The sequence below is a fragment of the Oncorhynchus gorbuscha genome, linkage group LG18, assembly GCF_021184085.1.
Source record: "Oncorhynchus gorbuscha isolate QuinsamMale2020 ecotype Even-year linkage group LG18, OgorEven_v1.0, whole genome shotgun sequence".
NCBI classification, from domain to species: Eukaryota; Metazoa; Chordata; class Actinopteri; order Salmoniformes; family Salmonidae; genus Oncorhynchus; species Oncorhynchus gorbuscha.
Genome location: NC_060190.1, coordinates 32,917,062 through 32,989,150, shown reverse-complemented (window position 1 = coordinate 32,989,150; position 72,089 = coordinate 32,917,062). Strand labels below are relative to the sequence as shown.

The following is a 72,089-nucleotide window of genomic DNA, read 5'->3' as shown; positions in this document are numbered from 1 at the left end:
GCTTGACCGTTAGACTGGGGATGAAACCCGGAAGAGAGACTGACGGACGCACCAATCAAACGACAGAACTCCCTCCAAAACTGTGACGTGAATTGCGGACCTCTGTCTGAAACGGCGTCTAACGGGAGGCCATGAATTCTGAACACATTCTCGATGATGATTTGTGCCGTCTCCTTAGCGGAAGGAAGTTTAGCGAGGGGAATGAAATGTGCCGCCTTAGAGAACCTATCGACAACCGTAAGAATCACAGTCTTCCCCGCAGACAAAGGCAGACCGGTAATGAAGTCTAGGGCGATGTGAGACCATGGTCGAGAAGGAATGGGGAGCGGTCTGAGACGACCGGCAGGAGGAGAGTTACCCGACTTAGTCTGCGCGCAGTCGAACAAGCAGCCACGAAACGGCGCGTGTCACGCTCCTGAGTCGGCCACCAAAAGCGCTGGCGAATAGACGCAAGAGTGCCTCAAACACCGGGATGACCAGCTAACTTGGCAGAGTGAGCCCACTGAAGAACAGCCAGACGAGTGGAAACAGGAACGAAAAGGAGGTTACTAGGACAAGCGCGCGGCGACGCAGTGTGCGTGAGTGCTTGCTTAACCTGTCTTTCAATTCCCCAGACTGTTAACCCGACAACACGCCCATAAGGAAGAATCCCCTCGGGATCAGTAGAAGCCACAGAAGAACTAAACAGACGGGATAAGGCATCAGGTTTGGTGTTCTTGCTACCCGGACGGTAAGAAATCACAAACTCGAAACGAGCAAAAAACAACGCCCAACGAGCTTGACGGGCATTAAGTCGTTTGGCAGAACGGATGTACTCAAGGTTCTTATGGTCTGTCCAAACGACAAAGGAACGGTCGCCCCCTCCAACCACTGTCGCCATTCGCCTAGGGCTAAGCGGATGGCGAGCAGTTCACGGTTACCCACATCATAGTTGCGCTCAGATGGCGACAGGCGATGAGAAAAATAAGCGCAAGGATGAACCTTATCGTCAGACTGGAAGCGCTGGGAAAGAATGGCTCCCACGCCTACCTCTGAAGCGTCAACCTCGACAATGAATTGTCTAGTGACGTCAGGAGTAACGAGGATAGGAGCGGACGTAAAACGTTCTTTTAGAAGATCAAAAGCTCCCTGGGCGGAACCGGACCACTTAAAACACGTCTTGACAGAAGTAAGAGCTGTGAGAGGGGCAGCAACTTGACCGAAATTACGAATGAAACGCCGATAGAAATTAGCGAAACCTAAAAAGCGCTGCAACTCGACACGTGACCTTGGAACGGGCCAATCACTGACAGCTTGGACCTTAGCGGAATCCATCTGAATGCCTTCAGCGGAAATAACGGAACCGAGAAAAGTAACGGAGGAGACATGAAAAGAGCACTTCTCAGCCTTTACGTAGAGACAATTCTCTAAAAGGCGCTGTAGAACACGTCGAACGTGCTGAACATGAATCTCGAGTGACGGTGAAAAAATCAGGATATCGTCAAGATAGACAAAAACAAAGATGTTCAGCATGTCTCTCAGAACATCATTAACTAATGCCTGAAAAACAGCTGGCGCATTGGCGAGACCAAACGGCAGAACCCGGTACTCAAAATGCCCTAACGGAGTGTTAAACGCCGTTTTCCACTCGTCCCCCTCTCTGATGCGCACGAGATGGTAAGCGTTACGAAGGTCCAACTTAGTAAAGCACCTGGCTCCCTGCAGAATCTCGAAGGCTGATGACATAAGGGGAAGCGGATAACGATTCTTAACCGTTATGTCATTCAGCCCTCGATAATCCACGCAGGGGCGCAGAGTACCGTCCTTCTTCTTAACAAAAAGAACCCCGCCCCGGCCGGAGAGGAAGAAGGCACTATGGTACCGGCGTCAAGAGACACAGATAAATAATCCTCGAGAGCCTTACGTTCGGGAGCCGACAGAGAGTATAGTCTACCCCGAGGAGGAGTGGTCCCCGGAAGGAGATCAATACTACAATCATACGACCGGTGAGGAGGAAGGGAGTTGGCTCGGGACCGACTGAAGACCGTGCACAGATCATGATATTCCTCCGGCACTCCTGTCAAATCGCCAGGTTCCTCCTGAGAAGTGGGGACAGAAGAAATGGGAGGGATGGCAGACATTAAGCACTTCACATGACAAGATACGTTCCAGGATAGGATAGAATTACAAGACCAATTAATAGAAGGATTATGACATACTAGCCAGGGATGACCCAAAACAACAGGTGTAAAAGGTGAACGAAAAATCAAAAAAGAAATAGTCTCACTGTGGTTACCAGATACTGTGAGAGTTAAAGGTAGTGTCTCAAATCTGATACTGGGAAGATGACTACCATCTAAGGCAAACATGGGCGTAGGCTTGTCTAACTGTCTGAAAGGAATGTTATGTTTCCGAACCCATGCTTCGTCCATGAAACAACCCTCAGCCCCAGAGTCAATCAAGGCACTGCATGTAGCACCCGAACCGGTCCAGCGTAGATGGACCGACATAGTAGTACAGGATCTAGATGAAGAGACCTGAGTAGTAGCGCTCACCAGTAGCCCTCCGCTTACTGATGAGCTCTGGCCTTTTATTGGACATGAATTGACAAAATGTCCATCAAATCCGCAATAGAGGCACAGGCGGTTGGTGATCCTCCGTTCCCTCTCCTTGGTCGAGATGCGAATACCTCCCAGCTGCATGGGCTCAGTCTCTGAGCCAGAGGAGGGAGATGGTTGCGATGCGGAGCAGGGAAACACCGTTGACGCGAGCTCTCTTCCACGAGCTTGGTGACGAAGATCTACCCGTCGTTCTATGCGGATGGCGAGAGCAATCAAAGAGCCCACACTGGAAGGAACCTCCCGAGAGAGAATCTCATCTTTGACCACTGTGTGGAGTCCCTCCAGAAAACGAGCGAGCAGCGCCGGCTCGTTCCAGTCACTAGAGGCAGCAAGAGTACGAAACTCTATAGAGTAATCCGTTATGGATCGATCACCTTGGCATAGGGAAGCCAGGGCCCTAGAAGCCTCCCCACCAAAAACTGAACGGTCAAAAACCCGAATCATCTCCTCTTTAAAGTTCTGGTAATTGTTAGAACAATCAGCCCTTGCCTCCCAGATAGCTGTGCCCCACTCTCGGGCCCGGCCAGTAAGGAGTGAAATGACGTAAGCAACCCGAGCTCTCTCGCTAGAGTATGTGTTGGGTTGGAGAGAGAACACAATATCACACTGGGTGAGAAAGGAGCGGCACTCCGTGGGCTGCCCGGAGTAGCAAGGTGGGTTATTAACCCTAGGTTCCGGAGGCTCGGCAGGCCAGGAAGTAACAGGTGGCACGAGACGAAGACTCTGGAACTGTCCAGAGAGGTCGGAAACCTGAGCGGCCAGGTTCTCCACGGCATGGCGAGCAGCAGACAATTCCTGCTCGTGTCTGCCGAGCATGGCTCCTTGGATCTTGACGGCAGTGTTACGAGCCTCTGTAGTCGCTGGGTCCATTCCTTGGTCGGATCCTTCTGTTATGCAGGTGAATGAGGACCCAAAAGCGACTTGGCGAAAACAGAGTATTTAATCCAGTAAGATACTTAACAAAACAAAAGGCATAATACTACTCGTAAAGACGAGAACAGACTGGAGACTTGATCAAGAACTGCAGGTTGCCTCGGGAAGGCACTTGAACCTAGCAGACTCAGACACCTGCTCACCACGCAGCATCTGAGGGAAACACGACACGACAGGGCAAAACATAGACACAGCACGGTGAATATAGACAAGGATCCGACAGGGCAGGTACGGAAAACAAGGAGAGAAATAGGGACTCTAATCAGGGAAAAGGATCGGGAACAGGTGTGGGAAGACTAAATGATTGATTAGGGGAATAGGAACAGCTGGGAGCAGGAACGGAACGATAGAGAGAAGAGAGAGCGAGAGAGTGAGAGAGGGAGGGGGAGAGAGAGGGATAGAAAGAGGGAAAGAACCTAATAAGACCAGCAGAGGGAAACGAATAGAAGGGGAAGCACAGGGACAAGACATGATAATTAATGACAAAACATGACACAATTACCAGTAAAACATAATCAAAACCTATTTCTTTCACTTACTTGCTGTGCTGTTTCATTGCTCATTTGTTCAGCCTCAACCAAGGTTTCATCATATCAAACAGTGAAGTTTCAGTCTGTCTGTAGCCTCTCTTCCTCAGCCAGACAGTGACCCTCTCCACATTCCCACAAGGCATCCACAGACCAACAGGCTGCCTAACTGGTTTGTACAACATACCTTACTACAGGGTTCTTCAACTGGCGGCCCACGGGTCAAATCTCGTGGCCCAAATCGATGTGGTCCACCAAGGTTGTCTTCGTAAAGGAAAACGTAAATTAAATACCTCTGCCGTACCATATTAACCAGTCACTGATCACGTATTAGCCTATTAGTGGACAGGGACTTAGTAGGAAAGGGAGAGGGAACACGTCACAGCATTGCACTACTGTTCATGTATCCATGACTACTACATCCATAAACAATGTTCATGTATAGATAGATTTCTAGGTTATTTTCCACATCTAGCCTAACGTATGCCCATTGTGCTTACACATGGTTACCCAACCATGGTGCATATCGCAGGACCATTTTGTACAGAGCGGGTGGTGATATTACCATACTGGTTCTTTTTGGATGAATGTTATAGTTACATTGTTTTGTTACAATTGAGAAATGTTCCACTTGTAGCATTCTTCAATGGGGAATTCATGTTTAATAAGATTGTTATTCCCCGATTCTTTAGGGACCACTGAGCCGTACAGTGAAATATAGAACATGTTGTAATTGTGTGGCCTGTGACCATTTCCATCTTATTTTTAATTTGAAGAGATGTGATTCTCAAATTAATCTCAAATCGCCTATCGAGATTGATATCTTCTAGGGTTGTAAAATTCTTGTAACTTCACACAAATTCTCAGGTTTTCCATAAATCCTGTTTGGAGGATTTCTGATTTCTTGCTCATTCCCTCCGAATTCTGGGAATCTTCCGACTGGAATATCTGTCAAATCTGTCAATATGGGAAAAGCTACCGGAATGTTGCAACCCTAGCGTCTTCACATCGAAATCGGGCATATGGAAAGACGTGAAACTGAAATGGATAGCCCAGTGCCACGGTGTTGCCATTGTGAGAATATTTTAAGATAATACACAATGCTAACGGTAGTACTAATGGTCAATGGGAATTATCAATGGAAATAGTTGGTTTTCAGTTCAACATCTGTTTAGAATCTGTGTAGGAATGTCATTCCTGGGCTCAGCTGCGTGTGCCACGTTTTCATTGGTCTGAATCGTCTGTACATTGAGCCTGAAAAGGGATACTTGTTATTTAGCCATTGGCCCAATTTTACTATAAGGAATTCTAATTGGTCAACCATAGGCTAGGGTGGAGGGTTATAAATTACACCCTGTTCCTTTGTTCTGTGGCGAAAGTCACTGAGGACAGGGGAGAATGAACCATCTACTTCCCGGCATAACATCTATAGTTGAAGTATGAAGTTTACATACACTTAGGTTGAAGTCATTAAAACTTGTTTTTCAACCACTCCACACATTTCTTTTTAACAAACTACAGTTTTGGCAAGTCGGTTAGGACATCTACTTTTTGCATGACAAGTCATTTTTCCAATAATTGTTTACAGACAGATTATTTCACTTATAATTCACTGTATCACAATTCAAGTGGGTCAGAAGTTTACATACACTAAGTTGACTGCGCCTTTATACAGCCTGGAAACTTACAGAAAATGATGTCATGGCTTTAGAAGCTTCTGATAGGCTAATTGACATTATTTGTGTCAATTGGAAGTGTACTTGTGGAAGTATTTCAAGGCCTACCTTCAAACTCAGTGCCTCTGCTTGACATTATGGGGAAAAAATTTTAAATCAGCCAAGTCCTCAGAAAAAAAAATTGTAGACCTCCACAAATCTTGTTCATCCTTGGGAGCAATTTCCAAACGCCTGAAGGTACCACGTTCATCTGAACAAACATTAGTACGCAAGTATAAACACCATGGGACCACACAGCCGTCATACCGCTCAGGAAGGAGAATTGTTCTGTCTCTTGGAGATGAACCGTACTTTGGTGCAAAACGTGCAAATCAATCCCAGAACAACAGTAAAGGACCTTATGAAGATGCTGGAGGAAACAGGTACAAAAGTATCTATATCCACAGTAAAACAAGTCTTATATTGACATAACCTGAAAGGCCGCTCAGCAAGGAAGAAGCCACTGATACAAAACCGCCATAAAAAGCCAGACTACAGTTTGCAACTGCACATGTGGACAAAGATCGTACTTTTCGGAGAAATGTCCTCTGGTCTGACGAGACAAAAATAGAACTGTTTGGCCATAATAACCATAGTTATGTTTGGAGGAAAAAGGGAGAGGCTTGCAAGCCGAAGAACACCATCCCAACCGGGAAGCATTGGGGTGGCAGCATCATGTTGTGGGGGTGCTTTGCTGCAGGAGGGCCTGGTGCACATCACAAAATAGATGGCATCATGAGGTAGGAAAATTATGTGGATATATTGGTCGCAAATGGGTCTTGAAATGGGACAATGGGACAAATGGGACAATGACCCCAAGCATACTTCCAAAGTCGTGGCAAAATGGCTTAAGGAAAACAAAGTCAAGGTATTGGAGTGGCCATCCCAAAGCCCTGACCTCAGTCCTATATCAAATTTGTGGGCAGAACTGAAAAAGCCCCTGCAAGCAAGGAGGCCTACAAACCTGACTCAGTTACACCAGCTCTGTCAGGAGAAATGGGCCAAAATTCACCCAAATTATTGTGGGACGCTTGTGGAAGGCTACCCGAAACATTTAACCTAAGTTAAACACAATGCTACCAAATACTAATTGAGTGTATGTAAACTTCTGACCCACTGGGAATGTGATGAAAGAAATAAAAGCTGAAATAAATCATTCTCTACTTTTTATTCTGACATTTCATATTCTTAAAATAAAGTGGTGATACTAACTGACCCAAAACAGGGAATTTTTACGAGGATTAAATGTCAGGAATATTGAAAAACTGAGTTTAAATGTAGTTGGCTAAGGTGCATATAAACTTCCGACTTCAATTGTATGATTTGTCCTCTTTGAATAAACCTATTTTTCTCCCCATGTGTTATTGAGGGGTCTGTGTTATTGAAGAATAACATAAACTGCTAACAACATTAAAAGGGGAAGTTTACCTAAAATCCAAATGCCTTAAGTGATTCCATACTGTACATTGAAACTAGTTAGGTGGAGTTGACCTCCTCGCTCTCCTTGCACTCTAAACTGGAAAGCTGCAAAGCAGTGGCTTTGTGCAATACTAGCTCTCCTCCGGTGTCAGTCAAAGAGTGATTGAAAAATACGCAAATTGTGGACAGTCTTTGTTTTAATGAAAGTGTACGGCCAAAATGAGCAAAACATTTTGAGTCAGGAAATGTTTACTTTTCTACCTAAAACGATTGTGATTATTTAATATCATTATTTATGTGGCCGACTGCAACAACAGCAGAAATAGGCTCACGTGGGGGAATCCCTTACGTAAAAATTGCATGTAAGGCAATCACACAATCACAGATGCAATTTATTTTGCAATAAAATCTGATTAGCCAACACATCAGACATTGGAGATTATGATTATGAAAAAAAGCGAGAAGACCTGATTTCTAAATAATTAAAATTCAACAAAACCGTTCATTTTTAATCTGTCTATTCTGCAACGTAAAATGACACAATTACTGTCTCTCTCTTCAACATAAGCTAACTGGTGGAGTGACTAGTCTACAACACAATAAGATCAAATTCAAACTGCAATGATTAGACTACATAACTCCGCACGCTCGCTTTGTCGCTTGCTCTTCTCAAAAGCATCTCTGTATTTTGGCACGGCACCAGATCCAGCCCATGGGAATACAGAAGGTACGGCTGTACACACACCTATAATTGCAAGATTGACTGTAGGAGTGTTTACATAGTATTTCCAGTTTTTTATTGCTACTAGCCATTTTCTGCATCTTTCAATGGAAAACTGACATTTTGTGCTTTCTTCCCTAGATTTCTTATAGAAAGTGCAGCAGGGGACCGAACACCAGCTTACTCTTGCTACCATCTCTTCGGATTTCCACTTTTCAGAATTAACTTTAGGCTACCTGTAATAAGTCAGCTCCTTCTCCACCAATAAAACTCACATCTGTGATGGTGAAGCTCCAAATAAGGTTATATACATCACAGAGTTATCCCACAAGACCGCACATGCGCAGTTGTTACCGATCTCCGCTGTTGTTGCAGTCAGCAATATAAAATAATGATATAAATAAATCACAAATGTTTTAGGTGGAAAAGTACACATTTCCAGGCTCAAAACCGATAGTACTTTTGAGAAAAATAGCTCATTCGGCCATAAGGAGCAGCAGGTAGGCTAGTGGTTGGACCAGTAACCGAAAGGTTGCTTGAACGAGTCCTGGAGCTTACAAGGTAAAGATCTGTCGTTCTGCCCCTGAACAAGGCATTTAACCCACTGTTTCCCACTAGGCCGTCATCGTAAATAAGAATTTGTTCTTAACTGACTTTTGTTTGCAAGTGTTTTACTTCGGGACCACAGTGTTAGTGCTGCTAACGTTAGCATGCTAGCCCCTGCTAGATCCAACTAGCTAGGTTACCTGGCTGTCACCGGCAAAATGTGTCTCACGTCGCATTTGGCTCTTGTAGCCAGGACCGCTGTGTCTGACCTGAGTATAACCATGTCAGACTCCTCTGATTTGGTTCCAGAGATGGACAGTAAAAGCCATCATATTGGAGACCTTTGATATGTTCACTTTATTGAAAGATAAATAATTTACTGTGTACACTTGTGAAAAGTGTAAACAACTTGTCGCCTCAAAAGACCAGAGAACGACTAGAGGAGAACAGGGTCCTAAAAGAAAGCTCTGTCTAAGGAGACTTCAATACTGCATGCTGTTTTTGATGCAACAATTCGAAACAATTCTTGAATCCAAGATGGCGTAGGAGTCAGATGTCTTTGTCTTGTCGTGTCCTGTGTATATATCTGTTTAGATATTTTTTCTTTGCATATATTTTCTTTTATATTTTTCTTAACCTCAACTTCAACATACTCTCCTATAATCCGCCTCACCCAATGTGGTAGGGATCTGCTATTTTCTTTACTTTAGAACCGGAACCCCCAACAGAGGCTAGCCAGCTAACTAGCTTCTAGCTAGTAGTCAGCTAGCCACTGCTAGCGGTCATCAGGTAACCTTAGCCCGGACAACTCTTGCCAGTCTGCGCAGCGTGATTCAAACCAGAGCATATCGGACTTATTTTTATCCATAGCTCCGGATTCCTACCACAAGCTCTGAACCTTTTTACTTGGATCATAGAATAATATATGCCATTTAGCAGACGCTTTTACCCAAAGGGACTTACAGTCATGTGTGCATACATTCTACGTATGGGTGGTCCCGGGAATCGAACCCACTACCCTGGCGTTACAAGCGCCATGCTCTACCAACTGAGCTACAGAATAGAAGATAGCTAGCTGCTATCCGAGTGGCCACTCCTGGCTAACGTCTCTGTCCCGAAGCAAGCACCAATTAGCTTGGAGCTAGCCTACGCTAGGCTCATCTCCTTAAAACACTTCAGCAAGCAGGGCTTTCTAATCGACCTGGCCCGGGTATCCTGGAAGGATATTGACCATATTCCGTCAGCCACTCCTTGGGCTACAATCCCTATTTTACCAATTGGCATGGACCCCTTTCACTACCGATACGGAGCCCCACCGTATGTGAAATGGGTCCAGGCCTATCCATCACGACTGGACTACCGACCTAATCTGCCCAAGGGTTTTTTTCAACTGGCTCCTCCGTCGCAACGTCCCCTGAATGCCCATCTGCTATCCTGCTAACCATGGCCTGCTAGCTGTCTAGAGCATGTCGGACTGTTAGCTGAAGAGGCCCATCGGCCAATTTCTTGGGCCACTATACTTATTTTGCCTCGACCCTTTTTCTATGTGGAGCCCTGCTGATCCATCACGACTGGTCTGCCGACGTAACCGCATGAGGGGGCTACAACAGACCGCCAAATCCGTAAACACGGGCAACCTCATAAATGTCATCCTAACCAACATGCCCTCCAAATACACCTCTGCTGTCTTCAACCAGGATCTCAGCTATCCCTGCCTCATTGCCTGCGTCCGTAATGGGTCTGCGGTCAAACGACCACCCCTCATCACTGTCAAACACTCCCTAAAACACTTCAGCAAGCAGGCCTTCCAAATCGACCTGGCCCGGGTATCCTGGAAGGATATTGACCTCATTCCATCAGTGGAGGATGCCTGGTTATTCTTTAAAAGTGCTTTCCTCACCATCTTAAAACAGATATACAGATATAGCAGATATAGGAACAGATATAGCCCTTGGTTCACTCCAGACCTGACTGCCCTTGACCAGCACAAAAAACATCCTGTGGCGTACTGCATTAGCATCGAATAGACCCCGCGATAAGCAAACTTTCAGGGAAGTTAGGAACCAATATACACAGGCAGCTAGGAAAGCAAAGGCTAGCTTTTTCAAACAGAAATTTGCATCCTGTGACACAAACTCCGAAAAGTTCTGGGACACTGAAAAGTATACGGAGAATAATGTTTGTGTATTCATGTGTATGTTTGATACAACGGTCATGTGTAAAAGAGACCATGGTCTCCGCATGACTCCCTTTCAAAATAAAGGTTAAATAAAAATGTTAAATATCTTGAATTGAATCTCAGCTCATATCCATCTTAGCCAACATTTACAGCATGTTTTTTTTTTGCCTCAGCTTCGCGCTGGAAAGAAATTGAAATGGATACAGAGACTAAGAATAGACGGGGTATGTGGAGTATTCTCAGTGTCCCACACTGCAGACACATGGGGGCAGGGCATTAGTGTGCGGTGCAGGAGAGAAAGAAGAAGAGTCGTCCTTAGGAAATGGCATCGGTCCAAAGATGGAGCCTGTCACTTGGCGTCCACCGCCTCCCTTTTCTCTCTCTCTCTCGCTCTCACTCACTCCCTCCCTCCTCTCTCCTCCCTTTGCTTCCTCTGACCCTATCAGATTTGTCTTGTGATGTCAGCAATTTATCGACCTTGGTGCTGTCATGCCCTCGTCCACGAGGGAGAGGGAGCAGAATGATACAGCAGATTTACATTCTGTCTGTGTGAAGTATACAATGGTTAGGAAAGGGCAAAGGGACACATTATTCACAAGATGCTCTGACCTGCTGAGGAAATCAGTCAATAGAAATAAATTCACGAGGCCGAATCTATGGATTTCACATAACTGGGCAGGGTCGCCGCCATGGATGGGCCTGGGAGAGCATAGGCCCACTCACTGGGGAGCCAGGCCCAGCCAATCGGTATGAGTTTTTCCTCACAAAAGGACTTTATCAGGCAGAAATACTCACACCCCCGCCTCCGACGATCCCACAGGTGAAGAAGCCGGATCTGGAGATCCTGGGGTGGCATAGTTACACGTGGTCTGTGCTTGTTTTCTAAAACAACGTTGGAGATGACTTAGAGAAATTAACATTCAATTCTCTGGCAACAGCTCTGGTGGACATTCCTGCAGTCAGCATGCCAATTGCAATCTGTGGCATTGTGTTGTGTGACGAAACTGCACATTTCCGTGGCCTTTTATTGTCCCCAGCACAAGGTACACCTGTGTAATGCTCCTGCTGCTGTTTAGTCTGCTTCTTGATATGCCACACCTGTCAGGTGGATGGATTATCTTGGCAAAGAAAAAATTCTCAGTAACAGATGTAAACAAATTTGTGCTCATATTTTTGTTGTGTTTATATTTTTTGTTCAGTATAAATTACCAGAAGCTATTCTAATACCTAATCCTATGCATAGGGTAATATTAGGGTAACAATACAGAATGAATACATACACGGAGTATACCAAAAATTAGGAACACCTGAGTTGCACCCAACACCATTCTTCATACACACGGGAAACTGTTGAGCGTGAAAAACCCATTTATCAGGTATGAAGGTAAGACCCAGATGCAGAACACATTGAATAAACAATAGTTTAATGATCCAATAGGGGCAGGAAATAGACAGGTCAAGCCAGGCAGGGGTCATAAAATTAGAGGTCATGCAATGGTACCAGACGGCAGGCAGGCTCAGGGTAAGCAGAGGTCAAAATCAAAGTCAAAGGTACAGGTCGGTAGGCGGGCAGGCTCGGAGTCAGGAGAAACAGATCAGGGTGTAACACCATTAGCATTGCAGTTCTTGACACAAACCGGTGCACCTGGCACCTACTACCATACCCTGTTCAAAGGCACTTCAATCTTTTGTCTTGCACATTCACCCTGTGAATGGCACATGTTGTGTCATTGGCTATGCCAAATTATGTGATATGACTTGCTATTCTATAAAATAATTTCTCTAATTAATATCACCTGTTTGAGCTAATCATGTAAATGTAATTAACTAGAGAGTCAGGTATCACGAAAGAACATTTATAGAGCTGTTATCTTCCGAATAAACTCTTAAAGACCTAGTAATATTTTACATCCATAGCAGTCAACATTAATCTTCATCTTACTTCTCATCTGAAAGTTGTAAATTCTTTTATCTGCACGAACCCTGGCTAACAATTTGAATCAGCAATGCAAATTGGGTTTAATTATTTATTTACTAAATACCTAACTAATCACACAGAATTCACATACACACAATTAATCATAACTTGATTACAAATTACGTCATAAAAAAAGAAAACGTCCCTAGCGGGCGGAACAGAATTGACGGCTTGTTACACAAAGGAAAAGGGGCTGGGTTGAATGAAAGAGCGGGAAGACAGGAACAAAGCGCGAAGCTGTGCTATTGTAAATACAGTATCTTATGCATTCTAAATTACCGCCCATTTGGAAAAGGAAAATGCAATAAATATTTACTCTGAGCTGTGCTTCAGTATGTTGGTGGTCGATGGAAGGCCATGTTGCCAAACCGAGTCCTCTGTCCTTTGAAGAATGTATCTGGTTGTCAATTGGTTACGTTGTAGTAACGTCATTGTGGGGTAGACGGGATACTCTGTCTGTTCCTTCCTAACCTGCGTTTGCAGCTGCGGTCGCTAACTCAACAGCTAGGTGGTATCACTTCTGTAGTGAATAAGAGTTCAAAGTTCATACCATTCACAACCAAAGCTCATGCTGATGTTGGCTTCGTTCTGAACCATTCTGACAAAGGTTCGCTATACGTTTTATAGCCCTTGTCCCTTCACAGGGGAGGGCCACTGATTGAGCAGCCCTATTTTATGAAAATCCAAATCTCACATTCTTGAAGCTAAAATCACATTTCATCCCATCACAAATAATTTCATATTCAAACATTTAAATTGAACAACAATTCCATGTGAATCTGATAAATCTGATGTGTAGACTTTCCACTGTAGAGTTTATGTCATCTTATCATTGATGAGAATGTCTCAGAATACCAGAATATAGTTTGTTTCCCCCCACATTCGGATGTTCCCAGAATCTCTATGTTAACCAATGGTTTTGCAAAATGTAACCTTAGTAGGGTAGAGAGAGGAAAAAGGGGGGGAAGAGGTATTGATGACTGTCATAAACCAACCCCCCCCAGGCCAACGTCATGACACACACAATCCATGTCTCAATTGTCCCAAGGCTTAAAAATCCTCCTTTAACCTGTCTCCTCCCCTTCATCTACACGGACTGAAGTGGATTTAAGTGACATCAATAACGGATCATAGACTGATGAAAGCTATGTCATGGAAAGAGCATTTGATCTTAATATTTTGTATACTCAGTGTCTTCTGAAATAAGTTTATGCTGAGTTTATATATACAGTTTTGATACTGTATTCACTCACCTGCATAAAACATTTTTCAGTATATACCCCTATGGGCAAACAACATCACACAACGTTTAATGTACATTTGATATTGTATTGTTGTCAACAAACGCAAATTGATTGTGCATCCAACAACAACAACCATTGTATCAACTGTGAGACTTAGTTGACATCTGACAATACCTTGCATGACTAAACTGTGTGCAGTCTCTAATTTGACCCCAGCCTGTCTGATTGTGTGCATGTGTATTGTGTTTTTTTCAGGCCAGACCCCAGGGCTCCATTCGCTGCAGGAGGAGCCTTTCAGGATCTCTTTGGGTGAGTTTCCCTACTGCACTCAGCAAGTGTCACGCCCTGACCTGAGATATCTCTGTTTTCTTTATATTTTGGTTAGGTCAGGGTGTGTACTCTAGTTTTTGTATTGTCTAGGGTTTTGTATGTCTGGTGTTTTGTAAGTCTAGGGGTTTTTGTATTTCTATGTTGGCCTGATATGGTTCCCAATCAGAGACAGCTGTTTATCGTTGTCTCTGATTGGGGATCATATTTAGGTAGCCATTTTCCCTTTGGTGTTTGTGGGATCTTGTTCTATGTTTAGTTGCCTGTCTACACTATTCATATTAGCTTCACGGTTTGTTCATTTTGTTAGTTTGTTCAGTGTTCATTCTTTAAATAAAGGAAGTATGTACACATACCATGCTGCACCTTGGTCTCCTTCATATAACGGACGTGACAGCAAGGATAGAACAACAGACAATTTGGCAGATCATTCAAAATTGAAGATCAATGAAGATCAAGCCCAAGTATTATGAAAGGGATTACTCTATCTGAGCCACTAACACCACAAATAGCACAACATGATCATTATTCATCCTAATTAAAAAGACCAATGCCAGTTGGCCTCCTGAGTGGCGCAGCGGTTTTAGGCATTGCATCACAGTGCTGAGGCGCTGTTACAACCTGGGTTTGACCGGCGGTGCACAATTGGCCCAGCACAGTCTGGGTTAGGGGAGGGTTTGGCCAGCGAGGCTTTCCTTGGCTCATCGTGCTCTAGCGACTCCTTATCTTCGTATGGCTGCAATCCCGTTAAAGGGATCAATATGACAACAGCTAGTGAAAGTGCATGGTGCCAAATTCAAAACAACAGAAATCTCATAATTAAAATTCCTCAAACATACATGTATTTTATACCGTTTTAAAGGTAATCGTTTTGTTAATCCCACCACAGTGTCTGATTTCAAATATGCTTTACAGCGAAAGCACCACAAAAGATTATGTTAGGTCATCACCAAGCCACAGAATAAACACAGCCATTTTTCCAGCCAAAGATAGGAGTCACAAAAAGCACAAAGAGATAAAATTAATCACTAACCTTTGATGATCTTCATCGGATGACACTCATAGGACTTCATTTTACACAATATATGTCTGTTTTGTTTGATAAAGTTCATATTTATATTTAAAAAATCTGAGTTTACAAACCTCTGATGATCTTCATCAGAATGCACTCCCAGGAATCCCAGGTCCACAATAAATGCTTGATTTGTTCGATAATATCCGTTACTTATGTCCAAGTAGCTACTTTTGTTAGCACGTTAGGTATACATATCCAAACGCTCGAGCATTACTTTGGACAAAAACTTCAAAAAGTTATATTACAGGTCGAAGAAACACTTCAAACTAAGTACAGAATCAATCATTAGGATGTTTTTATCATAAATCTTCAATAAAGTTCCAACCGGAGAATTCCTTTGTTACTAGAGGAGCAATGGAATGCAAGTCGACATCATGTGGAATGTGCATGACCAAGAAATGGCTCTCTGCCAGTAACCTGACTCATTCAGCTCTTATTCAGTCCCACAACACAGTAGAAGCCTCATTCAAGTTTCGAAAGATGGCTGACATCTAGTGGAATCCCTAGGAAGTGCAACTTCATTCATATCCCACTGTGAATTCAATAGGGTCTGGGTTGAAAATCGACCAACCTCAGATTTCTCACTTCCTGTTTGGATTTCTTCTCAGGTTTTTGCCTGCCATATGAGTTCTGTTATAGTCACAGACATCATTCAAAACAGTTTTAGAAACCTCAGAGTGTTTTCTATTCAATGCTAATAATAATATGCATATATTAGCAACTGAGACTGAGGAGCAGGCGGTTTACTCTGGGCACATCTGGGCAACTTTCATCCAAGCTACTCAATAGTGCCCCTGCAGCCATAAGAAGTTATGGCAGGTCGGGTGCCTGCAAGCTGACTTCTGTCGTCAGTCAAACGGTGTTTCCTCCGACACATTGGTACGGCTGACTTCCGGGCAGTGTGTTAGAAGCAGCGCGGCTTGGCAGGTTATATTTAGGAGGAAATATAACTATTAGAAATATTAACACGACAGGTGAAATAAGTTGTGATCAACTTCACAGGGTGGTGAAAGTGCAAGGTGCTCCTCTCCAATAAATATCAAGGGTCTTATTCTGGTGACATGATCATCGATGCTTGGTTGTACTTTCACAAATAAAAGAAGTATCTCGCTTATTTGTCCAATCTCATCATGTAGGCTTTATGTGCGCTCTAGCATGAAATGGTTGGATGGAATCCTGGTTAAAACATTTTAAACTTCTAGAGAACTTCAAATTTTCTGTAACTCCATTTGGATAGTCCCCTGTACTGTACATGCTCAAACTATCAATAAACTAAGAAAATGTCAACTGTATCTCTGCTGATTGTTAGGGTTAGTTTGATATACAATTTAACATTTGTTGATGGTCTTTGAATGCTCAATTAACTATCTACAGATGGACTATCCAAATAGTGTCACAGAATTCTCTATTGGAAACATTGTCCGCATGAGGCTGCAGCGATTAGACAAAAACGGGAAAATGAGGAACAACACATTAAAGCTGCAGCCATGATCAAAAACCATTAACTGTTAGAACCATTGCAATACATACATTTGAGAAAATATGTTCCAGCTTTTTTTAGTGCATATTAACTCTTGCTAACCTCCATTACATTCAGAACATAATGTACGTTACAACTTTATTTGGAGTGGAAATCAAATCTCAACTCTCGCTTATCTCATCAAGCCCTCCACTTTGTTCACGGGTTGATTGACTGCGGCAGTACAAAAAGAGATATCTCCGTTTCTATTGAGTTCTACTGAAGAGCAGAACAGCTAAAACATTTGTGAGGTCAAAAATAACACTCACTGGACGTGGTTTATGTCAATCATCAATGACAATGAAAGGAAAACATTTATAACTTTGAAATAATGTATGGTTTTTGATTGGAAACAGTGGCTGTGTGAGCCTATACTGCGATTAACAAGGCAATGATGGGACAATGTGGACCCACACAATAAAGACATCTACGAGAAAGGCCTTGCAGCATCTACAACCTCACTGATGGTAAATACCCACACAGACCCATACATCATTAGTCTTGCGCCAATAGGTCATTTTTCAGAGACACAAGCTTGGGTTTAAGCATTTTCCCATCAGCCTAAGAAGTCAGAAGTATGGATCAGCTGCTTGGGATAACTCAGATGCAAGAAATAACAACATAATTGCATCAGCCAACCTGGGGAGATCATTCATTATAATGTAACCTTCTAGCACAACAGCAATCCTGGCTGGGTTGAAAAGCACATGTTCAGTTCTCACTGAGAACAGTGAGGAGAGCGACAGGTGTGTCTAATGTCTGGCTCTTCAGTTTCCTCCACCTGAAACATGCATAAATGTAAGCTTGGAATAGAATCGGGCTCTTCAAAATGATGTTTGTTATGCGGAGGAACTCTGCACATACATGCATCAACAAACCACAAACAAAAGCCCCATTGAACACAATGTTGACTGAAAGAAAGATCTTACAAAGGGGAAGAGGGTTAAAGGGAGCAAGAGGGAGACAGAGACAAAATAAGAGACATAGAAAGGGATAACAGCTGTTTTACCTGAGACTCCATGGGAAGTGCTGGCCAGTTCCCTCGGGAACCATTTCACTGGCGGTCCATCATTTACGATCTCATTTCGACAAAGGGCAAAAGTTGTCTGCATCAGCTTGTCTATTAATGGCAGGTTTCACTCAGTCTTTGAAACTTGGTTGATGATTTGCTGTCTCAGCTGCTTGAAAGACTCTGGGTCTCTCAAGCATGGCAGGACGTTTACCTCAACTCGTCTGGGTCTCTTGATGTTTGAGTGGGGTGCCTCTCTCTCTAGGTTGTTTCTGCTCCTTTTGCCTGCATTGAGATAGAACTCAGGAACTCCAGCTCTGCTCAACTTGGTCCGATAGTTCCCCATCTTGAACTTCAGACCAGTCATCCATGCATACCATCCAGACCGACTCCCTGCTCCTTTGAGACATGGGTGCTTGGTAACAAGCGCTTTGGTAGCCTTGCCTATTTCTCCCCCACTTGGATAGGTCTTGAAGCTGTGTATGGCTTTAGCTATGTTCTCAAGAATGTCATGCTTCTGGGCTCTTGTTAATTTAAGAGTCTTTCCAGTTCTCATAGCAACTATTTCCCTCTCTAAGCATGTGCTCAATATCATAAGAAAAAGATGGCACCCGGAAAACCGTCAGGCCACTTCTCTAGGCACTCTGGAGACTCTCTGGCGAGGGGCAGTATATCTGCGTCTCCAGATTCAGTTGAGTTGGCATCACTTTCTGATCCAATTATCTTCAGGACAGCTTCCTCAGGAAACTCCTCAATGTCCACGAGACAGCACAATTGTCCATCAAAGTCAGGATCTTCGTATTGAAGAGTGAAGTCATAGACCAAAATTAAATGTTTTACATGATGATTTTCAGGACATCCACCGACTGTGGACGGGAGGAGAGGGTTCTCATCCTCACCATATGCGTTGATATATGGAGTAGAGGTCGAAGATTAATCGGAATGGCCGCTTCATAACAATCGGAAATCTGTATTTTTGGACACTGAATTGGCTGAGTTTCTTTTTTTAAATAAAAAATAAATTAGAAAATACACCTTTATTATACTAGGTAAGTCAGTTAAGAACACATTCTTATTTTCAATGACGGCCTAGGAACGGTGGGTTAACTGCCTTGTTTAGGGAATGCAGTAGAAGCCAAGGTAAGTTGCTAGCTAGCATTAAACTTATCTTATAAAAAACAATCAATCATAATCACTAGTTAAACTAGTAATATCATCAACCATGTGTAGTTATCTTGCATGTCCTGCATTGCATATAATTGATGCAACACAGGGGGATGATTTAACAAAAGTTAATTTGCGAAAAAAGCACAATTGTTGCGACTGTACCTAACTATAAACACCAATAAACACACTATAAACACCAATGCCTTTCTTAAAATCAATACACAGAAGTATATATTTTTAAACCTGCATATTTAGCTAAAAGAAAGTTAGCAGGCCATATTAACCAGGTGAAATTGTGTCACTTCTCTGCAATTCATTGCGCGCAGAGTCAGGATATATGCAACAGTTTGGGCAACCTGGCTCATTGTGAACTAATTTGCCAGAATTTCACATAATTATGACATAACATTGAAGGTTGTACAATGTAACAACAATATTTAGACTTATGGATGCCATCCATTAGATAAAATACAGAAAGGTTATGTATTTCACTGAAATAATAAACGTTTTGTTTTCTAAATGATAGTTTCCGGATTTGACCATATTAATGACCAAAGGCTCGTATTTCTGTGTGTTATTATGTTATAATTAAGTCTATGATTTGATATTCGATAGAGCAGTCTGACTGAGCGATGGTAGGCAGCAGCAGGCTTGTAAGCATTCATTCAAACAGCACTTTCGTGCATTTTGCCAGCAGCTCTTCGCAAGCACAGCGCTGTTTATGACTTCAAGCCTATCAACTCCCGAGATTAGGCTGGTGTAACCGATGTGAAATGTCTAGCTAGTTAGTGGGGTGCGCGCTAATAGCGTTTCAAACGTCACTCGCTCTGAGACTTGGAGTGATTGTTCCCCTTGCTCTGCAAGGGCCGCGGCTTTTGTGGAGCGATGCTTCGACAGTGGCTGTTGTCAATGTGTTCCTGGTTCAAGCCCAGGTAGGTTGGAGGAGAGGGACGAAAGCTGTACTGTTACACTGGCAATACTAAATTGCCTATAAGAACATCCAATAGTCAAAGGTTAATGAAATACAAATGTTATAGAGAGAAATAGTCCTATAAATACTATACAACCTAAAACCTCTTACCTTGGAATATTGAAGTCTCGTGTTAAAAGGAACCACCAACTTACACATGTTCTGAGCAAGGAACTTAAACGTTAGCTTTTTTACATGGCAATAATTGCACTTTTACTTTCTTCTCAAACACTTTGTTTTTGCATTATTTAAACCAAATTTAACATGTTTCATTATTTATTTGAGGCTAAATTGATTTTTATTGATGCATTATATTAAAATAAGTGTTCATTTAGTATTGTTGTAATTGTCATTATTACAAATAAATACTTTTTATTTATTTTAAAATCGGCCGATTAATCGGTATCGACTTTTTTTCATCCTCCAATAATCCGTATTGGTATCGGCGTTGAACAATCATAATCGGTCGACCTCTAATATGGAGACGAAGTAAGGTCTGGTATGTAGGTTCTGCCATCTGAGGGAGGAAAAATATAGATACACTGAAGTTAACAATCCATTTTCCATAGCATATTCCTTTATTTAACATTTCCTTTTTCATGAGTAAGGGAAAACATCAGTCACCTTTTCAGTATAGTTGTATGAATCTCTTGAGCCTCAGGAGCAATCTGCCTCCTGTGTTGTATGCTGAGAGGGTGGATGTATCGTTGAACTCTGATATTGAGTTGCCTGAGGACAGTTCAGAGGATCGAAGATGTTCCACGTAGCAGGACTCTTACTTTCTACAGCGAAAGGAAACATTGTTATTCACAAGGAAGATCTGTTCAATTCTGCAGAACTGAGGGAGTCCTCCATCCTCTCCCACTGATACAAACATGCCATTGGCATAATCAGTGCTATCAATAGTGACTTTTGATGTGCAGTAAACAGTGTTGCTTTCTGCCTCTTGTTCAATCTAGTGCTTAGCTACTTCGGGAGTGTTGAAACAATAGCAGAGGTGACAAAAATGATGGTGCACTGAGGTAATATGCCATCATGTGTTTGTTGACAGTTTCCAGGACATTCTTGAAGTTCTGAGTGCACAACCCGTTTGAAAAAGCGGTGTTTACCCTGAAACCTCATGGTCCAAAGGTGTACAAGAGCCCCATAATGCTTGATGAGCTCAGGGTAATGCTTAACATACTGGTGTTTGGGACGAAGTCTAAACCCAGGAAAGACCTCTTGCAGAGTCTGTCTACGATCACTGATTTTAGATTGCAAATACTGGACAGTTTCAGATGTAAATGTAGGTGAAAACAGAAGCTCGACGATGTCTTTCAAATCCGTTAACACTGCCCACACTCCATCTCCCTCTGGCACATCACTACCAACCATTAAAGGAAGCAGTCTGAGCAAGGTTGCATTTTCATGCCCATTTCCACCAATAGTTCCTATGGTTGCAAATGTCTTGGATGTGGTCTGTTTATTTTGTCTGCATACTGATATGGGAATGAAACCATTTTCTGGTTTAAATTACTCAAGAGTGAAATACTTAAGACGTATCATTTCGCTGATGCAAAGGGCCAAGTCAACGGGCACAATAACTTCAAGCAGATCATGCAGTATATTAGGTCGGAAACCAGTAATTGCATGAAAGTATCGCAAGGTCTGGCTCAAAACACTGTCACGCTTCACACCATACTGACTCTGACCATTCAAAACATCTTGCAGGTTAAGGTCATGGGTGGCTCTTGTTCTCCTACTAAATTCTCCCTCACCAACTTCATGGGTTTGAAATTGGTCTTGCGTGGCTGTACAGAATCTACACACAAAGTCAGCACTAAAGGATTGTAAAAAGCATGCTAACCCATGGGCTGCAAGACTGCCAGCTGCAACACACAGGACAGTACCCTGGACACACTGACTGATGGACTCGATGAAAACCCCATCCTGTCCTAGAGTGTGAATATCTTGTAACAAAGGGCCTAACACACATTCATAACCGCCACTATGGAGATCAGGCACCTTACATAATGCTGCCAGCTGAATAATGTGCAAGGCTGATCTGTACTTACTTGGCAGATTGTCAAGCAGCCAGTATACTGCACAGAGTTTGTGTATTTCCCTGGAAGTGCCCAGTGGATTTGCTAGTTCTATGTCATTAATATACAAAAGCAATGACAATTTAAGTTCTCCTGCCGATAACAATGCATTTTTTGGAAAATATGAGCCATCTCTACGAGACATGTAAAGACCTGGCTGAGCAACGTTAGATTCTTGGATTTTGTTCCTGATATCAGTATGTTTAAAAATTTCCTGAAGCATTTGAAGAAGAGGAATATACACTGCGGTGTGTCCAGGATGCTCTATTTACATACTGCACTGACATGACTAAAGGGTAGTTCTTTTCAACAAAGGTTTTCCTGCGCTTAGATGTTGACATCTCTGCAACGTAAGCAGTGGCACTGGCAAAAACATTGCTGTCCATGACCTCCTTGACTACTTTGTCAAGGGTAGCATCGCTAATGGTGTGTTCATTTTTCAGTAATACATATTTTATTGCTTCCTTGACAAGAGGTTGAGAGAGAAAATATCTGCCCCAAGTGCTCAACTATGTCCTGTGTTGTGTAGTCAGAAACACAGAGAACACTTGGCATTTTTAAGAATGGAGGCACCCAAATGTTTATTTAACTGAGCTCTCAACTCGTTTGTGTCAAACTGACACTCAGGGAGGTCAAAAGTGTCTGCACTCTGAGTAGGACACTCTTCATCAGGTTGAACTGACCTAGTGACTGGGAGACTACAACATCTTCATAGAAGTCAGAACTAACAGCAACTGCATGTTTCCTACTCTTGTGGGCATTAAATGAGGACTATACATTGGTGCGATAGTCACAATTCTTAAACGGGCATGTTACCATCTCATGGCTTTTTAAATGTCCCCTTAAATGACGTAAGAGTGTTACCTCTGAGAAGTGTTGTTTGAATCCACACATAGGATGGGTAAAATACATTTTTCCTGACCTAAATCTCTCACTGTCACATGATGGAATCGAGATAAATACATTTTGAGTGCATTGATATGTGCACAGGCAATCATGATAAAGACATGGCAGTGGGCTTATTCTTGAGTAAAAACTGTGCTTCAAATGGTAGTGTTTAAGTCATTTAACTTGTGTCTCAAAGGATGCGGCAGACAACTTATATTTCCACTCCATTGAATGAAAAATCTGAAAGTCAAACTAAAATGGTGTTCATTACTTAGTCACTTAGATTGATCTAAATAGACTCCCGTTTAGGCTAATTCCCATATCTTATGGCATCACAGGACAGATTTTCATGGATACTCAAACGGTACAGCCTTCCATTGAAATATACCTTTAAGTACGGCATCAATTAAGAACTGCCACTCACCATCCTGAGCTTGTGCTGAAAGGGAGGTAGAAAAACTGTGGCTTTTTAAACTTCACCTAAAATATAAACAAGTGTCAAGACAGACATTTGAGATTGCATTCAATATCTCACTGGATACTGGAACTTAGCTAATGGGTACTAATAAGTACATTACCATTTAACCAAAACCTCTTAACTGAGTAACACAAAATAAAACAAATCAGAGAAAGCCACAGGTCGATGCCACAAATGTATCTGAATCAGAAAATAGAGCACTCAATGTACTTAATCAACAGGACTTCGCTTGATGGTTAATGTTAACTAGCCCACATGTATCAATGCTTTGCAATTATCTATTTCGCAAGCACGATGTACGTTGGTAACTCCAATAGCTAGTTTGCTATACTAAGTCAAATCGCACAGATTTGTTTGAATACTTTTTACACAGCAAGGAATTCAAATGCGTTGATAATTTATAACTCCCCAGATCAGTGGGCTCAATAATCTTCATGCTGCAACAGAGGATTAGGGTTATGCTAACACCAATGGAACCAACTACTTGTTGCTGCATCTCTTCAGCGCGTGCACCCTTGGCATAAAAGCTAAACCCATGCCGTCGGCGTACTGTACACACGGTCACAGCATGCAGTTGTCAAGCAGTGCGTTAACATAACCTAGACTAACGTTAGCTAAACTGAATTGCACGATATCTCCATAGAACTCACTAATAACTAAAATGCAATCAACATGCGAACATTAACTGTCCAATGGTAATATATGCTCACCTGTTTGCTAACATGCTGACCAAACCGGACGTGAGCATACCGATTTTCTTCACCCACACCAGAAGTGATCAGGGCATGCAGGTTGAAATATCGAAACAAACTATGAAGCAATTATATTAATTTGGGGACAGGTCGAAAAACATTAAATATTTATGGAAATTTAGCTAGCAAGCTTGCTGTTGCTAGCTAATTTGTCCTGGGATATAGATATTGGGTTGCTAATTTACCTGAAATGCACAAGGTCCTCTACTCCGACAATTAATCCACAGATGAGAAAATAATTTGGTTTATCGTTTTGTCATCTCTTCCTTCCTCAGGCTTCTTATTATTATTTTGGACTTAATATGGCAGTTGGCAACCAACTAAGTTCATCTTTCAATCCCCAATGTGGGTGTATGCTCCTAAAAACCTCCTAAAAGAGGCCGGACTTGCAGCGCTTTGAGCATCACAAATAGAACAAAGGTTACGTATGTAACCACGGTTATGTGAGCTACATGGATCACTCCAATATAGTGGCATCACTCCGCGGTGGAGGGATACATCCGAGGTCAGGATTTACAGATTTACTCCCGTGTACACCTGTGTCACGGCTGGGGTCATCCCCTATATATAGACCCCATGGCTGCGACATCACATTGGAGTGATCCATATAGCTCACATAACCTTCATTATGTTTCACTATACTGTATGTAACCACAGTTATGTATCACTTCAATATATTCGTACAACCGTACCAGATGTAGTCGGTGCTAAAGGAACCTAGCCAGCCAGCGGCGAAATCCCAGTGAGGAATGGAGACGCAGGGGCCGTCAATGTGGAAGGGGGTCCCGGCACAGTCCCCAGAAGGGGAGGCGATGCCCAGGACTGCTCAACCAACCGCAGAGGGAGGTGCCACATTTACCCGATAGTACCTAGCAAAGGTGCAAGAGCTGGTCGCGGCACAGATATCAACGAGGGGCACTCCTCTCAGTAGAGCCCAGGACGCAGCCACACCTCATGTTGAATGTGCCACCACAGATCCCAGCCCTGTCCTGCCAGCCAGGCGGTATGCTGTCAAAATCGTATCCACGATCCAGTGAGAGAGCCTCTGCTTTGATAACCCAGCCCCCAGGACTCACTCACCACAGCAGACAAAGAGCTCAGAGCTCTAGTGTATTGATGCACCTGCTGCTCCAAGGGGGTAGCCAACAGCCGATGGCCGGCCTGCCCACCCGGCCTGCCAATCTGGGAGGTGTCTGTGCTGACCAGCTCCCGGCAGCACATCCTTAGCATCTCCACCCCACCCGAGAGAAAGGCGCGACAGCGCCACCTCAACAATGCCCTGTGATACTGTGCGGTGGCGGTGGCGCTTCGGGTGCAGCCAGTGAGAGTTGAACCACCGTTGAAGAGGCCGGAGATGGAGCAGGTCCAGGGGAATCAGTAACGAGGCCGCCGTTACTGGCCGACAGGCCTTGGCAGGTCAGGGCAGATACCACCCGCCCCTGCCGAAAGTGGTCGAGACAAGATAAAATCACTTGAAATCTTCTGTTGGGCAGGTGTTCTCTCATGAGGACTGAGTCCAGTTCCATTCCAATGAAGGCCACCCTCACTGTCAGATGACTCTTCTTGTCGTTTACAGTAATGCCCAGCCCGTCGATGTGGAACCTCAGTACCCATTGAGATTGCAGAGGTCCAGAATTGGTCGAAACCCTCCGTCTCTTTTTAGAACCACAGAATAAGTGGAGTCGGTACCCCTCAAGCATTGTGGACAACACCCAGGGGGACTCCACACCCTCCTCCCACTTTGTCCTTTGAGATCGGGAGAAGTGGCCAGGGAATGGTGTGTCAGGGTTCTTCTGGGGACCTGCAGGGGTCTTCTGGGGTCCTGTCAGGGGTCCTGCTTCTCCTCTGGCGCCCCGAGTGCCTGGGTCCCCCGGGCACATCCCTATGGCAGTGATGGTTGACAGGTTGTTGCTCCATCTCACGTTGTTGCCACTCCCCCCTGTCATCCCAAGAGGTAATGGGGCAGGAGAAGGACCCCACCATCGTTCGGGTGTGGGTGGGTGACGACGGCCCGTCTGTCTTGAACCCGGGGCCTGAGGAGGCATCATGAACCGTCTCAGGGTCTCCCGGTTCCCCGGTCCCTACGAATCGGTCTGCTCCCAAACGTCATCAACCCCTGGGCCAATCGTGAGCCCTGGGGTGATGAGGAGAGTGGAAAATGTGCTCTGGAGAGCAGCTGGAAGACGGGATTGCGCCAGCCTGAGATGGTGCCGGAAGGTAAAGTCTCTGCTGTGAGTCGGAAGTGCCCCCTTGCAGAGGTCCAGCTCTCTTGCAAGGCCTCGCAGAACTCGCAGAACTCAGCAGAGATGTGGACTGATGAAAACAGCACCATATGATGGAGTAACTCTGTTAACCTCTCTGCACACAGAACCCGGTAGCGGGATGAAATTCGACAACATACGGTGATCGCTACATAAATAGTCATATTAAACATTCATGAAAATATAAGTATCTCACATGTTTCGAAAGCCTAGAATCTTGCTAATCCAACTGCGTTGTCAGATTTAAAAAAGGATTTACTGCGAAAGAATACGATGTGATTATCTGAGGATAGAGCCCCATAAAAAAAACGATTAGACGATCTTCCTGTTTGTAATCCCAATGCTCATTGCTACACAATGAATGGTCTTTTGTTTGATAAAACATTTGTATTTTGTATTTTAACCCAATGACCACTGATCGTCTTGAAATCTAGCTGGGTAGAGAGCCAACCAGCGGAGGTAAATGGCAATATGTAATGTTTATGTGTTGGAAGACCAACCCATGTAGTAAACTCCGACGTAAAGAGGTTCAGTCGCCATTGAAGATTCATACTGGAAGGAGCCACGCATGTTACGCACAGCATTGTTTTGGTAAAGAGCATATTCAGCTGTTTATATATCAATCAGTATGGCGACTAAGTCAGGGAAAGCTAAATCTAAGTCTAGATATACAGATGTACAGACAATTTTAGAAGAAATTGATCGAGGACGATTCATTTAGCGATTCCCAAATGGAGGAATATTTTTTTGAACGGAGAGGACATCGTTTTGGACTGGTAAGTTCTTCTCATGCTAATGCCATTGTTTGACATTAATAACATAAAATATTATTTGTGAAATGAAATAGCCTATCTGAGGCTGTTGGGGGAGGGCAGGCCCACAACAATGGCCAAAATTAAATGGAGACAGTAGATACAGCTGGTCTGTTGTAATATAAAGACAGTAGATCTAGCTGGTCTGTCATAATATAATAGAGACAGTAGATCTAGCAGGTCTATAATAATATGTTCAACCTTATGTTCCCTGTACTCTATATACATCTGTTTATTATACCTGTTGACACAGGGCTCATATGTGAAACTATTCTAACTGAACATTTTCTTTCACAGTGACACTGACTCCGAATGGGAGCCCCCAGTACCAAGGTGTCCATCCCCCATTGAAGCTGGTTCATCCAGCTCCTGCCACAAGTGGTGTTCATCTGCCCAAATGTATTTCTGCAGGCATGGATGTGACTCAAGGCCAAAAGGGCACAGCATGGAGGTGTCGCTGTGTTCTTTGCCAAATGAAGTCCCCCATCACCTGCACCACATGCTTGGTGACCCTCTGCTTTACAGCAGAAAGAGACTGCTATGGCACCTGGCATCAGCAGCACAATATTGTGTAGAGGACTGAGGGTCTTCCAAATACAGTTTGTGGCGGCAAGAACCGCCATACTAATGGATGCACACGGAGTCGTAGTGTAAAGCTAATGAAATACAAGTGGTGGTCCTTCTGTAGCTCAGTTGGTAGAGCATGGCGCTTGTAACGCCAGGATAGTGGGTTCAATCCCCGGGACCACCCATACGTAGAATGTATGCACACATGACTGTAAGTCGCTTTGGATAAAAGCGTCTGCTAAATGGCATATATTATTATTATTATTATTATTACAAGTATGACAAACCACGTGCGGAAGATACAGATCAACCGCGTGCAGTGAGTGGAGCACTCAAGACGAGGGGCTGGCCATGTGGCCAAATGATCCAGGCTGCAAACAGCCAGTGAGTTTACTTCCAAGCAATAAATTACACTTACCAGTGGCTGACCAAGCGAACTTCAGAAAGTTTGTACCTCAAACCATACGGACATCCGCCAAGAAAATTAAAAATAATGTGTCGCGGCCATGGGGTCTATATATTGGGTCGGACCCCAGGATATGACACAGGTGTAAACAGGAGTAAATCTGTAAATCCTCACCTCGGACGTATCCCTCCGCCGCGGAGTGATACCAATATATTGGAGTGATCCAATATAGTGAAACATAACCCATTTCTATTTTAGCGCCTGGCCACGCTGACACCCGCGAGCATTTGTTAGTGCAATGATTGAATAACATGTGTGTAAATGTATTTTGCAATGCTCGCGTACGGTCTAGTCAGCATGTAATCTTATTCTTCGGTTTGACGTTGCCAACACCGGAGCTAACAAAAGGGACTATTTAGTTCCAGCCACACACTGAAACCTGTTTGAATATACAGTAGTTGTCAAAACAGTTAATTAGCCGCTTACTTCAAAAATTCAGGATGTTTGTTCTTCTTACTAAGAAAACCCTTAAAAAGGTATTTGAAATTCCCTCGCTTGAATATGGCAGCCATCTTTGTCAATACAGAACATTGCTGACGCACATGACGTCAGAAGTCGTCTGGACGGATAATTAAAATATGAGTACAGGTACAGTATTCAGATTAACTGAGTTAGGAAGGAATGCCTGTATCTTTGTAGTGAATGGGTGTGAACGGCCAGCGCATGTTAACGCTCGATCTGATTGAATCAGATGCACTAAGGTGCCATGTGGGATGGAGCCTGAGGGACAAGACACAGGGAGAGACATTCATTAGTCTTCTCTGTCGTATATGTTTACTATGCATGTCACTATAGGGACAAGCTAAGGTCTTGTTAGTCAGCTAAACATCCACTGCGCATGCAGTCGCTAGCACAAAAAAATTATGCGTTGTCTACTACCAGTGGCAGAGGTTGTTTCCAATTATGATGTTGTGTCCTGTTGTGCTGATGCATTCTAAGAGCTTGCCCCAGTAGAAATGGAGCATATGGAGTGGACACAGTTCTTGATTCTATGATAGTTGGCGAGAATTATTTTAGCTTCTCTATCTAATCTGATTCATCAAAAATGTTCATTTGAATCTTAAACTATCAATCAATTCACCTCAATGGTCAATTCTATGATGTATATGTATTATCACAGACCCATAACAATGTGAACAGAAGGAATTACGGTAAAAACCATAGAAATGTAATTCCTAGAATGGACAAAACCCCTTTAGACCACAGCAATTTGACTGGATCACTCATGGGTATACACTCAACATTTTAGTAATTATATTTCTATGGTGAAAACACCCAAAGGAAAAACCAAGGTGCTCTGACCCAAGGCATCTTTCTGAATTAAACTGGAGTAACAGGCAGACATACTCTGTGTACAGTATCCGTTCTGGATTGCACTCTGCATTCACATTAACTCAATAGTGGGCTTTTTCAGTAGTTGTCCCACGTTTTCCATTCAGGTTCTCTGTTACCTCTAGTATTTGTGTGTTCTGCATTTCAGCGAATGTCCCTTTATCTGCAGCTCCACAGCCTACAATAATAGGATCAGGGAGTTTAACTTGTCAGACATGCTAAACCCCAGGCCTATGTGCCTTCTAATGCCATTGGGATTTAACTGGTCATCATATTGGCAAGTGGAAAACTAAAAGTAGCCCACTCATCTCAATGTCTTCTGACATAGTGACCCTTGATACCGTCTTACATGAGATGTGCTCGATAAGGCCATTACCTACTGTAGCAAGCCAATTTTATCTCAGAAGAACAGTTAGCTAACTTAACCTCAGAAGAACAGAAAGTTGAGTGAACGTCTTTCGTCAGTACCTGAGAATTGAGGAGACCAAACGACCTTCGTGCAAATGAGGATCATCAGTGACAAAATCTATGACTCATGAGAATATAATCCATGTGTAATAACAACGTAAAAAATTCATGAACGTGTTAAATTATTATGCATAGTCATATTAAGGTCCTGATTGGGCAACAAGATGATTTGACATGTCAAATTGTGTTATTTGATGGGTATCTTTATGGGACAAGCAAAGACCCAAACGGCGTTCTATACAAAGGCTGACGCGAATACCAGATTAGTGACCAGAAAGAACTTGTTTCATTTCCTCCAGTTTTGCCTGACAAAAACAGATGATTATCATTTTCAACTACGTTTATCGTCCATATAAAATACAATTTAGCGATCTACTACTGACTCAATAGGCTACCTGACGATTTCATTGATCATTTTTGTATTTCAGGTAGGCCTAGTTTGGGTGGCTACCTGCTATATGTTTAAAGATAAGTAGCTGTAACATTGCACTCTCTTCAATATTATGGGATGAATAATTTATTAAGATATTTGTGAGGAAGTAAAGGGCTACCAGGCTGGCAACGAGCACTCGGTAGGCAGGCTGCCCTACAACGTGATGGCACGTTTCAGACATGACATGCTTTCCATCCGATCCTGCAAGTAGGTCATATGGTTGTATGATTCATCTTTCTCTGGACTCCAGATATCGGCTGCTAACATGGATGACTTTCAGCTCCAAATGCAGCTGTAAAACGCAGTTTATTTCTGTAGCCAAACTTTAGTTTTGAAAATGCATCACCTTTATGGCTGTAATGACAGGCAACATTTGTAAATTGGGTTGGATATAGTAATGGTAGGTATTTCTCACAATCTTACATTTTTAGTGGAATTGCGTTGGTTATTGCTAATAAGTGCAGAATTTATTCCATTTCAAAATAGCTTTGCAAAATACTTTACTCATCAGGTTGTAAGAGTTTCTCAGCGTCTGTGACCACAGTTTTCGGGGTGGCATTTCTTGGGGGGAAAACATGCACGCCAAAAGATCTGTGCATGGCTATGTATCCTCTCATCATGCTTCTAAACTGAAAAATCTGGAACAGTCGTGCATTTTGTGATAAAAGCGCCAAATTTGGCACAGATTCATTCATGTATATCTTTACATTTTAGTCATTTAGCACATGGTCTTCCAAACCCGGTCCTGGGGCCCCCCATTGGTTCAGGTTTTGGCTTTTGCCCAAGCACTACACAGCTGATTCAAATAATCAAAGCTTGATAATGAGTTGGTTATTTAATGTAAAATGTTATTTGAATCAGCTGTGTAGTGCTAGGGGAAAAACCAAAACCTGCACCTGGTTTTCAGTTACTGGCCCAACACTCTTAACCACAAGGCTACCTACCCGCCAACAGTTGGCCTACCATCATTTTACAGTTCAGAAGAGAGGTACAATTTGAAACAGAAGTAATGGGTTGATCAATAGCCTAAATTGACTATCCAATGAGCTCGTAGTGGCATAGGCCTATAGGATAGAGACGTTTCTTTTCTTTGCATGGGAAAAAATATGGCCTTTTGACAAACATTTTATGCAATTCTACTACACTTTATGTGTGGAGACATTAGCATACTTTTTATATGATGGTAACCTAGGCCTTCTCTGCTGACAATGACAACAGATCAATAAAAACAAACTTGTCTTGAATGCAACCATGTAACGAAGACCTATGTAAAGGGTTCATGGCTAGAAGGAATAACCTCAAAAGTTATTTTTTGAATTTCAGCTAACCCTAACCCTTTTCCTAACCTTAACCTAATTATCCTAACCGGCTACTTTACTTATGCTAATCTGCTATGACAAAACCTTCTAGACATGACCATGAAAAAAGGGGAGAACCAAATTGTACAATATGAAGTCCATACAGCCTGGAGGAGGACATTATTGTCCAAAAAAAGCTCAGTAGCACTGACCCAATGATAATTTGTTGAGAACTTTATTTATAAGAGGGAAAAGGTATGGACATTACAGCAAAGGCCTCAATGGGATAAGACAACCGGCTGTTTTGAATATTGGTTGTTTCAGCCCAACAATATATTTGACACCAAAACAGCTGAATGAATTAAACACAACCAAACAATTAAGAGCCCTGATGGTATAGGTGACCTGAATAAGTGATAATCTAACATCAGATGGCTTTGAATTTGTTATGTACTGTAGGTTCACCAGCAGACCTCTATCAAGACACCGATGTGGACTGGATTCCCCCTGTGAAAATGAGCAATGGTGCGGCAGAATCAGTTTCTACAACTTTGTCCTTATCCAGATATGAAAAGGTGACATTCCCCCCGTTGTACAAGATGGTTGTCATGTGCTGTGGCCAATCTGAATGATTCTGTTGTGCCATTTGAGTCGAGAGCACCTTCACCTTGTCGACGTGACACATGTGCCCCCTTAAACCGTATGAATATATAACATGTCATTTAGAACATGTAAAATACTATTGTTTATGTAAACATAGTGTACATTAATAATAGGCTATATTGTTGTATGGGCGACATTCAAAATATTTGTGTCTGCTTTTCCTTGCGCCATTGAATAAAATGTATTTCTTATAGCCTAACTTTTCTTTATTTTACAATTCAGACACATTTAACATAGACTATCACAACAATGACATGTTCTAAGGCAAACCATCTTCATTATCACAGTGGCACCTCCAAGTGCCACTCAGACCTTCTGGGAGAAAAGTGTCGAGCATTGAACTTGGTAGTAGTTGTGTGTATGTTTTAAGATAAAGATTCCATCATCTCCTGCTTCCAGACATAGATTGCACCACCTAGATTGCAAAGGTTGGATTTGCACTAAACAATTTAAAAATGTCAGCACAAGGCATGTACAAACTCTACTATAACGATTAGCCTCATACTTTGTCTTGTGGTATCATTTTTAAATTGAGAACATCTAGCTCAACCATATGTAAACCATGTAGGAGTTAATCTATTCTCTAGTCAGATGCAGAATGTCAATTGGGTGCCTTGCAAACACCCATAAGAATAATGCCATCCTACTGTAGGTCAATGGTTCCTAACTCCGGTCCTCAGGTACCCCCAACAGCTCAGTCTTATTGAAGCCCCTGGCAAATAAACCTGATTCAACTTGTGAACTAATCATCAGGCCCTGAATGAGTTGAAGTATTGTGTGTACTGTTTTTTTTTTTTTTTACTCCTTTTTCTCCCCAATTTCGTGGTATCCAATTGTTGTAGTAGCTACTATCTTGTCTCATCGCTACAACTTCCGTACGGGCTCGGGAGAGACGAAGGTTGAAAGTCATGTGTCCTCCGATACACAACCCAACCAGCCGCATTGCTTCTTAACACAGCGCACATCCAACCCAGAAGCCAGCTGCACCAATGTGCCAGAGGAAACACCGTGTACCTGGCAACCTTGGTTAGCGCGCACTGAGCCCATCCCGCCACAGGAGTCACTGGTGCGCGATGAGACAAGGACATCCCTACCGACCAAGCCCTCCCTAACCCGGACGACGCTAGGCCAATTGTGCATCGCCCCACGGACCTCCCGGTCGCGGCCGGTTACGACTGAACAAAGAGGTACCGTTTGTTCATTTGAGAATACACCACAGAAACAGACAAATTACAGACACTCTTCCCCTCTTTCTAACACAATTGTGATCTGTGATTAATTAACATTGACAGTACTTCATCACAAAAAACGAGTTCAAGCACTTCACTTCAAAGAATGATCACTTTCATATTTCAAAGTATAAAAGTAAGCTAACTCATATGTAAAAGGTTGGACATCTTAGTAACAAGTAGGCTATTATTACTAAAGCATAATTTCAGGTGAACAAAAGAAAGTCAATACCAGAGGTGGCGAACCTCCTTCCACTGATCCCTGATCTACTGGGTGAGCAGACTTCTGTTCCAGCCAAGCGATAGCACACTTGATTATCAACTACTTAGTTCTGATAAATTGAATTAGGTGTGTTAGTGCTGGGCTGGAACAGAAGCCTGCACACCCAGCAGGGTTGGCCTGCTCCAGTTGTAATAGCTTTATACATATTGATTTTTAAACTGTATTTGTTTTAAATTCGCTAACATACAGTAGGTCCAAATAATCCTCTTCATCCGCAGACAGTGTTTCACAAGTCTCTGTATCTGAGGACAGATAACATTACAAAGAATCAGGCTGCATTATAATCAAATTAGACTATGTGGTAATACACAGTGCACTCGGAAAGTATTCAGACCCCTTTTTTCCAATTTGTTTGCATTAGAGCCTTATTAGAGCCTTATTCTAAAAATCTACACACAATACTCCATACTGACTAAGCGAAAACAGGTTTAGAAATGTTTGCAAATTGTTTCCATTGATCATCCTTGAGATGTTTCTTCAACTTGATTCGAGTCCACCTGTGGTAAACTCAATTGATTGGATATTACTTTGAAAAAGGCACACACCTGTCTATATAAGGTCCCACAGTTGACAGTGCATGTCAGAGCAACAACCAAGCCATGAGGTCGAAGGAATTGTCCGCAGAGCTCAGAGACAGGATTCTGTTGAGGCATAGATCTGGGGAATTGTACCAAAACATTTCTTTAGCATTGAAGGTCCCCAAGAACACAGTGGCCTCCATCATTCTTAAAATGATGGAGGCCAAGACTCTTCCTAGAGCTGTCCGCCCCGCCAAACTGAGCAATAGGGGGAGAAAGGCCTTGGTCAGATAGGTGACCAAGAACCCATTGGTCACTGACAGAGCTCTGTGGAGATGGCAGAACATTCCAGTACGACAACCATCTTGGCAGCACTCCACCAATCAGGCCTTTATGGCACTGGCCGCTTCTTAGTAAAAGGCACATGACAGCCCGCTTGAAGCATGCCAAAAGGAACCTCTCACAGCAGAAACAAGACACTGGTCTGAAACCAAGATTGAACTCTCTGGCTGGAGGAAACCTGGCACCATCCATACGGTGAAAGATGGTGGAGGCAACATCATACTGTGGGGATGTTATTCAGTGGCAGTGACTGGGAGACTAGTCAGGATCGAGGGAAATATGAACGGAGCAAAGAGAGATCCTTGATCTCAGACTGGGACAAAGGTTCACCTTCCAACAGGACAACGACCCTAAGCACACAGCCAAGGCAGGAATGGCTTCGGGACTAGTCTCTGAATGTCCTTGAGTGGCCCAGCCAGAGCCCAGACTTGAACCAGATCTAACATCTCTGGAAAGACCTGAAAATAGCTGTGGAGCGAGGCTCCCCATCCAACCTGACAGAGCTTGAGAGGATTTGCAGAGAAGAAATGGGAGAAACCCCCAAAATACAGGTGTGCCAAGCTTGTAGCGTCCAACACAAGAAGACTTAAGGCTGTAATCGCTGCCAAAGGTACTTCAACAAAATACGGAATAAAAAGATTGAATACGTGATATTTCAGCTTTTTTATTTATTGCAAAAATTTGATATTTTTGCTTTGTGATTATGGGGTATTGTGAGTACATTGATGAGTGAAAAGAAAAAAGGCTTTAACGTAACATAATGTGGAAAAAGTCAAGGGGTCTGAAAACTTTCCGAATGCACTACATACAGTTGAAGTCGGAAGTTTACATACACCTTAGCCAAATACATTTAAACTAGGTTTCACAATTCCTAACATTTAATCCAAGTAAAAATTCCCTGTTGTAGGTCAGTTAGGACCACCACTTTATTTTAAGAATGTGAAATGTCAGAATGGCAGTAGAGCGAATGATTTCAGCTTTTATAATTTTCATCACATTCCCAGTGGGACAGAAGTTTACATACACTCAATTAGTATTGGGTAGAATTGCCTTTAAATTGTTTAATTTAGGTCAAACGTTTTGGGTAGCCTTCCACAAGCTTCCCACAATAAGTTGGTTGAATTTTGGCCCATTCCTCCTGACAGAGCTGGTGTAACCGAGTCAGGTTTGTAGGCCTCCTTGCTCGAACACTCTTTTTCAATTCTGGCCACATATTTTCTGTAGGATTGAGGTCAGGGCTTTGTTATGGCCACTCCAATACCTTGACTTTGTTGTCCTTAAGCCATTTTGACACAACTTTGGAAGTATGCTTGGGGTCATTGTCCATTTGGAAGACCCATTTGCGACCAAGTGTTAACTTTCTGACTGATGTCTTGAGATGTTGCTTCAATATATAAAACATATTAAAATCCTCTCTCATGAAGCCATCTATTTTGTAAAATGCACCAGTTCCTCCTGCAGCAAAGCACCCCCACAACATGATGCTGCTACCCCGTGCTTCACGGTTGGGATGGTGTTCTTCGGCTTGCAAGCCTCCCCTTTTTTCCTCCAAACATAACGATGGTCATTATGGACAAACAGTTCTATTTTTGTCTCATCAGACCAGAGGACATTTCTACAAAAAGTACAATCATTGTCCACATGTGCAGTTCTAAACCGTAGTCAGGCTTTTTTTATGGCGGTTTTGGAGCAGTGGCTTCTTCCTTGTTGAGCGGCCTTTCAGGATTTTGAGCGGCCTTTATGTTGATATAGGACTCGTTTTACATTGGAAATAAACATTTTTGTACCGGTTTCCTAAAGCATCTTCACAAGGTCCTTTGCTGTTGTTCTGGGATTAATTTGCACTTTTCGCACCAAGGCGCGTTCATCTCTAGGAGACAGAACGCGTCTCATTCCTGAGCGGAATGAAGGCTGCGTGGTCCCATGGTGTTTATACTTGGTTACTATTGTTTGTACAGGTGAACGTGGTACCTTCAGGCATTTGGAAATTGCTCCCAAGGATGAACCAGGCTTGTGGAGGTCTACAAAAATGTTTTATGAGGTCTTGGCTGATTTCTTTTGATTTTCCCCATGATGTCAAGCAAGGCTCTGAGTTTGAAGGTAGGCCTTGAAATATATCCACAGGTACACATCCAATTGATTAAAACAATGTCAATTAGCCTATCAGAAGCCTCTAAAGCCATGACATAATTTTCTGCAATTTTCTACACTGTTTAAAAGGCACAGTCAACTTAGTGTATGTAAACTTCTGACCCACTGGAATTGTAATACAGTGAATTTTAAGTGAAATAATCTGTCTGTAAACAATTACTTGTGTCATGCAAAGTAGATGTCCTAACCGACTTGCATAAACTACAGTTTGTTAACAAGAAATTTGTGGAGTGGAAAAAAGTGTAATGACTCCAACCTAAGTGTATGTAAACTTCCGGCTTCAACTGCACACACACACACACACACACACACACACACACACACACACACACACACACACACACACACACACACACACACACACACACACACACACACACACACACACACACACACACACACACACACACACACACACACACACACACACACGTATGTTCAAAAGTTTGGGGTCACTTAGAAATGTCCTTGTTTTTGAAAGAAAAACACATTTCTTGTCCTTAAATTAACATAAAATTAATCATAAATACAGGGTCGACATTGTTAATGTTCTAAATGACTATTGTAGCTGAAAATGGCAGATTTTTTATGGAATATCTACATAGGCATACAGAGGGCCATTATCAGCAACTATCACTCCTGTGTTCCAATGGCACCTTGTGTTAGCTAGTCCAAGTTTATCATAAAAGGCTAATTGATCAATAGAAAACCCTTTTGCAATTATGTTAGCACAGCTGAAAACTATTTTGCGGATTAAAGAAGCAATAAAACTGGTCTTCTTTAGACTAGTTGAGTATCTGGAGCGTCAGCATTTGTGGGTATGATTATAGGCTCAAAATGGACAGAAACAAAGAACTTTCTTCTGAAACGCGTCAGTCTATTCTTGTTCTGAGAAATGAAGGATATTCCATGCGAAAAGTTGCCAAGAAACTGAAGATCTCGTACAACGCTGTGTACTACTCCCTTCACAGAACAGCGCAAACTGGCTCTAACGAGAATAGAAAGAGGAGTGGGAGGCCCCGGTGCACAACTGAGCAAGAGGACAAGTACACTAGAGTGTCAAGTTTGAGAAACAGACGCCTCACAAGTCCTCAACTGTCAGCTTTATTAAATAGTACCCGCAAAACACCAGTCTCAACGTCAACAGCGAGGAGGCGACTCCGGGATGCTGGCCTTCTAGGCAGGATTCCTCTGTCCAGTTTCTTTTGCCCATCTTAATCTTTTATTTTTATTGGCCAGTCTGAGATATGGCTTTTTCTTTGAAACTCTGCCTAGGAGGCCAGCATCCCGGAGTGACCTCTTCACTGTATCTAGAGTTAGAAATGTCTAAGCGGAAATTACTCAGACTTGATTTGCCCTAACAAAAAATGGATATACCCCTATAAAATATCCTTTAATTATAATCCACATAATGCACGTGTCCTGCTGCTGCAGAATTATTTTCCTGCTGTAGCAAACTGACTCAAATTAAGATCCTACATCTGTAATGGTATTCATGATGTAAGCAGATATGAATGCTCTTTGACTGGACCCTAACATAAGATGAGCAATTCCTAATTCTACTACACTAAGGGCTAGATTGTAACAGATCCGTGCTAGCAACATCTGCATAGCGGTTATTTTGGCAGTGTCGGAGGTGGAACTACATTAGAGCTGTCAAAATCACATGCGCCTCCTTGTGTTACCTTGCCACGGACACTGCTATTGGATTAAATGAAACCACACCAAACTTTATATCTGACAAATTCCATGCTGCCCCATTAGAAGTTCATGCAATCGTGTTACAAGTTCAAACACTCAAATTCATGATGTTCTATTGTCTACACCTCAGAAAGTAATCACACCCCTTGGCTACATTCCATTTCTTTTTTATGTTTAAAAACTGCCAAGTCACTAACGATTAGAAGCATACCCATAATATGACGCAGCCACCACTATCCTTGAAAATATGGAGAGTGGTACTAGGTAATGTGTTGTATTGAGTTTGCCTCAAACATAACACTTATCATTTTCAGGACAAAAGGCCACATTTTTTGCAGTATTACTTTAGTGCCTTGTTGCAAACAGAATGCATGTTTTGGAATATTTGAATTATGTGCAACCTTCATTCTTTTCACTCTAAAATTAGGTTAGTGTTGTGGAATAACTACAATGTTGTTAATCCATCCTCAGATTTCTCCTTTCACAGCCATTAAACTATGTAACTGTTTTAAAGTCACCATTGGCCTCATGGTAAAATCCCTGAGCTTTTTTCCTCCTTTCAGGCAACGGAGTTAGGAAGGACGCCTGTATCTTTGTAGTGCCTGGGTGTATTGATACACCATCCAAAGTGTAGTCAATAACTTAATTTGTAAAAATGTGTGTAGGCCAGTGACACACACACACACACACACACACACACACACACACACACACACACACACACACACACACACACACACACACACACACACACACACACACACACACACACACACACACACACCTAAAAATGAATGTGAATACATGGCTGTCATTCTTTCTATCAAGGACAAAAACCTACACTTTATAACACCATTTGAACTTCTAACATGGAAGCGATAATAAGAAAGGGAGTGGTTGGTGACACACAGGAGTAGCCACTCACCGATTTGTCAGCTCATAGCACAGTTACACCTCCAACACAGGCAAAACATCCACTATGCGGATGTCGGCCAGCGCATGTTAAACGCTCGATCTGATTGAATCAGATGCACTAGGGTGCCATGTGGGATGGAGCCTCAGAGGGACAAGACACAGGGAGAGACATTCATTACTCTTCTCTGTCATATATGTTTACTATGCATGTCACTATAGGGACAAGCTAAGGTCTTGTTAGTCAGCTAAACATCCACTGCACATGCAGTCGCTAGCACAAAAAAATCTATGCGTTGTCTACTACCAGTGGCAGAGGTTGTTTCCAATTATGATGTTGTGTCCTGTTGTGCTGATGCATTCTAAGAGCTTGCCCCAGTAGAAATGGAGCATATGGAGTGGACACAGTTCTTGATTCTATGATAGTTGGCGAGAATAGTTAGCTTCTCTATCTAATTCATTAAAAATGTTCATTTGAATCTAAATCTTTCAATCAATTCACCTCAATGGTCAATTATAGGGTTTATGTGTATTTTCACAGACCCATAACAATGTGAACAGAAGTAATTACAGTAAAAACCATAGAAATATAATTCCTAGAATGGACAAAACCCCTTTAGACCACAGCAATTTGACTGGATCACTCATGGGTATACACTCAACATTTTAGTAATTATATTTCTATGGTGAAAACACCCAAAGGAAAACCTAGGGGATCTGACCCAAGGCATCTGTCTGAATTAAACTGGAGTAACAGGCAGACATACTCTGTGTACAGTATCCGTTCTGGATTGCACTCTGCATTCACATTAACTCACTAGTGGGCTTTTTCAGTAGTTGTCCTACGTTTTCCATTCAGGTCCTCTGTTACCTCTCTAGTATTTGTGTGTTCTGCATTTCAGCGAATGTCCCTTTATCTGCAGCTCCACAGCCTACAATAATAGGATCAGGGAGTTTAACTTGTCAGACATGCTAAACCCCAGGCCTATGTGCCTTCTAATGCCATTGGGATTTAACTGGTCGTCATATTGGCAAGTGGAAAACTAAAAGTAGCCTATACCTGCCCACTCATCTCACTGTCTTCTGACATAGTGACCCCTGATACCGTCTTACATGAGATGTGCTCAATAAATTCATTAAAGGAATAGACCAGCCCTAAGTTGGGGTCGGTCAATTCCATTTCAAATCAGTCAATGGAATTGACCCCAACCCCGAACTAGCCAGATGGTCACCATGGAAAATATGCACAAATCTTCCAAAGGGGCTCTCTACCAAAGTATGATGGCATGCGTAATGGCACTGCAGCTAGATTTAAAAATCAAGATATTCAAAAAGGATACAAGAAGTATTCAATACACTGTAGAAAAACCTACCCGTGTTCCACTGCCTTTATCAATCAGATAACCAATTCTATCTTATTTAAATACACAGATGGTTCTGAATGTTTATATGGTGCTGATAAGCAACAAAAACAGAGTCAACCACAGAGGAAAAATAAAGAGGACACAGGAGACGTAGAGTTGAGAGAGAAGAAACAAAAGTTTGTCACGTTGAAATTATTCTTAAATTGTTATGAGGCATTGGATTTTGAGTTATTGGATTTTGACATTATCTCACAAAATACATATGCAGTTTCAACAGCGTCCTTTTTGTTACTCTTGTACACATGTACTCGACTTTATCAAAATGTTGTTACATTACAGGCTTATTCTAAAATGAATTAAATAAATACAAACTCTTCATCAACCTACACAAAATACCCCATAATGACAAAGTGAAAACAGGTTTTGGCAAATGTATAAAGAATAAAAAACAGAAATACCTTATTTACATAAGTATTCAGACCCTTTGCTATTACACTCGTAATTGAGCTCAGGTGCATCCGGTTTCCATTGTTCATCCTTCATTCTTAAATGGAAGAAGTTTGGAACCACCAATACTTTTCCTAGAGCTGACTGCCTGGCCACACTGAGCAATCGGGGCAAAAGGCCCTTGGTCAGGGAGGTGACCAAGAACCCAATGGTCACTCTGACAGCGCTCCAGAGTTCCTCTAGAGATGAGAGAACCTTCCAGAAGTACAAACCATCTCTGCAGCACTCCACCAATCAGGCCTTTATGGTAGAGTGGCCAAACGTAAGCCACTCCTCAGTAAAGGCACACGACAGCCTGCTTGGAGTTTGCCAAATGTCAACTAAAGCACTCTGACTCTGCATTGTGTGCGCGCACCCACCACCCCCTCTTTTACGCTACTACTACTCTCCACGTATCATATCACTTTAACTATACCTACATGTACATACTACCTCAATTAGCCTGACTAAGCAGTGCCTGTATATAGCCTCGCTACTGTATATAGCCTCGCTACTGTATATAGCCTCGCTACTGTTATTTTTCACTGTCTTTTATTTCTTTACTTATCTATTATTCACCTAATACCTATTTCTATAAAGATAAAGGCTAGATTTGTCCAAACCACTGGGATGATTGTGCAGACATGCTCCCCTTAACACATTCTGATGTAAAAGTTGTTTCTAGTTTTCCAAATTTGATATATATTTCTACATCATTATGAAATAAAATCATCGTTTTTTAAAAGTTAATCAAAAACCTGTCCAAAAGCCTCTAATGCAAATCTAAATATTTCACTTGCTTGGATTTTTGTTTGTTTGTGCTGCTGTATATTCTTACCAAGATCACGCTATAATAAAAATCCAATAGATTAAGTGGTTCCAGTTAGTTGCTACATATTTACCTTGGCTTATTGGCTCACAGGAGCTTGGTATGTTTACAGTGACTACTTTTAAGGCATATTGTATCCTTACATGATAATAATGTCCCGTGTGGCTCAGTTGGTAGAGCATGGCACTTGCAATGCCAGGGTTGTGGGTTTGATTCCCATGGGGAACAAATACGGAAATGTCTGCACTCACTGCTGTAAGTCACTCTGGATAAGAGTGTCTCCTAATGACTAAAATGTCATGTAAATAACATTTGTAGGTCTATACGTTTTGTTCATTAATGATATGATATCCAGACATACTGTATATTCGATTCATAAAGAGTCCGATGTCAAGGTAGCCTATCCTGCAACTTGCATGTCAAGTTAGCCTATCCTATTCATTCCTCAAGGGTGCCCATTGTGCTTTTCATAGCCTATCTATTTCAGTCTCTGACTTGATCCTACATCTAACAATACATGATGTGCATTTCCAAATGTGCTCTTACATAGTCTTAACCACAGTCGGCTTACCTTGCTGGCTTCACTTTTTTACAAAGCCCGTTAAGTAATGATTACAACCCTTGAAATAGGTCTGTGGATAGAAACGTGCTCATATTGTGCTACTCCTGTTGGGTGCCACTGTGCACCTGTGTTCCATCTGTAGGGCTAGTGGCTAGAGCTGTGGTGCCAGTGTGGCTAAGTTCACATTCAAACAGAGATTCTTCCCCCTCGCCCAACTGTCTCATCCGGAGGTGAATCGACCCGTATGTTTTCCTGGGTTGGAAAAATGTTCTCCGGTGGTACAGCTCACCTTTGCATATGGACACCATTAGCAAGATGGACAAGAGCATTCCCCCTAGAGTCAACAGTCCCAGGCCTGCTATGATACACTTGTCGAGGTGCGAGCCCAGTTGTGTGTAATACATCTCCAGTTTCTCCATCTGACGAGCTGACACCAGGTCTGGGTTGACCTTAGCCTCTCGGGGAATGGTGTAGGCAATGACCACCAGTACAATTCCACTCACCAAGAACACCATGGCAAATAGGAACCCATAGTCGAGTGAATGGTTTTTAAAGTCAGTCTCATGTCCTGCCTCAGAGCGGTGTGACAGCTCATCTCGCTGGAATGGCCTGGGTTGTGACTGATAGCCCCTGTCATTAGACGTGGACAGATGAACACTCAAGCTGTCTGCTCCCTGGGGACTGAACCTCGTCTCGTGCTCCTCGTCCTGATATGACGTGTTCTCGATTCCAGTGCTAGCTACTGTCTGAGGTCTTGACTGGGTAGCTTTTCGCGGAGTTGTAGTGACCTCGCAGGCAGCGGGCTTGTCGCCATCACCCAATTCACAGAGCTCTACGGCATTCAAAGACTCCATCGAAATTCAGTCGATCTGCTCAGGTCATGATTTGGCCACCCTTCCTTATTTTGCCAAATACCTGCAGGAATATTTTAAATTATGAAATAGCATTAACAGGCTGCATAGGTATCATGCATGCGGTGTCTGCCGCTCAAATTTGAATAGTCCGCAATATTTTGTGAAATATAAATACAATTTAAATCTAATTTTAAGCCATATATATCTTTATTCAAAAGCGATAAAATAACATGTAGCCATAACAAAACAACAAAGCGTTGAAGTGTGTCAACCTTGGTCATGGAGTGAGACATCCCAACTAGTACATGACCTCCTGAGAACCTTAAGTGGGAATTTCAGCACAATGTTTCCTCATGTTTAAAGTAATGATCTCAAAATGTTTAGAGAACATTTAGAAACAACGTTCTTCTGTGGGAATTTCAGTACTTCGGCATAACATTTTCAGCAGGGTTCCTCATGATTCATATAGAGGCTATCCTTATACTGACATTATGCATCTTAAAAACGCTTCACTCAAGTCACTGATTGTAGGCTATTTATGGGAATGAATGCATCCCTCCCACCCTCTAACCTAGAAGGAAGATCATGTAGTGCGACTGGTAAACACAGCTGCTCTGATTATCATTAAACTTGGTGGAGAGAGTCAAGGCTTCAAAAAACGTTGATATGTTAACAAGAACAGACTTTTCATTATCAGTTTAGCCTACAATTAGCAGATTATCTAACAGTTTGATAAGGGTCTGTGACAATATATGCTACATATACCAAGAACAGTGGGCTACTGACACATTTTTATATGATTTACATTTCATGAAATACCTTCTATTTCTGCCCATGATAGGGGTTTAATCGTCTTTAAAAACAGTGCAAAAATCAACCCTGGCATGACCTTGATTCCCATCACAAAAACGTAGCCTATGTATCGGATTAAATTAGGTATGTTGACCGGTAGTATATCGCCTATCTATAAGTATCAATCAATTAAAGAGGACTATTCAACAAGAACCGCATACACTACAATAATATTATAAACATCCTATCCAAAAAAATACATCCTACTCTATTGATATATCAATATTGAACACAAAAATGGACCTACCCCCAAGCGTTGACGCTCCAGTGATAAGATGTTGTAGTGCAAAGATTCCGGTTGTTTCGAGGGGAACCGAAAGACATAGAGAGCAACTGGCCATGCGCAAACAAACGGTGCCATGAAATTGGTGGTTGAAAGGGAGCGCATCGCTTCAGCGGGTTGTGGAGCTGACAGTAATGACATTAAACACGTTTACCTGCACTATGGGGTGTGATATGTGCCTAAATTAAGCCTAGTCAACCATACTACCACGTGGCTGTCCATTGCACTTCTGACTGACTTGACATGTGCAACGAGCATGCATAGTTTATATTAATAAAATATCAACCATATATGTTAGAAACATACCATCTTTACAGTGCAAGCAGACACTCCGGTGTCGCTAATGGCCTAGAAAGGATGATGTCAAATCTATAGGTAATCTGTCTAAGACCACATGGTATGTTATCTTATCTCGCTGTATATCATCTAAGTGTTGTTAGCCAATCACAGGCTATGTTGTTACCAGTTCCCAGCAACCTACATCAGACAACCAGACAACCATGGCATTCAGTCAAATAAAGGAGTTCATAGGTGTTCCCAGAGGGTCCATGCTATTCAGGATTGTTGGGATGTCCCTCCCTCAATCAACTATACATGTAAAATGGTTAGGTTTAGTGTTAGTTAAGGGTTATAGTTTAGGGTTTCAGGGTAGGGACGTCCTAAGGAATCTGGATTGCAGTTCTGGATGAGTTGTAGGGGTTTAATGGCACAGGCAGGGAGCCCAGCCAACAGCGAGTTGCAGTAATCCAGACGGGAGATGACAAGTGCCTGGATTAGGACCTGTGCCGCTTCCTGTGTGAGGCAGGGTCGTACTCTGCGGATGTTGTAGAGCATGAACCTACAGGAACGGGCCACCGCCTTGATGTTAGTTGAGAACGACAGGGTGTTGTCCAGGATCACGCCAAGGTTCTTAGCGCTCTGGGAGGAGGACACAATGGAGTTGTCAACCGTGATGGCGAGATCATGGAACGGGCAGTCCTTCCCCGGGAGGAAGAGCAGCTCCGTCTTGCCGAAGTTCAGCTTGAGGTGGTGATCCGTCATCCACACTGATATGCCTGCCAGACATGCAGAGATGCGATTCGCCACCTGGTCATCAGAAGGGGGAAAGGAGAAGATTAATTGTGTGTCATCTGCATAGCAATGATAGGAGAGACCATGTGAGGTTATGACAGAGCCAAGTGACTTGGTGTATAGCGGGAATAGGAGAGGGCCTAGAACAGAGCCCTGGGGGACACCAGTGGTGTTTTTTCAGAAGGGGTGCAACTCTCGCTCTCTTGAAGACGGAAGGGACGTAGCCAGCGGTCAGGGATAAGTTGATGAGCGAGGTGAGGTAAGGGAGAAGGTCTCCGGAAATGGTCTGGAGAAGAGAGGAGGGGATAGGGTCAAGTGCTCCCGGTCTGCGGGCAGGTTGTTGGGCGGCCCCGGCCGTCACAAGACGCGAGATTTCATCTGGAGAGAGAGGGGAGAAAGAGGTCAGAGCACAGGGTAGGGCACTGTGAGCAGAACCAGTCTCTTCCGGTGTCGTTTGACTTAGCAAACGAGGATCGGATGTCGTCGACCTTCTTTTCAAAATGGTTGACGAAGTCATCTGATCCAGGAACAACCACTTTACAATAGTAATTGAGAAGGTCTCCGGAAATGGTATTCCTGGAGAAAGAGGAGGGGTTTGTCTCCGGTGAGAGAGGGAGGAGGGGGGGAGGGGGAGGAGGATTCAGGAGGGAGGAGAAGGTGGCAAAGAGCTTCCTAGGGTTAGAGGCAGATGCTTGGAATTTAGAGTGGTAGAAAGTGGCTTTAGCAGCAGAGACAGAGGAGGAAAATGTAGAGAGGAGGGAGTGAAAGGATGCCAGGTCCGCAGGGAGGCGAGTTTTCCTCCATTTCCGCTCGGCTGCCCGGAGCCCTGTTCTGTGAGCTCGCAATGAGTCGTCAAGCCACGGAGCGGGAGGGAGGACCGAGCCGGCCTGGAAGAAAGGGGACATAGAGAGTCAAAGGATGCAGAAAGGGAAGAGAGGAGGGTTGAGGAGGCAGAATCAGGAGATAGGTTGGAGAAGGTTTGAGCAGAGGGAAGAGATGATAGAATGGAAGAGGAGAGAGTAGCGGGGGGGGAGAGAGAGCGAAGGTTGGGACGGCGCGATACCATCCGAGTAGGGGCAGTGTGGGAAGTGTTGGATGAGAGCGAGAGGGAAAAGGATACAAGGTAGTGGTCGGAGACTTGGAGGGGAGTTGCAATGAGGTTAGTGGAAAAACAGCATCTAGTAAAGATGAGGTCGAGCGTATTGCCTGCCTTGTGAGTAGGGGGGGAAGGTGAGAGGGTGAGGTCAAAAGAGGAGAGGAGTAGAAAGAAGGAGGCAGAGAGGAATGAGTCAAAGGTAGATGTGGGGAGGTTAAAGTCGCCCAGAACTGTGAGAGGTGAGCCATCCTCAGGAAAGGAGCTTATCAAGGCATCAAGCTCATTGATGAACTCTCCGAGGGGACCTGGAGGGCGATAAATGATAAGGATGTTAAGCTTGAAAGGGCTGGTAACTGTGACAGCATGAAATTCAAAGGAGGCGATAGACAGATGGGTAAGGGGAGAAAGAGAGAATGACCACTTGGGAGAGATAAGGATCCCGATGCCACCACCCCGCTGACCAGAAGCTCTCGGGGTGTGCGAGAACACGTGGGCGGACGAAGAGAGAGCAGTAGGAGTAGCAGTGTTATCTGTGGTGATCCATGTTTCTGTCAGTGCCAAGAAGTCGAGGGACTGGAGGGAGGCATAGGCTGAGATGAACTCTGCCTTGTTGGCTGCAGATCGGCAGTTCCAGAGGCTACCGGAGACCTGGAACTCGTTCTGTTCTGTTGTTTTTGTATTTAGTTTCAGTTATTTCATGTACCACAATTCTTTCATTAAAGTCATGAGTAACATACACACTGCATTTCGGTCCGACTCTCTTCATTCAACAGACGAACGTCGTTACACCTGTCTCCGGATTACATCTTCAAACTAAGGCCAACCATGGCATCCGACAGGAGACGCGTCCATCCATGATGTATATAGGTAAGATAATGTAACTCGCTAGACTTTCAGATATTACATGTTTAAAATTTTGACAGAAAGTGGTTTCATTTCAAGTTAAAGTGTTGGCTGGCCAGCTAGCTAACGTAACATGTATGATCTTATTATTCGTATCTCAGAGCCATTTGCCTGACTAGTTATAGCCTAATGTTAGCTAGCTAATATTGAACCTGATTGGTTAGCTCCCTGCAGATTCATGCAGCGTAGTAACGTCATGAGCTGGGATTATGGTTCATTGTTTAGCTAAAAGACTCTCATCTGAGTGTGTCAGCCTAACTAGCTCTGCTAGGGCGAGTAAAATGGTCAGAGTGGGGTGTTTTCTCATTCGGGTCTGGAAGTAGCTAGCCAATGTTAGCCAGTTAGCTTGGGTGCTTGACTGCTGTTATGGTCAGAACGTTCGGATCAACCCTACTCATCGGCCAGAGTGTCCAGTGTGCGCTCTGAGAGCAAAATGCTCTGAATTTTCGAACGGACAATCTGACAGCACAGTGGCAGTCATCAGCGCTCTGGTTAACATAACAGCCTAACCAGTTCTGCTAGGGCGAGCAATGTTCAGTGAGCGGTTCTCTCATTTGTGTCTGGAAGTACAAACAAGCTAGCAAGTTAACTTCTCTGCGCACCAAACCCGTTAGGGGGATTAAATTCGACACCATATGGTGATCGCTACATAAATAGTCATATTAAACATTCATGAAAATACAATTGTCTCACATGGTTCGAAAGCCTAGAATCTTGCTAATCCAACTGCATTGTCAGATTTAAAAAGTGATTTATTGCGAAATAATACGCTGTGATTATCTGAGCACAGACCCCCATACCAAACTACTTATTCAGCCAGCACATGCGTAACAAAATCAGAGATTGCATTGCATCGTTTACCTTTGAAGATCTTGCTCGGGTTGCAATCTCAAGGCTCATTGTTAGACAATGAATGGCCTTTTGTTCGGTTAAATACATTTTTTATAGCCTAACACAAAACATTTTGTGAATGCTTATCTCGTTGAATTTTGTGTCATTCAATTTTCGATGTAACATCCAACGTAAAATAGACAGACTTCCCCTGACTTTATCCAGTCATGTTTGGTTTCCTTGCAATCAACTGTTTGTTTGTAAACCATCCAAACCTGATGGGTCATTTTGCGGGACGTATTGACCCGGAAAAACCGATTGGAAGACAACAAGTGACGAGCCCATTGTGCACCAATTATACGACCACTGTCTCATTGATTGACTGTATTTTAACCCAATGGCCACTGATCATCTTGAAATCTAGCTGGGTAGATAGCCAATGAGCAGAGGTAAACGCCAATATCCCATGATTCTTTGCTGTAAGACAAACCTTTCCATTGAACGTTGGCGTAAGGACCGTTCTTTCGCCATTGCCAATTCAACCATGAAGGAGCAAAGCTTATTACGCACAGCAGTATTTCGGTGACTTGCATCTTCAGCTGTTTATTTATCCAACATCATGGCAAATAAGTCAAGGAAAGCTAATTCTAAGACTAGATATACGAATGTAGAAACAATTTTAGAGGAAATTCAGTGAAATTCAGTGAAAGTGAGACAGATCTGTTTTTTGAAGACTCCGTTTTGAAGACTCTGAAACTGAGGCATATTTTTTGGAATGGAGAGGACATTGTTTTGGACTGGTACGTTGCTCTCATGCTAATGCCGTTGTTTGAAATTAATATAAAATATTATTTGTGATTGTTTTTACATTTTATTTGCAAAATATAAAGATGTAATGAAATGGGTAAAGTACAGGTTAGCTAGTCATTGTGAGTGAGGGTCTGTTTGTTTGTATGAGAACGACCATAGCCTATGTCTGTGTGTGTGTGTGTGTGTGTGTGTGTGTGTGTGTGTGTGTGTGTGTGTGTGTGTGTGTGTGTGTGTGTGTGTGTGTGTGTGTGTGTGTGTGTGTGTGTGTGTGTGTGTGTGTGTGTGTGTGTGTGTGTATACAGTGGGGGAAAAAGTATTTAGTCAGCCACCAATTGTGCAAGTTCTCCCACTTAAAAAGATGAGAGAGGCCTGTAATTTTCATCATAGGTAAACTTCAACTATGACAGACAAAATTAGAAAAAAAAATCCAGATAATCACATTGTAGGATTTTTAATGAATTATTTGCAAATTATGGTGGAAAATAAGTATTTGGTCACCTACAAACAAGCAAGATTTCTGGCTCTCACAGACCTGTAACTTCTTCTTTAAGAGGCTCCTCTGTCCTCTACTCGTTACCTGTATTAATGGCGCCTGTTTGAACTTGTTATCAGTATAAAAGACACCTGTCCACAACCTCAAACAGTCACACTCCAAAATCCACTATGGCCAAGACCAAAGAGCTGTCAAAGGACACCAGAAACAAAATTGTAGACCTGCACCAGGCTGGGAAGACTGAATCTGCAATAGGTAAGCAGCTTGGTTTGAAGAAATCAACTGTGGGAGCAATTATTAGGAAATGGAAGACATACAAGACCACTGATAATCTCCCTCGATCTGGGGCTCCACGCAAGATCTCACCCCGTGGGGTCAAAATGATCACAAGAACGGTGAGCAAAAATCCCAGAACCACACGGGGGGACCTAGTGAATGACCTGCAGAGATCTGGGACCAAAGTAACAAAGCCTACCATCAGTAACACACTACGCCGCCAGGGACTCGAATCCTGCAGTGCCAGACGTGTCCCCCTGCTTAAGCCAGTACATGTCCAGGCCCATCTGAAGTTTGCTAGAAAGCATTTGGATGATCCAGAAGAAGATTGGGAGAATGTCATATGGTCAGAGGAAACCAAAATATAACTTTTTGGTAAAAACTCAACTTGTTGTGTTTGGAGGACAAAGATTCCAAAGAACACCATACCTACTGTGAAGCATGTGGATGAAAACATCATGCTTTTTTCTGCAAAGGGACCAGGATGACTGATCCTTGTAAAGGAAAGAATGAATGAGGCCATGTATCGTGAGATTTTGAGTGAAAACCTCCTTTCATCAGCAAAAGCATTGAAGATGAAACGTGGCTGGGTCTTTCAGCATGACAATGATCCCAAACACACCGCCCGGGCAACGGAGGAGTGGCTTCGTAAGAAGCATTTCAAGGTCTTGGAGTGGCCTAGCCAGTCTCCAGATCTCAACCCAATAGAACTTTTTTGGAGTGAGTTGAAAGTCCGTGTTGCCCAGCAACAGCCCCAAAACATCACTGCTCTAGAGGAGATCTGCATGGAGGAATGGGCCAAAATACCAGCAACAGTGTGTGAAAACCTTGTGAAGATTTACAGAAAACATTTGACCTCTGTCATTGCCAACAAAGGGTATATAACAAAGTATTGACCAAATACTTATTTTCCACCATAATTTGCAAATAAATTCATAAAAAATCCTACAATGTGATTTTCTGGATTTTTCTCCCCTCATTTTGTCTGTCATAGTTGAGGTGTACCTATGATGAAAATTACAGGTCTCTCTCATATTTTTAAGTGGGAGAACTTGCACAATTGGTGGCTGACTAAATACTTTTTTGCCCCACTGTATATGCATATCCTGGCTTCTGGTCCTGAGTAACAGGCAGTTTACTTTGGACATGTGAGTCAGACAGGAAGTGGAGAAAAATAGGCCCTAGCTTGAAAAATATTTATTAAAGAGATGGGTTGGGCTAAAGCTTAAACCTCTATATGATTGTTGTCCCTATACAGGGACAGTTGTTGCTGACTAGAATGACGTTGTAAGTAACAGCCTATTTTCCAGGACAAAATCCCAGGACAGACATGTCTTAAATGTACAGAACGCTTAAATTCTTGTTAATCTAACTGCACTGTCCAAATTGCAGTAGCTGTTACAGTGAAAAAATACGATGCTATTGTTTGAGGAGAGTGCACAACAACAAACTTTTATCACGCTAATTGGTTTGATACGTTCACCTCTAAAGATAAATAATGTACTTACATTCAGTAATCTTGCTCTGATTTGTCATCCTGAGGGTCTCCGAGATAAAAAGTGGCCTAGTTTTTTTTTGATAAAATCAATTTTTCTATTCAAATGTAGGAACTGGGTTCTACAGTTTGAAGCCCCTTCTTTTATGGCCCCACACCCTGGGAGTGTGTAAATGTACATTTTTATTACCATAAGATTTTTGTATGTGGATATGTTTATTTTTGAACCATTCCATTGTAGATTTATCTTTATGTTTTGGATCATTGTCTTGTTGGAAGACAAATTTCTTGGAAATGTATCAATTGACCAATTTGGCACATTTGGGCAGACTTGATTCAAAATGTTGTGCAGTAATAATAATAATAATAATATATGCCATTTAGCAGACGCTTTTATCCAAAGCGACTTACAGTCATGTGTGCATACATTCTACGTATGGGTGGTCCTGGGGATCGAACCCACTACCCTGGCGTTACAAGCGCCATGCTCTACCAACTGAGCTACAGAAGGACCACAATTTTGCACGCCCAATTTTTCAGTTTTTGATTTGTTAAAAAAGTTTGAAATATCCAATAAATGTCGTTCCACTTCATGATTGTGTCCCACTTGTTGTTGATTCTTCACAAAAAAATACAGTTTTATATGTTTATGTTTGAAGCCTGAAATGTGGCAAAAGGTCGCAAAGTTCAAGGGGGCCGAATACTTTCGCAAGGCACTGTATATGATTACTACCGCTAGGGGGAGCTGTGATGCCAATGGAGTGAGTTAGTGAGATCTTGGAGATTTCTTCTTCAATCTTGGAGAATGACTATTACTGAAAATGAACATTTCCCTGTCTCTTCATTTTACTCTATTAATTCAGGTATATAATGTGCAAAAGTGCCATGTGACTCAAAATATTGAGGTAACATGGTTAATTAGATAGACCACGAGATGGGTGATGTTTGAAGGCAATTTTCACAGAGTGAAAAACTGGTTGGTATTTTTCCCATTGTAAGTCATGGGGTTTGCGAGGTTGCTAATGGTTCACATGTAAGAGAAAGGATTAAGATGGCATCTGAACTTTCTGTACTTTTTTTTCACCAAAGTTTTATTTTCTATGAACAAAGGCTCAGTTTACTTTAGGTATTATGTAAATATGTGATGAGACGATAAAATGTGTTCGTGTCAATATTAGTACAAGAATAAGAGTTTAACAGTTCGCTAGCTTGATGCTAACCAAACTGAGCTTGGCTAAGTTTTGGTTAGCTCTAGGCTAGTTGGTGTCAGTGAATGTCAGCGGTTAAAAATGTAATGGTTGTAGCATTGTTTTGCATAGGCCTTCAATAATTTAGCGTTTGTTTTTTAAATTGACACTTGAGTACAATATATCATGTATAGCTGTATGGTGACTCCAAGTTTGGATGTACGGACCAACGGGACTGCCGTGGGCAAGTTTGTGGTACCTGGAATGGTGGGAAGACAATCTGAAGGTAATTATTGTTGCACACAACGGTAGCGTCCAGGCCTCCAGAGTTCTCACCCTATCGCCTGATGTACGGACAGGAGCCACAGCTGTTTACTGAGGTAGACAATGCAATTGTATATACAATTATTGCATATACTGTAGTATAAAAATTGTGTGTTGACTTAGCGCTAGTGATTTTTTTCTATTGCTATTTTTGTACAACGTACTTTGAGGTCACTGAAACTCCACCTGATGTGATAGTTGTCAAACCAGATCACAACACCTTCGAGGACCATATTCAGGCACGGGATGAGAAGGATGTGGAGATTTTTGGCCAGGTAAAAATTATTGTCCGCAGTTATTTATTTTCTGGCCTTCCAAGAGATATATTTGTAATAATATGAAATATAATTGCATTTATTTTGTATTATCAATCAAGGTGAGACTGTATGTAACAGTACTCTTCTTGCGTTGTGTACAATCAGTCATCGACACGGAACTCCAATATGTAGCACCAGTCATGTAGCATCATTGTGATAAGAACGACACAAAATTGCACGTCATGCAATGCACGTCTCACCATCCAACTCTGCACTCACGCACGCTGTTTTGGTGCTTGTTCACTGGGACAGTTACCAAAATAATACAATTACAATAAACAATATAATATCTTTAACAATGTACCTGATAAGAACGACACAAAATTGCACGTCATGCAATGCACGTCTCACCATCCAACTCTGCACTCACGCACTGTACAAAATATATGAACCCCCCCCCCCACCAGACACAGTAAGTTGCTAGCTAGTACTGGCGGGAATTCTCTACAACAAAATGCACAACAAATATTCTCCAAAAACCGCTGCATCTTATGTGTGATGTTCGAATAACATTTACAAACAATTTGATTTAAATTGTACATTTAAATCATCACTTGAGAGTATAAAAATCACTTTTGATGTACAGTGCTTTGCAACCAACAACTTACCGCTGATTTGGTGCTTGCTCACTGGGACGATTCTAACTGGAACATCCCCCCTCATAAACAAGGTACACAAACCAGCCAATAAGATGCCATGTTGAGTAGGTGAAGGCAAGACAAACTCAAACCAAAAACCCATTGGCTTAGCAATAAAGTGGCAAGTGGAATCACCAATATAACCCTGTTACATGGACAAGGCACAGGAGAAACAGAAGGAAAGCACCAGATGAGAATCAAGGGGAGCCAAGTGCTTCGAAATCCGGGCGAAATACTTGGCTTGGAAGAAGGACAAAAGGAAGGCGAGACCTGGGAAACCTTGCTGCTCTTTTGCTTCTAGCTGGGGTCCCCATCCGTTAAGGTAAATATAAAAATCTCAGATGATAACTATTTGCATTTGCCTTCTCGTATTGGGTGGCATCGCCATACTGTCAGAAGTACCAAAACTGGCCCAGGGGTTTCTCCAAATAGTCCATCTCAAGGCAAACCACTGGGTCACGTTAAGTAACCGCCACTTCCAGGTAGGTACTGTTAAGGTGTATGACTCCAGGGGTCATGACACCACGTGGAGTTTCTCTCACAACTTATCTCTCACAACTTATCGCTCTATCTTTTCCAGGGACCATCCCTTACCTCCCACATCAAGCCCACTGACTTAACAAATTACAGACAGGTATCCTTTCTTTTGTCTGCCTTTTAACATTATTGCATATTTAATCAAACATTTAAATTAAATCATTCAATAACTGTATTTTTACATACAGTACCTGATAAACCTGCAACCTGTGTGTTTGCTTGTTAACATCTGTCTCCTACCCTGTTCCCTTCACTCTGCTCCTGTTCTCCAGGACCTAGGGGTTCTGCCTAAAACCCAGACATTTTTATTTTATTTTAATTTGTTTTTATTTCATCTTTATTTAACCAGGTAGGCAAGTTGAGAACAAGTTCTCATTTACAATTGCGACCTGGCCAAGATAAAGCAAAGCAGTTCGACAGATACAACGACACAGAGTTACACTGTTATGCAGGTGAGTGATGACCCAAAAGCGGTTTAACAGAAACAGAGTCTTTTAATGTTCAAACACAGGGAAAACATAAATCCTCTTCAGATGTATCGGTTGACTAGTCCCCTTCTAGCAGCAGAGGAGAATAGCAGGGCTAGCGGCAACAGACTGCAGGTCCCTCCGGGTAGGCGCGGGCCGTAGAGGACAGAGGCACCTGATCAAACGCAGCATCTAATGAAGAGGCAGATAACGACAGGACAGAACAAGGGCGAAGCAAACGAGAATCCCACAAAGACAGAAGCAGAAACAGAGAGAGAAATAGAGACCTAATCAGAGGGAAAAGAGGGAACAGGTGTGAGAGAGTAAACGAGGTCGTTAGAGGAGAATGAGGGACAGCTGGGAGAAGGAAAGGGACCATAGAGAGAGAGAGAGATAGAGGGAGAGAAGGTAACCTAATACGACCAGCAGGGGGAAACGAAGAGAAGAGAAAGAACAGGAACAAGACATAACATGACAATACATGACATACACATGGAGTAAAACAAACATACAGTCAATAATACAGTATAAACAAGTCTATATACAATGTGAGCAAATGAGGTGAGAAGGGAGGTAAAGGCAAAAAAGGCCATGGTGGCAAAGTAAATACAATATAGCAAGTAAAACACTGGAATGGTAGTTTTGCAATGGAAGAATGTGCCAAGTAGAAATAAAAATAATGGGGTGCAAAGGAGCAAAATAAATAAATAAATTAAATACAGTTGGGAAAGAGGTAGTTGATTGGGCTAAATTATAGGTGAGCTATGTACAGGTGCAGTAATCTGTGAGCTGCTCTGACAGTTGGTGCTTAAAGCTAGTGAGGGAGATAAGTGTTTCCAGTTTCAGAGATTTTTGTAGTTCGTTCCAGTCATTGGCAGCAGAGAACTGGAAGGAGAGGCGGCCAAAGAAAGAATTGGTTTTGGGGGTGACTAGAGAGATATACCTGCTGGAGCGTGTGCTACAGGTGGGAGATGCTATGGTGACCAGCGAGCTGAGATAAGGGGGGACTTTACCTAGCAGGGTCTTGTAGATGACATGGAGCCAGTGGGTTTGGCGACGAGTATGAAGCGAGAGCCAGCCAACGAGAGCGTACAGGTCGCAATGGTGGGTAGTATATGGGGCTTTGGTGACAAAACGGATTGCACTGTGATAGACTGCATTCAATTTGTTGAGTAGGGTATTGGAGGCTATTTTGTAAATGACATCGCCAAAGTCGAGGATTGGTAGGATGGTCAGTTTTACAAGGGTATGTTTGGCAGCATGAGTGAAGGATGCTTTGTTGCGAAATAGGAAGCCAATTCTAGATTTAACTTTGGATTGGAGATGTTTGATATGGGTCTGGAAGGAGAGTTTACAGTCTAACCAGACACCTAAGTATTTGTAGTTGTCCACGTATTCTAAGTCAGAGCCGTCTAGAGTAGTGATGTTGGACAGGCGGGTAGGTGCAGGTAGCGATCGGTTGAAGAACATGCATTTAGTTTTAGTTGTATTTAAGAGCAATTGGAGGCCACGGAAGGAGAGTTGTATGGCATTGAAGCTTGCCTGGAGGGTTGTTAACACAGTGTCCAAAGAAGGGCCGGAAGTATACAGAATGGTGTCGTCTGCATAGAGGTGGATCAGAGACTCACCAGCAGCAAGAGCGACCTCATTGATGTATACAGAGAAGAGAGTCAGTCCAAGAATTGAACCCTGTGGCACTCCCAGAGGTCCGGACAGCAGACCCTCCGATTTGACACACTGAACTCTATCAGAGAAGTAGTTGGTGAACCAGGCGAGGCAATCATTTGAGAAACCAAGGCTGTCGAGTCTGCCGATGAGGATGTGGTGATTGACAGAGTCGAAAGCCTTGGCCAGATCAATGAATACGGCTGCACAGTAATGTTTCTTATCGATGGCGGTTAAGATATCGTTTAGGACCTTGAGCGTGGCTGAGGTGCACCCATGACCAGCTCTGAAACCAGATTGCATAGCAGAGAAGGTATGGTGAGATTAGAAATGGTCGGTAATCTGTTTGTTGACTTGGCTTTCGAAGACATTAGAAAGTCATGGTAGGATAGATATAGGTCTGTAGCAGTTTGGGTCAAGAGTGTCCCCCCCCCTTTGAAGAGGGGGATGACCGCAGCTGCTTTCCAATCTTTGGGAATCTCAGACGACACGAAAGACAGGTTGAACGGGCTAGTAATAGGGGTGGCAACAATTTCGGCAGATATTTTTAGAAAGAAAGGGTCCAGATTGTCTAGCCCGGCTGATTTGTAGGGGTCCAGATTTTGCAGCTCTTTCAGAACATCAGCTGAATGGATTTGGGAGAAGGAGAAATGGGGAAGGCTTGGGCGAGTTGCTGTTGGGGGTGCAGTGCTGTTGACCGGGGTAGGAGTAGCCAGGTGGAAAGCATGGCCAGCCGTAGAAAAATGCTTATTGAAATTCTCAATTATGGTGGATTTATCAGTGGTGACAGTGTTTCCTATCTTCAGTGCAGTGGGCAGCTGGGAGGAGGTGTTCTTATTCTCCATGGACTTTACAGTGTCCCAGAACTTTTTTGAGTTAGTGTTGCAGGAAGCAAATTTCTGCTTGAAAAAGCTAGCCTTGGCTTTTCTAACTGCCTGTGTATAATGGTTTCTAGCTTCCCTGAACAGCTGCATATCACGGGGGCTGTTCGATGCTAATGCAGAACGCCATAAGATGTTTTTGTGTTGGTTAAGGGCAGTCAGGTCTGGGGAGAACCAAGGGCTATATCTGTTCCTGGATCCACCTGATCCTCCTTTACCAACCACCCTCCAACTTTTCATTGCATCAGCTACTCTTATTGTCATGTTGTCATAATCTACTAAGAAAGAACAAGAAAATGATCTTACTGGGCACATAATGTGAGATACACAGATAAACTAAAAACACTAGCACTGCAAACACTCAGAACAAAGAGAGCAGCAGCGCCTGGACTTTGCAGTTTCCCTCTTCAAGTCCCCCTTCCGAGACTGACTGCCTGTTGAAAACAAGTTGAATCTCCCATCCACACAGCACCCACCTCCTCTCCATTCCACACGCCAGAATTCAGTATTTCAGTCTGATTGCCATGTGAGTGTACAAAAAAATCTGTGAAAGTCAACGGACACACATACCAAAAAAATCTAAATATTTTTCATTTAAATTTAAAATATTGCCAGATTGGTATTCACAGGTGTTTCATGAGGTGTTTATTATTGTAAATTGTAATGTATCATTTGTTATTTGTTAGCTCAATATTATTCATTGTTGTAGCTATGATTTGTAAAAAATAAAATAAAAATCATTAAATTATTTATGTGTAGATAAGGGAAGGCCTGTTTAATTAAAGTGAAAACATCCCAGACATACAAGCCAGTGTATGAATCAAAATTATTTGCATATGAATGGAGTGGAAATTGGATGACTTTGTGATCAGCAAGGTAAGTAACAATGTGTGGAGGGGGGGTCATCAAAATATACATATTTTTTACCCCAATGTCGATTTATTCATAAAAAGCAGAAGATGGCAAGTAACATTAATAGGAATACATTAGCCTGATCGGTAACAATTATGGCGTGGGGAAAAGTCAGGGCCCTCGTTTATCAATGTTGCGTACGAATAGAAATGCGTAAACCATGCGTGCGATCATTTCTAAGTAAAGTGGGATATATCCATTTGTACTTATACTTGAGAATGTGTCAAATTTAAGCGCACCTCTGACCACGTTTACGCACAGCACCTTGTGGTAGAAAAGTCTAACTGCTAATGAAATACCATCCACCAAATGGAGAAAGGATTGACATACTGGACCCAAATCATAAACTATGACGAAAAAAGTTAATACATTAATAGTTTATTTTTCTTTTATAGACAGGGTGCTATCGAATACATAAACATGAAACCATTAAAGCCTAATTGAGTAAAGTTAATTAGAAAGAGTGGAATGTAAGGTTGGAGGCAATTTAGTTAAACCAGTTAAATAATATAAAAGGCAACACTGAGGCATTGTGACTTGTCCAAAATGGAAAATCTTGCATTGCTGGAGGATCTGGCACAAGCTGCATTATGCAGGGAGTGTATTTTGCTGAGTGCGACGCTTGACCTATTAGATTTAGTTTTCAATTCATATTTTATTGTGTCTCTGTAACCAACTCTAACCAGTATTATAAAGGGAGACGAAACGCCTCAGTGCATACCAACGTCTTCTCCACCCTGGGAGTTTTAGCCACTGGAACATTCTAACGGGAGAATGCGGATCGGTCTGGCATTTTAAAACCAACCATGAGCCGAATATTGCCTGCAGTCCCCATGGCATTGTTTAATTGACCCCACAATACATACAGTTTCCGTGCAACAGGCCAGAGTGAAAAGGGATTTCCCATAGCTGTATTTCCCAATGTCATTGGAGAAATTGACTGCAACCACATCACAATAAAAGCACCATTGAAAAAATTTCAGTTACTTAGTGATGGAGTCACACAGTACGTGGCGGTACAAGAGTAACAGAGAGGAAGCTGTTGAAGATGCATGTCTGTTTTGAGAGATATTGTGAAAATCCAATTCCTAATTTTTGTTGCATTTATGATATATCTAAGAGCTGTATATGTGACCATTTTGAAGAATAATTTCAATGTGACAAACTGTTGTTGTTGTTTCTACTATCTTGACTACGTCTGTATTATGACCTCTAATTTTTGCTCTCATTGGTTGACTCTGTTGTTTTTGATGCTTATCAGCCCAATATCAACGTTCCGAGCCATCTGTGGATTTATAATTATGCGATGTCTGTACGAAGAACCATTTTTTTCTAGCTAGTTTGTATTTGTAGCTAGTTAAAACTGCATCGCCTGTCAATGCATAATTGTCATCATAGGTCAAGGTCTCTGCAAGTTGGCACAGTTCAGACAAGAATACACTTTAAGGGGTTGTTAGCTACATAAAAATAAAATGTCACTGGGCCAATCGGGTCTGCGGTCTATCAGGCTAGAGACCATGTTGCGGAGCCTTCGGTGGGCAAGTATCAGGCTAGAGACCATGTTACGGTGCCTTCGGTGGGCAAGCGGTAGCTTGATTGATGAAGAGATGGCCAGCAATCTAATTGCTGTTGCAGAGGAGTTCCTGCAAGAGGCAAAAGACATAAACAACAGGAACCTTACCAAGATGGCAAGTTGTTACATTTGTATGATTTTTTTTGTAAGGCATGCGTGGCAAAGGCTGATATTGTATCATTGTACCCTTCCTGTGTTGTCTCCTGTGTCAAGTCTGGGATTTTGTGTGCACTTCTATCTTGCGAAGTCAGTCAATAAAAAAACATTCTAATGCTGTTCCTAAATTCTATATGGTGCTCTTATAGTCTTTTAACCTAAAAAAGTTTGTAGGAGTGTATGTTTGAACAATTTATTGTATTTTATTTTTGGAGCCTATCAAGACCCTTTGGAGGGAAGGCGGTATCAGATCACCAAGGAGCAGTTTGAGTTCCTATTGTCCTTTTGTCCTTTTGTGGAGTAAAAACTCAGTCTGATTGGCTGGGCCTGGCTCCTCAGTGGGTGGGCCTATGCCCTCCCAGCCCCTGCGCCCCTGTGAAATCCATAGATTAGGGCCTAATAGATTAATTTATTTTGACTGTTTTCCTGTAAATCAGTAAACTCGTTTAAATTGTTGCGTTTATATTTTTGTTCAGTGTATTTCTTAGAGTCCTGCAATGGAAATACTGAAGCTACGCCAGACTGGGTCATCACTAGTCAACACAGCCACAAAGTCAGATTCCACAAGTACAAAGTCAAAATTGGCTTTACATTTTTTTTAATTTCGGTCTTAATTTAGGGTCAGGTTTAAAATCAAAATGTAAGAAGATAAATTGCAGAAATGTGCGGTGTTTCGCCATAATTATTCATTTGTGGCTGTGTTATCTAGTGACAACCGCTGGTGGCTACGCAGTCGTCTAGGGGTCCGTGCTATCTGGTATCCTTGGGACGTCCCTATATCCTAATGCTTCGAAAACACCGACAGTGTCTGGCATTTTGGTACACCAGAATTACATTCATTTCCACTGAAACGTTGCAGATGCATTGTGTTCAGTGTGAATGTTGAACTTTTGTTGCATACATATCCAGATGATGCCGCCTACTATTATGCGTAAAACACGTTCGGTGTGTTCGAAGCGTAACCATTTTAAACTGCAATGGGGGGGGGTGTATGGAAGTCCCAAGTACCCATCATAGTACGGACCGTCGTCTACTCTTAAGGCAGCAGCAATGGAGTCGAGTAGTGTGCTCGAGCAAGAATGAACCTGGAAATTGGCAGGTCTAGTTTTATTCTTTAAAGCGTTTATGCAAATACTTAGCTAGCTATTAACACTAACTTGTATGTATGATTCAATGTGACATATTATTGACTCTTGCTATGCAAGCAAGTAGCTAGTGTCTCACTAGCCAGCCAGCTAGCTAATTATTAACAAGGAAACGTAACGTTGACTACATGTTTTAGCCAACGTTAGCGTTACTGACTGTAGCTAGCTAGTCAACCAAATCAATCCCACCATAGTTAACTGGCCTTGAATGCAAAAAAAATACAATTTGTTGTCCTGAATCTTAGCTAACCAAATCCGCTTTAGCTAACTGCTAGTAGTAGCTATGTTAAGTCACTTCGACACTACGTATTAGCAGACTAGCGTAGCTATTTTTGAATTTGCAGGGACATTTTACTAGCTAGCTATTTAATAAGACAATTGTGTGCATGTGATCCTTTGTTTCTATGAGCTAACAAGCAAATAGACTAATTCAGAACTTGATTAGCCATGTTGCAACAAACTTGCTAAAGCAGCTGGGTGAATGGGACCAAGTGAATCTATGGTTCTGGTAGGCTGGACATTAACGATTTTTTTTTTTCAGATTTAAAAACTCGTTAATTGCATCCGCCATGGAGTCCAGTTAAATAATATTACCTTATGTCCCAGCTGCCTTATTTTAGGGCATTTTTCACCCTGCCAGCTCCTATTGGTTATATAGCACCGTGGCACCAATCTTCCGAGTGTTCTATTCCTAGCCTATTGTTCTGCGTCACAAAGCCTGTTTTGCTATTGCTGGCAATGAGCCCACGTTGACTTCGTAGATTTACCTCAAGTAATCTCTTACCTCTACTTGGTGTGGTAACGTCAGATCACTTTTCGCCTGGGTGAATTTTGTGGTGACAAACAGCTTTCTGGTCATGGTTAACCATATATTTTTTTTAATAAAAGGGTGTAAACCTAAACAAAACATGTCGTGTCCTATTTTTCAAGATGTGGCCGATTTTAAACAGCTAGAAGCCATATTTAAAAAAGATATATATTTTCGATTTAATGTTATGGCAGGTAGCCTAGTCGAATACCCGAGCTGACAAGTTTTTTTTTTAAACAGTCGTTCTGCCCCTGAATAAGGCAGTTAACCCACTTCCTAGGCCGTCATTGAAAATAAGAATTTGTTCTTAACTGACTTGCCTAGTTAAAGGTCAAATAAAAAAAATGACTGCTGGGTAATTTGATATGTGTCAATCTGTTCCTTCTAATTGAGCCAATGCTGCACAGCTTCAATGAGTTGCAAACCAAATGGATAGGTTTATTTTATTAACAAATATCAACAAATGAGTCAACAAAATAGTCACATGCAAACAAGCATACATACAACCTATTTACATTGCCATTAATCCTAAACCAACAAATCATATTCATTAATAATACAAGTTTTAATTGCTTTTTTTGTGTTTAATTTTAGATAAAGTAGTGCCATATTGTTTTAAATTCATTTATAAAGTGAAAAAGTTAGGTTTTGAATTAGACCATTTGCATTTGTGAATAGGACATTTACTTATTATTAGCGGTTTAATTAAATATACTACATCTTTATCTGTCAGAATTTAAATAAATCATTTAAAAACCATTAAATAGTACAGTGGGCCCTATTTTTTTTGTTACAAAATTATGTGTCAATCCCAAAGATTCTACTATAAATACAGTCAAAAAACATGCAAAATGGTCTCCTTCATTCCACAGAAATCACGTTTATAGTCAATATTCAGCTTGAATCTTTCCAAAACATGTTTCACAGGATACATTCTATGTAACTTTATAAATCAAACTTCCTTTACCCTGTTACTGATACAATATTTGTTAGCAATTTTCCATGATTTCCCCCATTGTATATCACCATAGATATTTGACCAAAATAATCTTGCTGAGGGAATTGTAGTATCACAAATAATATTCCTAATCTGTTTATTACTACATTTATCTTCAATGTTAATATTGCCATTGAATATATTTTCATGTAAGTATGTTACTTACTTCAACCACAGAGGAATTTAAAAGATACAACCAATCTATATTTTCATAGATAGTGAGGCTTGTTCCTCCAAATAAAATTATAAAGAATCTTATCTAAGTCCTTTACAATTTTAGGGGATAATTCAAGTGATAACAAGACATAAACTGATCTGGATAACCCTTCAGCTTTGGACAATAAAACCTGACCGTATAACAAAATATCTCTCAGCAACCAGAGATTCAATTTCTTCTTTGTTTTCTCAATAATGGGGTTGTAGTTTAATTCCCTCTTTTGTTTTTAATCCTTGCATATAACAATTCCAAGATAAGTATCCTTATCTTTAATTGGGATACCATATACTTCCTGTAAAACACAATCCTTGAGTGGAAATAAGAATGACTTATTGATATTCATTTTCAAACCCAAAACTAAGAAAAAGTCTTCGATACAGGAAACTGCATTAGAAACCTCATTCCGATCTCTTAAAAATATGGTGGTATCATCAGCTAGTTGACATAGTTTAAATTCATTGCCAAGTGCTGAAACGCCTTAAATTCCCTTTCTTGATATGAAGAGCCATAATTTGAGTAACCAATCAAAATTGACCAATTGGGCAGCCCTGCCTAATGCCACGGCCAATATCAAATCTTTAGGATGTCCTGTGAGCTAATTTTACAGAGCTAGTACAACCACTATATAAAGTTTGGACTGCTTTTTTTTTTTTAGTCACCAAACCCCAAAAAATGTATTGCTTTGAACATAAACTCAAGTTCTACAGTGTCAAAAGCATTATAAAAATCAACAAACATAAGAAAACTATCATCAAGAATGAGTTCATTATAGTCAATCATATCTAAGATCAACCTGATGTCATTACTTATGTGTCGACCATGCATTAAACCAGATTGTTCTTCATCAATTATATGATGCAAGCCTTGGGGCGGCAGGGTAGCCTGGTGGTTAGAGTGTTGGACTAGTAACCGGAAGGTTGCAAGTTCAAATCCCCGAGCTGACAAGGTACAAATCTGTCGTTCTGCCCCTGAACAGGCAGTCAACCCACTGTTCCTAGGCAGTCATTGAAAATAAGAATTTGTTCTTAACTGACTTGCCTAGTAAAATAAAGGTAAAATAAAAATAAAATTTTTCAACCTCTTAGCAAATACAGGGGCAAATCATTTCCCATCATTATTAAACAGGCTAATGGGTCTCCAGTTTTCTATATAAAGTAATTACACCTTGCTTTAAGGAAGCCGGTAACTTCCCTTTTTCTATTGGTTCTTGGAACATAGCAAGAATGAAAGGAATCAATTGATCATTAAATGATTTATAAAACTCACTTATTAAACAATCACTTCCAGGGGACCTATTGTCCTTAAGGCTTTTAATACAGTCGTTTATCTCAATTTCAGTTAACACATCACAAAAATCCCTGAAAATATGATCTATCTACCTTTAGCAATGTTTGCTACATTGTCTAAAAAAAGATCCATAATTGGAAATTGACTGGGCTGATGTATACATATTCTGATAAAACTGGGCAACATGCTGAGAGATTTCTTTTGGATTTTCATTGGAAATATTATTAATCATTAATTTGCATCTTTTCGCCTGCCCTTTTTTTTCTAAATAAATATTTGTCTCTCCCTCTTCCTTCCGTCTTCCTCTTGATCTTACAAACGCTCCCCGGGCCTTTTCCTCGTAGATACAGTACAGTCTAACTGCATTTGCAATGATGATAGCTCCAGTAATTCCTGATTAGTTAGTTCAGTTTTTTTAGTCCAATCCATTATTCCCTTTATTATGACATTTTCTTTCTCTCTCTTGGCACGAGCAATTTCTTTCCCCATTGAAATAGCCAAAAGCCTTATATCAAATTTCATTAGCTCCCAAATGTATTCACGACACAGGCACAATTCCAGTGTTTAGCAATAATTCCTGCTATTTCCTTCTTAAATACTTAATTCTCGAGTGAAGTCTTGTTCATTTTCCAGTAACTTTTTTTGTAGACAAACCATGCGTATTTATCTTTAAGATCCCTTCGTGGTCTGTTAAAATTGATGGTTCTATAGAGACTGTATCAACCTTGTCAGCCATATCTTCAGTTATCAGCCAGAAATAAATACGGGATTGTATAGATAAATCTTTGGTACTCCGTCTAAACATAATGTTATCTGGGTTCTTATGTCTCCAAATTATATACAACACCTAACCGTAGACATATATTCCTTATATCACAAACAGAATTGCTATCTTTAGGAGGCCATCTATCTAGATTATCATGTAATACTGTATTAATCTCCACCCCATATTATTTTGGCCAATGGAAATGTACACATAGTTTCACTTATTTTCCTCTCAATGTCTCTAAATAAAATAGTTACTTGACTTTTTATTGGAAGCATAAGTATTTACAACAATGAATTGAATGTGGGTGACATTTATACCAATAGTATAACCCCTGTATTACCTGCTTCATGACTCAATATATGACCCTTACAGTTGCCTTTTAAAATAGCGACCCCTGCTGACCGATTAGTAGCAAATATCATTCTGGCATTGACACTTCCAAAACGCATGTGGAACAGACATGATTCAAACTGTTTTAGAAACTTCAGTGTTTTATATCCAAATCTACGAATAATATGCATATCTTATATTCTTGGCATGAGTAGCAGGAAGTTGAAATTGGGCATGCTATTTATCCAAAAGTGAAAATGCTGCCCCCTATCCCAAAGAGGTTTTAAGGATCAGACCCTTTTTTTCAATTTTTGCCAAAAATTACATAACCGAATCTAACTGTCTAGCTCAGGACCTGAACCAAGGATATGCATATTCTTGATACCATTTGAAAGGAAACTCTGATGTTGAAGTTTTTGGAAATGTGAAATTGCTGTAGTAGATTAGACACATTAGATCTAGTAAAATATAATAACAAAAAAAAACGAAAACACAATGTGTATATTTAGAGTTTAAGTCAGACACCATTTTAGTCAGGACAATCTCCTCATTTTTTCCCTACTTCCTCATTACGTAGACGAGCTCAGTTGACACCATCAAGGTACGATTTGTTTACTTTCTACACAAGTAATTTTTTTCAGTTTCATCCTAAGAACAGATTGTAGTGGTAAAATAGAAAGGAATTTAAAAAAAAATTCTGCCATTTAGGGGAAATGGAATTCTAAGCATCACTTCAGTCAGAGGCTCTGCGACGGTTTGTTTCAATTAAATTTCTATGGCCTGCGCTAGTGTTCCAAGCTCAGCCAACATTGTTTGGCCATTTTTCAAGCCTTTGGTGAGTTTTGACTCGTTCTATTGTCCAGCCTAGTTCTGGTGTTGTAACGTTACTTCGTTGTAGAGAATCTTCTCAGGAACACAACACTTCGTGAGGGTAGGACTTTGCTTAGATCTTATTTTTAAGTTATCGGAAAAGGTCGCAGACAGATCAATGTTAATCATGAGTCAATAATGGCGTCAAATCACGTGTCTGGTTTCTTAAATTAAACGCGTTTTGACCAAGGCAAAGAGTTGCTACTTTGAAGCATGTCAAATATAAAATATATTTCAAGTTTTGTTACTAAATGATTGCATACGTGTTATTTCATAGTTTTGATGTCCAAACTTTTCACTTGTACAGTATATATCTAGCTATGGCTCTACAAAAAAAATCCTGGTCTACAAGCAGCCTATCACTGACGAATTGGGGTCAGCCCTACTTCAAAGGTATGCCTACACATTAGCTGGGTTAGATTGTAATATTATTTTTGGTGTTGATGAGTTTGAAGGAAGGATGCAATGTTTCCACTGCAATGTTTCCAGCAAATAATTAGCCTAAGCTCAGAAGAAACAGTGCTAACCTGCTAGCCAGCTGCACAGAAAGAGAGATTTGACCTATTTTCAAGCCACTGAATTCTGGTAGTTTTTACTTGAATGAATAAAACCATCTATCTAAAAATTTGCAGATGGCACAAAACAGTCAATGCTGTGCAGCACTGCCTCTCACCTGGCTCATTGCCTCAGTGAACGACATGGACCAAAGTTCTACTTTGTACCTGCTATTTGTTTTGTGTCTGAAAACATGTGAAGCCGAAGGAAAAAACATTTCACCTTATATTTCAGTCAAAAGACGTCCGATGACCATGCAACACCCTGAGGACTTTCCCATACTTCAAATGTCACATCGATCTTACTTTGATAAGTTGAGGAATACCCATCACAAAGGGCAAATATGATGACACTGGTTTTGCAAAAACGGCTGTCCCACAGATTTGAACGCTCTTAGCACAGCACATGCTTTACATTTGGACTCATATCGCGTAAATATCGTAACGAACAGTATTGGGAGTTTTAGACATGGGTGATAACTGCCACATTGTTTTCAAATGATCTATGTATTTTGACAACCACATTATTGACAATAAGTGAAAACCGATTTTACTGCATTTTTTTGTAGAGTTGAGTCAATTTTTTGTAGCGTTTTAAGACTACCAATAGCTACACTACGCTAAACGTTTCTCATTGTCATGTCAAAGAGAAACTGATGGCTTGTGTTGTTTCTGCACCTTTTTAATTAATTGTATGCTCTCCTTTTAGGCCCGACCTGAAGGTAACAGATTACAATCTGCTCCGACGTCACAACTGCGATGGTTAGGAAACCCCACTGTGTCATTCCACCCAGCCCTGTGGCCACCTGATTGAGCTTGGTGTGTGTTTGCCTTCCCCTCAAAGACAATGTACTGCCTTCAGTGGTTGCTCCCAGTTCTCCTCATCCCGAAACCTCTGAACCCGGCTTTATGGTTCAACCACTCAATGTTCATGGGCTTCTACCTGCTCAGCTTCCTGCTGGAGAGGAAGCCATGTACCATTTGTGCCTTAGTGTTCCTGGCAGCTCTGTTTTTCATCTGCTACAGCTGCTGGGGGAACTGTTTTCTTTATCACTGCCATGACTCCGCACTACCAGATTGTGCACACGATCCCAGCATTGTGGGCACCTAAGAGGATTCCCCCTGACGTGATGCGCAGATGGATCCTGGACAATATGTATCTAGGCTGTGAATAAAATCTCCCACCTGACACTGTCCATGTGGATAAACATAGACTTCATCCTGATTCTCATCCCCTCTGCCCTTCGTGTGCACTTGTTCACGTCTCTTAATGGATTTAAAAGGAATTGACTGCTGTATGAAATATGGTTACTCCCCCATGCATACACCAGTCCAATGCTTTTAAATGTGTTGGCATGTGTACACTTCCCAGAGAATAGCCTACCCTACCCTCCTCACTACTGCCCTCCACCCCTGGTTTTTTAGTGAATGTCGCCTACCCTGGCCTCATTGGATCTAAACGTTTGCATGGGTTGCCTTTTTTAGAGTTTTCAAAAGTCGTGTTAATACAGAAATCTGAAAGTTTCCAAAGGGTAGAAATCAAATGTGTTGTTGGTGTGAAAATGCTGACTATCAGTATAAGTTACAGTTGCAGGAAGGTGAACATGAAAATCCTGCTTCCCTGTTGAGCTTTGGACGTCAAGAGGCGAGTGATGTGAATCTGTTATCTAGAGTGCCTTCAGAAAATATTCATACCGCTTCACTTACTCCACATTTTGTTGTATTACAGCCTGAATTCAAAATGGATTAAATAAATAAAACCTCACCCATCTATACACAATACCCCATAATGACAAAGTTAGAACATGTTTTTAGAAATTTTAGCTAATTAAATACAGAAATATCTCATTTACGTAAGTATTCACAGCCCTGAGTCAATACTTTGTAGAAGTGCGGTTGGCAGCAATTACAGCTGTGAGTCTTTCTGTGTCAGTCTCTAAGATCTTTCCACACCTGGATATTATGCAATATTTGCCCATAATTATTTTCTAATTTCTTCAAGCGCTTTCAAGTTAGTAGTTGATCATTGCTAGACAACCATTTCCAGGTTTTGCCATAGATTTTCAAGTCTGAACTGTAACTCTGCCACTCAGAAACATTCACTGTCTTGGTAGGCTATTCAAGTGTAGATTTGGCCTTGTTTTAGGTTATTGTTATTGTTTTAGGTTATTGAATTAATCTCCCAGTGTCTGGTGGAAAGCAGACTGAACAAGGTCTTCCTCTAGAATTTTGCCTGTGCTTAGCTCCATTCCATTAATTTTTTTATCGGGAAAAACTCCCCAGTCCTTAACGATTACAAGCATACCCATAACATGATGCAGCCACCACTATGCTTGAAAATATTGAGAATGTTACTCATTAATGCACTATTGTAAAGTGACTGTTCCACTGGATGTCATAAGGTGAATGCACCAATTTGTAAGTCGCTCTGGATAAGAGCGTCTGCTAAATGACTTAAATGTAAATGTAAATTAATGTATTGTATTTGCCCCAAACGTTACACTTTGTATTCAGGACAAACAGTTAATTGCTTTTCCCACATTTTTTGCAGGCAAACTTTTAGTGCCTTGTTGCAAACATGACAGATGTTTTGGAATATTTGTATTCTGTACAGGCTTCCTTCCTTCAATTAGGTTAGTATTGTGGAGTAAATACAATTTTCTTCTATCACAGCCATTAAACTCTTAACTCTTCAAGTCAATGGCTCATGGAGACATACCTGAGCGGTTTCCTTCCTCTCCGTCAACCTGACTTAGGAAGGCTGCCCGTATCTCTAGTGATTGGGCGTATTGATACACCATTCGACGTGTAATTAATAACGTCGCCATGCTGAAAGGGATCTACCAATAGGTGCCCTTTGTGAGGCATTGGAAAACCTCCCTGGTCTTTGTGGTTGATTTATGTTTTGAAATTCACTGCTCGACTGAAAGACCATACGCATACAGAATGCTCTGTATGTGTGGGGTACAGAGATGAGGTAGTCATTAAAAAATCATATTAAACAATATTATTGCATACAGTCCATGCAACGTATATGAATTGTTAAGCACATTTTTACTATTGTGTGTAGGCCAGTGACACACTTTTTTTTAAATAAATTTTTTAAGTATTTAAAAAAAAATTGTGCTGTAACAACAAAATGTGTAAAAAGTCAAGGGGTATGAATACTTTCTGAAGGTGCTGTATGTCACTTCTGCAGAGTTCAAATGCTACTACTGCTTTTCATTTAATAAAGTTCACCCTCTGAAGGTGTTATCACACTGAGCATGATGCTGTGGCCTTGTTTTCTCAGTTCTTCTAGGCTTCATATCGTCTTCCAAGTGTTATCAGTTGCCCACTATCTGCATTTGAGAAGGTGAGAACCCCATGCCCAAGACCGAAAAATGAAAATACAAATTTGCTGAAAAGAACAATGATTTGATTTTTGAGATTTCACAGAATCATAATATTTGAAAAGACAAAAGTTTGCTTTTATAAAGTTTTGTAACTAGTCATTGAAACGTGAAGTACAGTATACTAATGCTGTCTGCTGCTGGGGGGATATTAACATTGATTATTTTCGGTTGGGCCATAAAGAAACTGCTGGACAAGATAATGAGCTCTTAATCAAAATGTTTTGGGATTATTTTTAACTCCAGCACGGTGTGATACCTATCAGGGAAAGTTCACCATTTTGCAGCTGGTTATCCAGTGAACCACAGACCACACAAAATGTTTATTTGTAGAGTTACCTGTCCAATTAATGCTTCCCAACATGTTCCCGCCGGTTTAAACTTTGGTCACACCCCAGAAACATTTATCAACACAAAGATGCTTGGTTCGAAGCAAATATGTACATGTATCCACTTTATTTGTATTGTGTACATTTCATATTGATACTGCTAAAATATAGAATAAATATCTGAAGTGTTTTATATCATACAGAGCACCTAGTGGTTATACAGGTTTTGCCTGTACATGAAGCCGGGTGACTGTTTAAGGCCCCATACACTGTCAGGACAACTGCTTTGTACAACATCTGTACAGTTTGAGTATGTACAGGGATTATGGCCCATTATGTTTTGCTGCTGGTCTATTCTAAATGTTCCTCTGGCTCAGATCCAGTCACTGCAGTTTGGCAGCCCAACCGGGAGAGGGGGGTACATTCATATGACTTTTCTCTCAACTTTAAAGGATTGTGATTTCAGTATCCAAGTTCTGATATGCTTCATCTTGCAACTCACAATAAATCTTGTCCATTCGCTGGAATGCAAGGTGACCTTTTTTACCTAAAAGAAGAAAAAAATGCATCAGGTCTACAAAAAACAATCAAGGCTCACATTTGTAAAGCGTCTCAAGAGATGACTGTTGACCTCAGATCAGTTTAGCCTTTTAAATCATAATGGATAACTGTGGGGACCTGATCCTAGGTTAGCACTCTTACTTAGAGGATTTGTGATGTAGGCCCAGGTTTCTTATCCTTCACTCAAGAACACAATATAAGAATTCAGAAAATGATGCATCATAGGTAGATGATGCATCATAGGTAATCTAGCCCAATTGAACTCAGGACAGTTATTAAGATGATTTATGTAATCAAGTAATTGCATGCAAATTAACATGTTAATGAAAACACCATCTGACTGATTACCAAATGATAGCACAGTCTCTCTAGCAGCGCTGCGTAGGTCCTCGTCAGCCGACCGC

At 41.8% G+C, this 72,089-nt stretch overlaps 3 protein-coding genes, 1 long non-coding RNA gene and 1 other non-coding gene across 8 annotated transcripts in view; 2 read left to right on the top strand and 3 right to left on the bottom strand.

Moving 5' to 3' along the window:
* Positions 1-20,364: 20,364 nt before the first annotated feature.
* Positions 20,365-45,211, bottom strand: LOC124003726. The gene is made up of 3 exons (XR_006833264.1): positions 45,101-45,211; positions 20,554-20,711; positions 20,365-20,446 (listed from the first exon to the last, which is right to left on the bottom strand). It is a non-coding gene; the product is annotated as an uncharacterized LOC124003726 (long non-coding RNA).
* Positions 41,435-44,935, bottom strand: LOC124003725 (transmembrane protein 74B-like). The gene is made up of 2 exons (XM_046312270.1): positions 44,759-44,935; positions 41,435-43,720 (listed from the first exon to the last, which is right to left on the bottom strand). The coding sequence occupies exon 2, from the start codon at positions 43,657-43,659 to the stop codon at positions 42,904-42,906; it is 756 nt and encodes a 251-aa protein (XP_046168226.1). The 5' UTR covers positions 43,660-43,720; positions 44,759-44,935; the 3' UTR covers positions 41,435-42,903.
* On the top strand, positions 42,403-42,471 carry trnaa-ugc. The gene has a single exon. It is a non-coding gene; the product is annotated as a tRNA-Ala (tRNA).
* A 16,205-nt stretch (positions 45,212-61,416) lies between the features above and the next one.
* On the top strand, positions 61,417-68,649 carry LOC124003612 (bladder cancer-associated protein-like). Of its 2 annotated transcripts, none has more exons than XM_046312015.1 (2): positions 61,417-61,525; positions 68,113-68,649. In XM_046312015.1, exon 2 carries the CDS (start codon positions 68,251-68,253, stop codon positions 68,512-68,514), a length of 264 nt encoding a protein of 87 aa, XP_046167971.1. In that variant the 5' UTR covers positions 61,417-61,525; positions 68,113-68,250; the 3' UTR covers positions 68,515-68,649. The 2 variants fall into 2 exon arrangements, with proteins under 2 accessions (XP_046167971.1, XP_046167972.1); XM_046312016.1 differs by lacking the exon at positions 61,417-61,525 and adding an exon at positions 64,611-67,242.
* A 2,585-nt stretch (positions 68,650-71,234) lies between these two features.
* Positions 71,235-72,089, bottom strand: part of ripor3 (RIPOR family member 3) — a 69,605-nt gene continuing 68,750 nt past the window's right edge. For all 3 annotated transcript variants that reach the window (XM_046310273.1, XM_046310275.1, XM_046310274.1), the window contains 2 exons: positions 72,034-72,089; positions 71,235-71,671 (listed from right to left, as the gene is read on the bottom strand). The exon at positions 72,034-72,089 is cut by the window's right edge and continues 35 nt beyond it. In XM_046310273.1, the coding sequence (XP_046166229.1) occupies positions 71,571-71,671; positions 72,034-72,089 (157 nt within the window). In that variant the 3' untranslated portion in view covers positions 71,235-71,570. The remainder of the gene's footprint in view (positions 71,672-72,033) is intronic.

Coding starts and splice junctions, on each gene's coding strand:
- LOC124003725 (XM_046312270.1), bottom strand. CDS start 43,659: ATGGAGTCTTTGAATGCCGTAGAGCTCTGTGAATTGGGTGATGGCGAC.
- LOC124003612 (XM_046312015.1), top strand. CDS start 68,251: ATGTACTGCCTTCAGTGGTTGCTCCCAGTTCTCCTCATCCCGAAACCT.